Source organism: Equus quagga, chromosome 4 (genome assembly GCF_021613505.1).
Source record: "Equus quagga isolate Etosha38 chromosome 4, UCLA_HA_Equagga_1.0, whole genome shotgun sequence".
NCBI lineage: Eukaryota > Metazoa > Chordata > Mammalia > Perissodactyla > Equidae > Equus > Equus quagga.
Window position 1 is genome coordinate 18,212,037 of NC_060270.1, and position 72,089 is coordinate 18,284,125.

The 72,089-nt window shown below is 37.1% G+C and overlaps 1 pseudogene; it reads left to right on the top strand.

Annotated features, from left to right (window-relative positions):
* Positions 1-6,462: 6,462 nt before the first annotated feature.
* Positions 6,463-55,559, top strand: LOC124238164 (alpha-1,3-mannosyl-glycoprotein 4-beta-N-acetylglucosaminyltransferase B-like; annotated as a pseudogene).
* The last annotated feature ends 16,530 nt before the right edge of the window (positions 55,560-72,089 follow it).

Genomic DNA, 72,089 nt, shown 5'->3' on the forward strand with positions numbered 1-72,089 from the left:
GAAGCTGAGACACAAATAGAAGGAAATCTTAGCCATCCAGTGGCAACTGGCTTGGACTGGGAGGATAGCAATAGAAATGGAGGGAAGATTGAGTTAACTAGACTTGCTCATTTGCGGGACACCCTTCCCCAATAGGCCACATTCTCTCACAAGTGAGTAATGTTTCCCACATACCAGCATTCTCCCTTACTGTACTAGTGCACTACTGGTGTTCCCTTGCAGCAAGCCACCACTCATCAAACGAGAACTGACAGAATGCCAAGTACACTGTCATTTATACCAGCTGGGAAAAAACCAAAACAAAACTATATCCCAGTTGGTGCTTTTCTTCAGGTACAAACTTTGCTTACCCTTAATATGATTATTACGTGGTAATTAAACGTCAGTATAAGAAAGTGTTTTGTCACAGATTAAGAAGTGCCTAATAAGATGAGCAGAGGCTATTTAATTGCTACACTTTACTAAATATTTTCTTACATATCTATATTTATTTCGCAGGCAATAGCTATCCTGCAAAATCTAAACGGAATGCCTAGTTAAATGTCTTGAGGCTATAAATCATGTAAATAAGACTAATCTGTTTTCTCAAGAGTTTACTGACAATATTGAGCTGCAGGGCAAGTCTAGTGTTTGATCATTATATATTTGAAGGGTCCCAGAAGTTTGCCTGCTTAGAAGTGTCTTCCTTTCCTCTCTGTAAATCACATTCTCAGCCCTCTCTGCTTTTAGTAATGAATGTGGGAGCACTGCCTACATGAGAGGAAGAGGATTTACAAGATGTGTCTCATCAGTCATGTTGCCATGTATAAAACAATTCATTAAAATAATCAATATTTTTGAGACCTACCATATGACAAGAACTGTGCTAAGCTCTGGAGAAGCAATAATGTATAAAATTAACACCCTGCCCTCATGCAATCTAATGAGGGGTATGCCATTCAAAGCCCCTCCTAGAGAAGGACCAAATATTGTCTTTGTACAGTTATAAGGCAGGCCTTTCAAATCTGCTTTCCATTAGGGAGCAAGACGAAAATTAATCAAGATCTATGGCCAATCCTCTCTGGTGATGGGCAGTACTGCACAATAATAAAATTCAGAGTTCTCATCCTCAGGAACCTACGAACTCAAAATCAAGATGGAGAAGTAAGGTGAACACACATGCACCAGTAAGTAATCGAGGACTAAATTATGAGGGAGCAGAATCAAAACACGGTGGTAGTTCAGAAAAGGTAATCAAGAAAAAGGCTTCTTGGAGAAAATATTTTAGGTAACCCGTGAAAGATGTGTAAGAGGAGAATGGAGGAAGGCAACATCTTATGCAAAGGATGGCTGTGAGAATTAGCCTGAAACACAGAATGGTAGAGAAGCCTTACCAGATGAGCAGGGGGGAGGAGAGAGAGAAGGTTGGAGAGGGAATCCTGTGTAGTGAAGAATCCTGAATGCTTGAATGAAGAATCACACTTCAGCTCATCATTTCATATTTAGAAGGCTACTTTAGACTGTGGAGGAGTGAGGCGAGATACTGACATCTTAGGGAGATTATTTTGGCAATGGGAAATTAGAGGTTAGCAGGAAAATGACGCAGAGAAACTAGTTAGAAGACTAATAAAGTTGTTGGTGACAGGATGAGAAAGGGATAAACATTATTCATTATATACCCCATTGCTTTCTAATAACGATGAGGAATGAAGTCCTTACCTCAGAGACTTTACGTTAGTGGGGAAGGTAAGTTGTACGGAAGGATGTGGGGGTAGAGGTGGGAAAACGTTAGAATGGAAAGTGACTGTTTTTTGTAAGTTGGGGTCAGTGAGGGGCTTGACAGGCATGTTAATGAGTTTGGCTTTATTCTGGATGCAAGAGGGAGCCATTAAAAGCTTTGAGTAAGCGAGTGACATAATCATACCTGTGTTTTAAGAAGATAACTAACTGGCAATGGAGTGGAAGACAGATTGGGACAAGTCAGAGTCAGGGAAGACCAGTTAGAAAGTTTCTGAAATAGAACAGGCAAGAGATGATAAAAGCAGGCCACAGGGCAATGACGGTGGAAAGAGAAAAGAAGCAAAGACTTTTAGAGGAATTTCACAGAGCAACTGATGGGACTTGCCAACTAATTGGATGGGGAAGTTGAGGAAACAGGAAGGGCAAAAGATTTCTTCATTTTTTTTTTCTTGAAGTCCAGGCTGATAAAATGGGAAAGTTGAGTTGAGAAGCTAGTTTCAGAGAAAATTTGGAAATTCTACTTTTAGAATTCTGGATTGGTTCCTAAATTGGTACTCAAATAGCCTGTACCTCCAGATGGACATGCTCACGAAGTTGTCACAGGAATATGACATTCTTCACAGGAGGGCTGTCTCTGAGTTCTGTAATAAGCTAAGCCCAGAAATGAAGAGTTTCCCCCCATATTATTCCTTGTATTTTCTCTTTCTTTCTCTCATTTGTTTTTGTAACTTCAATATGTAAATATAGCACTGAGCAAGTGACATACCTGCCAATAGTATGAATCTCACCTTCATTTTTAAAAACACAAGTGCACATAGTAATTAATTGATTCTATGTTTCAAGAAGAAATGTAGTCTGAACTTGTCTCCCTCTGCTGGCTGCACATTGAGGTACCATGGGTCTTTTTAAACCAGAGTAATTGTAGAAATAGAAATACCCAATTGTAATTTGTTATGCACAAGTATGGGACTTTCCAGTTCACAATGTATAGTGACACACATAATATTATATTTTGTCTTCACTGCAACCCTGTGAGATAAACAGTGAAAGTATTATTACCCCACTTGTCAGAAAAAGACTTTGAGACTCTGAGCCATTAAGGTCTCATGAAATTAGAGGAATTAGGGGGAAATCAGAAACCATATGCAACTGGAAGAATTGCATAATGTTAAAGCTGGAAAAGAGCCAGAAGATCTTCTTGCTCAATCTCCTCATTTTGCAGCTGAAACATGGAAACTTAGAGTTTACACAGTTATTTAGGATCACTGAGATTAGTATTCAGAGAGCACAACTCCCAAAACAGTGCTCTTTCTATTGTACCATGCTGCATGCTTAATAACGTCAGGATGTTAATCCTTTACACCATAGCTGAAACATTTACACAAGTAGGCTGAGTTGCATCAGAACAACCCATAAATATGCTAAACTTAAAAGCAAGTAAACTTATAAGTAAATAAAGTTAGAAGTAAGTAAGAACCAAAAATAAAAGGAAGGCATGTCAATTGGATAAATAGATAATAAGGCAAAGACAAATCCACAATTACCTGTTTGAATGGACCTTTTGGTCTGTCCTACCTGGGATTCTAGAACCAGAGGCAAGACTTGAGCTGATTTTCAAGGATGCCAGAGTTTTGTAGATTGCATCAGCAGAAGAACTAGAGGAAAATTCCTCACCCTCTAACTCCAGGGACACTCTTCCTCTTCCCTACATGTCTCCATAGACAGTCTACTACTGTTCTCTGGCTATTCATCCAACACCCTACTCTCCAAAGTTATCTCCATTCTTAATAGATATTCTCATTCTCTCTTGGCAAGAAAAAGAAAAAAAAAGCTGATTAAAATAATTTACACTTGTATGTGAGTGACTGATATATTCCAATCTCTGAAGGGATATGAATATTATACAAGGGAATTTCCTAAACCCAGTAAATCTGTAATAGGTAAAATATGCAGAGAAGACATTTTTGAATGGGAGAGTCTTTTAGTCTTTTACTGGCAAGAGATAGAGACCTTTGGGTCGATGACTGTGAAAATAGCTTAAGAGATCTGAAATTAAGGTAAAAAAAAAGAATCTACATGATCTTAACCCATTAAATCATAATATCACCTCACAGAGAAGAAAACTTAGCTTAGAGCATCAACTCAACACATTGTGCCTATAAAAAACTTTTTATACAGGTAATAGATATTGGTTGAGAATAGAGAAAAAATAATGTAGTGAAATTTTATATAACACATATACATATATAAACAAACATAGACAACACAGCACATTTCCAATAAACTTCGTAAATATTCCCAAAACCCATGTCCAACAATAATTTATCAGTTAAAATTCTCATACAGCTTTTTTTTTCAGTAGCAAAATCACAGTTAGAGACTTTTTTCTCCAATGGTGTTCTCCTTTTCTGTTTCAAGAAAGCATGACAGAGTATTGATCTTAGGACAGAATCAGGTTGGTAAATGGCTTTAGAAGCCTTTTATGATGTTTGGAAGCAATGAGAATGAGCTGATACGAGGACTATTCACTGTTTCGGGAAAAATAGGTTATAGGCAGAGCTTAGATCTAGGAAATATCTAGCTTGGATACAAGGACTAGACAGTTTTGGGAGGTAGGAGGGTAGAGAAAATGATAAGCAGGTACAAAGATTTGGATCGAGACAATACTAAGTGAACAAGAGGGAGTGTGAGCCAACATAGGCTATGAGAGAGGAAGATATAACAAAGTAAAGAGAACTTGCAAAGTGATAAATTATGTCTTAAAATAGAGCATTTTACTCATCAGCTGATGTGAGACAGTCTAACACTGGTACCTGTTTTAATGCATATAGCAACTGAGTAAATTTCTCTTGGGACAAAAATGACTACCTTGCTATTATGGAACAATACTAAGTGATGATTCGCAACTTCTTTCCACTCTAACCAATTTGGCTTACATTATTTTTGGTTTGTGATGTTATTAGCAATAATTTTTGGTTATTTAAGTAAATAACAAGAACTTACTGATCACCTGCTGTGTAACTGGGCATTCTGAAAGATCTGTGGGAACCATTCGTTATGGTCGCCATAGTAAGGTCCCTCTGTAATAAGAAATTTTCTACCTTGTTAAGAAAAGATAATCAACAGATGGATTGGTGAATGATTCAAAAATAGTATAAATTAAGTCTGAAATTTTGAGAAAAGTGCTCTAAATACACAGAAATTCAAACACATGGAGATCACTTCAACCTTCTATGTGTCAGTCAGGATACTAGGCACTGAGGTCACAAAAAACCACAAGGAAAGATCCTTGTTCTCAAAGAGTGAACAGCCAGGAGAGAGATGCAATTATTTGGGCAATGACAATGAATATCACCTGTGCAAGTGCCCACATGGTACTGTGTCCGAATAACGGAGGCCACAGAATCCAGACTGGAGGGAAGGTTTTCTGAAAGACATGGTAACTGAGCTGTGTACTAAAAGAGAATTCATCTGAGACTGTCAGACATGGGGGTGGGGTCCTTAAGGATGTTTAATATGTTAACAGTTGGAAAGAGTATGGGGTAAAGTTCAAGAGGGCCAACGAGAGGGATTAATGTCAAGAGTTAGGAGCCAACATCAGAGAACAAGCAGTGGAGCAGGGAAGAAAGTATCCTGACCAAAGGAGAGGATCTGTGCTGGGAGCAGTAGGAAGCTCCCTTAAATAAGGGGGTGGAGATGGATTGTTAAAGTTCTTAAGAGATAGGAACTGGCAAATCTAAACTTAATGCTTTAGTAAACAAGAAGTGTTTTATTTTCTTGGGCAGGTTCTCGAAAGTGGTATTTAGTGTAGCAGTTGTATAAAAGAGAGAGCCCGGCTGGGACACTGTCTCAGGAACTCAGGCTTGAAAGGTAATGACCTTTTACCGTGAAGGGGAGAAAAGGGTAAATATAAGAAATATAATTGTGTCAAAATGAATAGTTGACTAACTGGATGTATGAAATATATAAAAGGAAGGTATCCAAGATGAGTTCCATGAACCACCCCCCCTGAGTTTCTGGAGAATGGGATCATCACTGATAGACATCAGGGAGTTGAGAAAGCAGAGTGGAGTATATTGAGGAGTGGGGAGGTGAGAATTCCTCCTGAGCATCAGGCCATTTGGTTAGCTACTGCTACAAAAGGGAGGGAGGAAGTATGTGTGCTCATGAATGGGTTTGGCCGCATGAGCTCAATCGGTATGAATTTCCCAGATGTGCATAATTAAGAAAGGAAAAACTCCAAAAAGAAACCATATGATCCTTTCAGTTTTGATGCTTATATTTATAATTACTCACAAACAAAATAGCATTAATTATTCTGTAATGTCCACTCTCTAAAAATATGATACACACTTTGGATGGAACATACCTAAAATATACCTAACACCTAGGCTGCGGGGACCTTACTCACTAAAGTTTGATTGTCCTCAATTTCTGTTTAATGTAACTCTAGATTTTTTTCCTAGATCTCATCCTCAAATTCTTAGGGAGTCCAAATATTCAAGGCTATGCTCACTGAATTTGATTGCTCATCATAATCCTCTGCCCTTGAGCTTCTTATATCTTTCTTTATTCTAATCTATTTCTGACTGGGCCCAGGCCATTTAAAAAAAAATCTGTACATTTAAAAATGCATTTTGAATATCAAAGTTATAAAATAGTTTTTCTAATGATAAATAAATAATGAGCTTTATGTTGGGAATGTTAGATTTGTTTAAATATTAAAGAAGAAATTTACACAAGATGGTTATAAATATGGAGCTGGGCCTTAAAAAAGGATCCAGTAGTGAAATACAGATTGAGGAGTCATCAGGACAAAGGTGAGAGTTGAAATGCAGGAGTGTGTGCATGTACGCGTGCGCATGCGTGTGTGTGTTTGAGAGATTGAGAGAAGAAAAAGAAGAGCCGAGTCTAAGGACTGCACCTTGGGTAGCATTTGCCGTGTTGGAGCAAGAAAACAAGAAAGCAAGGAAACTTGCTCCTGGAAAGCTGCACGTCCAGAGTGAATCTCCGTTCATCTGCAGAGCACAAAGTGCTTTCACATTCATTTGTCTTTACTTGACACCACATTGCTCTCCAGAGAGCTCTTGGGAAGAAAGATATTATAAATGTCAGGTATTAAGATAATAAACATAAAAACAATAATAGATACTCAAGACCTTTAAATAGAAGGAGAGTGCTGCCAATATTCATCACTAAGTGGTCTGGATCAATATCAAAGGATAATGAGAACTCAAGGAGGGAAAGCTTGGGACATCCGTATGTACGCAATGAGGTCACAAACATCCTGAGGGAAAGGGGTGGTCTCCTCTCCAAATGCACCCTCTGTCTTATCCAAGGTTCCATTAGGCCTGCCATTAATTCAACAGACAATTAGAGAGATTCATCAAAAGATGAATAGAGAGATGATTGCTACATGTATAATGGCGCTTGCACGTCGCCAAGAGAAATTCTAACAACACAGACCCTAACTTCATCATTAGCAGATGATGGACCTTTATGAAGGGAATGGTTTAAATACATGTTTGATGTTTTTTCTAGTAAACAACTGAAATGGAATCTATTCCCTAAAATGCCATTTTACAAGAGTTACTCCAATTTGCAAATGCAATTTGAGATTCTGACGTTATCCAAGCCCTCTACAAATGAAAACAATTACCTTTGGTAACCAGCACTAAAGTATCAATTTTCCTAAGAAACATTTTAAATCCAATTTGAAAAGATGTGGAACATTACACAACCTACACACATAGAGACTCATGTGCAAAAATATGCCCTCCACAAATATACCAAAAATTGGACAGTTGGTGACTTATTAACTAGTTACTTATTTGTCCAGTAACTCATTACAAATTCATCTGAAACCCAACTATGTAATTGGCAGAGTTTAAATTTCAGGTTTGCTTCTTAGTTATGCTCATGTTGCTTCCAGATGGGGCAAATGAGTTACCAGAGAACTGAAGATTAAAACCTTGAGCTCCAAGTTTTGGAGAGATGTTTGCAGAAGGAAGGGTAATGTGTCTGCTGTTATCTTTGGTATTATATGTAGTTTCTGAGCTCAAGTCTTCATATTTGACAAATGCAAATCCTACAGATATTCTGATATGAGAAGATTTGGTACATCCTCACTGTATTTCCAGCCATTCAATTCTCACTGTCACCTGGAACTTGGGGCTCTGTACAGCACTGATTCTTTATCATCTCCACTTGCCTAGGCAGAACCAGATAGAGTGTTATAATGCACTATATGTCAATGTCCTGGCTCTTAGCAGTGCCTTTTCTTATCTGAAATTTAGGGAAAAGAGTCCTTAATTTTTAAAGACAAATGTTAAATTTATGTCCTAAGATTTCTGTGTTACCAAATAGCAAAGAAATCTTGAGAAAAGAAATATTTAATTTTCAATTATTTTTCCTATTGATGAGAGTATAAAATGTTTTCCCTTGTATGAAATAAAAAGTAGGATAGTTTAGATCATTTCTCATAAACTATTCTCACATCTCCTAAATCTAGTTTCAGATCAAATAGGTTGAACTATATCTCCCTTTTTTTTTCATTGAATGGGGCCCTAGCCATGGTAGAATCTAATCCTTTCATTTTACAACTGGAATAACTGAGATCCAGAGACTTTAAAGGTCCTGCTCAAGGTCACACAGTAGATCCTAGCAGAGCCAGGATGAGAAAGCATTTCTTCTTAATATCAGTTCAGAACTCTGATTGAAATACGCTGACAGCCAGGCAAAGAGGAATATAAATGAGTGTGTGCACAAGTGTGTATGTGTTTGTGTGTGTGTGTGTGTGTCCCTTTGCTTAGTCTCTTTCTTTGGGTAGAATATCCCTACCCTCTTCCCCCACTCCCTGGCTCCAACTTATCTTTATGAAGCAGATTTTACTCCTTAATCAAGACCCAGTTCAAACACCATCTCTTCCTGCCTTCCTGCTTTGTCTCAGGCAGTTCCCATTGCTTTATCCTCCTGGAAAGCACTTGAGTCATTTGGGTAGCGCAATTGTTAAATACATCAGAGTTCTTTGCAAATACTTCTGTCTACTTCACCGGAGAAGATTATGAACTATTATCACCACATCATGCCCTCCTTAAGGATAGGACGCAGAGCCAATTTGTCTTTGAATGCACCGTGCCTAGTGCAGTGCTTGATGGTGGTGAGTGCTCCATAGGGGTTTGTGGAAATGGCTCCATCTCATTTAGACGAATTGAGCAGAAACCTTACCCTTCAGAGTAATTACTCTAACCAAGAACTATACGTCTATTGCAGGCATCATATTGCACTTCATTTAATTCCTCTGGAGTGTTTAGAAAGTATAAGGACTTAACTTTAATAAGTACTTTGTAGGATGTTGGGGGTGGGCCAGGTATTGTTTTTCAGAAGTAACACTGGCCTATGCCCACAAATTTGATAACCTAGATGAAATGGACCATGTCCTTGAAAGACAAATAACACTGGCCCCTACGTTTCCCATTAAGTCTTATGCTAAAGAAACAGTAACTGTAACTTCTCATGACCTGTTGAAACCTGCTGCTACCTCCCTGGGTGAAGATGATATTTCTCATCCATTTACAGCTATTTTGTTAAAGTCATCAGAGACAACTTGAAATTTCAGGCCTCATCTTAAGTGGATCATGCTTCAGTTAATGATCTTTTCACTAGCCTGAAGGATTGCTATTGAGGAATATCGGAACTATCACATCTATTCCTATAAGACTAAGAATAGATTATTTAGAAAAGTTTACAATTTCAGACTGTGTGAATGAGACCTTTGAGGACAAGACAAGGAAGAGCCAGCCGTCTAGTTTAGCTGTATCTCCAATGACAGACTGTGGAAGATCATTTAGCCTAAGCCATGTGCAGACCTCCCCAGGCTGAAATATGACAGATCTTGATCAGTGGGAATTTAGGGGCATCACTAACAGTGTTTGCTCTCTTTAGCATGTAGTGTCTCTTTCTTTGCCTTCTGTCTCTGTTTTCACTTTTTCTCCCACTTTCCCTACACCTTTGATTGATATTAAGCTTAGTTCCTATTCCTAAAACTTCCCTTCTTTCCACACCTTTATCTTCTTTTAGGACTATCTCATTTTTTGCCTTTAACCTCATCCTTTACCCCAGGTCCCACACTGGGCCATAAAAGGGAGTTGCAAGTTTAAAAATTATCTGATATGTATACTAAATGCATTTTCTGTGGGTTTTTTTTGTTGTTGTTCTTAATTTCCCATTTAGTTTTCGGTGACCAAGCACTCTTAATTAGAAGTGTTTGAAGATGAAAACAGTAAACTAACCCTAAATATTTACTTTTGACAAAAGGAACAAAAAGGGAGCCAGATACTATGCTAAGTGCTGGGGAAAAAAAATTGAAAAAGACAAAGTCCTTGTCCTCAAAATCATCATACTGTAGTGACACACACAAAAATTGCCTTTTGCTTATGTGTGACCTTAGATTGAATTTCAGATTTTTGTTCTGTAAGTCATTGGCTCCCAGAAATTCAAGGATTTTCACTCTACATTTTAATATACTAAGTGAGACAAAGAATGGAATATTAAATAGGAATACTAAATTGGGAACATAAGGTGATCCTTCTAGAGTTTTATTAAAATTGGCATAGACTTTGAAGACTTGAGACTTTAGTGAAAAGGAGGAGATTTGGAGAGGTTCTAAAGCAGAGCCCCCAAAATGATTAAAGCAGTTAGAAAAATTAGCAGATGCCTATCAGTTTGGAGCCAAGCAGATACTGTAGCTGGATCAAATTAGAATCTGCCCAAAGGCCTTAGAAAAATAGTTCTGTAAGTTAAAGTTTTAAACTATGCATGTCACCACAACTTAATTTTCTTGACACTGCCTTAGTCAGCCCCAGGCAACTCCGGCGTCTTCCAGGCCTCTTCTAGAAGTTCAGGCTGCCTCAGTCCTAATACCATCTCAGCAGAGGAAGGATGTGATCATTGGTCTTCACTGCCATTCCTTCACCCTCTAGACTCAGTGACACAGCCGCAAGTTCTGGCCTCTCATAAGGTCCTCTCCCCTCCCTGCTTTGTCCTCCCAGCAGTATCCTTGACAGCCAGTCAATCATAAAATTCAGCATATCAGGGGCAGAACTCAAATAATTAGCAAGTACTAGATGCTCTGAGCCTTCTGTAAGACTGAGATTCCCAACAATATTGTGTGTGTATGTATATATATATATACTATTATATATAGTCTATACAGTAATATACTAATATTACTATAATATTTTATATGTATGTTCGTGTGTATATGTATATAAAACTTCTAGGTGCCAAATACTTTGTCATATGCTGGAGATACAAGGAGCGATTACATATACTCCTACTCTCATTGTTTCATAGGACAGGAAACATCATCTAAGCTAACACATTAGCACGCTAGAAATTTAGGTGCTGGGATAGACATTTGCAAGAGGAATAGTAAAGGCACAAAGGTGGGACTGATTAAGTGTTCTCAAGATTTCTTAACAGGGCAAATAATTTCAAGAAGAGCATTATGGTTCAAGGGATGATAGAGCTAAATATTTTTAAAAATTGAGGAGAGAAAGGAGAGGGAAGAAAGTCAGACATTGTTCTCCTCAACTGGCACTGCAAGCTGTTAAGTATGTCTAGAAGGTGGGTGTTAGTAGGAGATCTTGAGAGATACACAGGAGCCACATCACAAAGAGCTTACCCTGACCCTCAGGAGCAAACAGGAACTGAGTGATGATGTTAGGCGACAACCTATACGATCATATGGCCATACTTCCTCTACAGCTACACACAGACTTGTACACACTCTACACCTCATTTTCTGTCTAGAGTAGTGAGGTAGACTATCACTGTCCAAATTAAATACTCATTTTAGGGTCTGGCCCCATTCAGGCCATAAGCAGGACTTAAAATAGTGAAAAATATAATTTAAATGCCTCTTTCTATTTTCTGCCCAAACCTCTAAGCCTAGTACCTATTCTTTTCCTCTTCTGCACCTCTTCATACTACACACATGCACACACACGCACGCACATGCATACACACAGGGAGATTTAGTAAAGTCAAAGAGAGATCAAAAAAAGGGAGAACAGAAAAAAATGGGAAGAGACTAGAAAGGAGGTCTTCCACCACTTAGACAAGAAGGAGCTGAGAAATGTTAGAATGCCATTTCCTCTTAGTCATCATTTGCCCCTTCAGATACTAGCCATGAAATAAGCTGACTTTCCAAGATCATCAAGCATACCAAGTGAGATTTTAGCCAAATGTCTGACTTATAATCCTCAATGAGAGCATCTGATCTGGAAACCAACAAAAGTTGGTGTTATAGAAACGTGAAATATTTATACTAATAGACTTTTAAAATTCAGAATATTTAAAATTTCTTTCAAGATAAAAAAATTGTTTTAATATCAAGTTTCATGGCTTTTGCATCAACAATATACAGAGTTGTCAGAAGACTATCGTACAAATGTGTTTTCCCACCCAAAGCTGCATTTCTCCATTTTCTCTATCAACTCTGTAGCCCATCTGGCAGTGCACGTACAGACCACTGGGAGAATTCAAACTTGTAAATTGAAATTTCAGGCTTAAAAAAAAGATAGAAATGTTCAGGATTTCCCAAAAGCTTTAAAACTCCAAACAATAGCAATTCTATTCTGAAATGCCGGAAAAAGTTGTGTGAACTTTTTTATAAAAGCACTGTTGATTAGTATTTGGCAAAAATCTTTGGTAGAGAATGATGGCTTCATTGGAAAGGCAGGCAGCTCTTTCTCTACCTACCCGACAAACCCTCCTTTACTTTTGTTGCAAAAGATTGAATGAACCTGGTCAGAAGTCTGTCCAGATGCCTCTTGTTAGGAGCGGGCCACTGCAATCAATATTTCCCTATAGAAACCTCACTGCATTATTGGGCAAAGGGGAAATGAAGGGAACAAAGTAGCCTGAGGGAACAAGAACTGGCTGAGATTATATCCCTGAGAAGCTTTTGCTGGGATGTGTTGGGGCCTTTCCCCACTCTGGGTTGCAAACTTGATCAGACCGCACTGGATGTCAGTGAACATGGAAAATTCAGCCTTCTGATCCAAGTTATTTTTATGGCTTCTCTTCCTGCTCAACTCATATAACTGTTTCTTAGAATAATATTGATTTGGGGGACATTACTTCCCAATGAACTCATCTTTCTTTTATGGTGAATATTGTTTCTAGATGCTTTCAAATCAGTCAGTCAACAATAAGCTTAGTCAACAATCAGCTACCTTTTTCATCTGAGTCAATCGTTAACATTCATTTTAATTCCCTTTTCAAGGAAATTCAAACTTCTCTAGGAGTGTTTGAATCTCAAAAGCAAGAACGATACTGTAAGCAAGACCATCAGATACCATCCAGTTTTCTGGCTTCCAAACTATGATCCTCCAAATTCTTGGATTTTTCCACCAAGGCCACAGTGCAGAGTGGGAGCAAAGTGAATGCCAAGAAAGCTTTCACCAAATGAAACATGACTTTAAGGTGCTTTTGTACACTGAGGTTTCATTTTCAATTTCATTTAATAAAGTATCTTTTTGTTAGTGGATGGGAAATTCCAGTCTGAGAGAGATTAAGTAACTTGTTTCAGATCACTCAGCTAGTGACAGAGCCAGGATTAGAACCAGGTCCCCAGAGTCTTTCTAAATATCTTTTCTGCCACTCTACATGCAACTCTTCCAATCCCTCTTTCCATCCTGTTGGCATGTACTTATTCTCTTTTAAAAATTTTCCCAGCCTCCTGTCTTCTTTCAACACTTTTTGGTGGCGTCTGGAGCAGTCATTTTTAGTTTCTCTAGCTATTTTATTCAATAGCCTTTTCTCATCAATTCTGAGAGCATTAGCCCACTGCCAAAAGACAAGAGGGGTCATTATTATCATTGGTAGTATTTTCATCTTCCACAATGATGGTATTTTATTTAGAGACATTCAGCTTTCGTAAATTTACACATTAATTGTACTGGTATTAACTCATCCATCCTTACAAAGTAAATAGAGAGAGGTACAAAATTAAGATTCAGAAATGAGAAATGACTTGTCCAATGGTTCACAGCTGTTTAGAAGCAAAAGCAGGGCTGGAGTCCTATTTCCCAGCCTCCACTCTTTCTAGTTGACCAGTCCAAATGAAGAGAAGGATTGGAGAGGTGGGGGTGTGTTAAATTCCCACCTGCATGGGAAATTAGTCTGCTTTCCCTTGACATTTCAAATGACTTGGTTCCTTATTAAATCAGTCATGCATACACTTACAAATTACTCCTTCACCTTGCCAACCTCACCACCAACCTGCTGAAGCAAGACTGAAGGGCCATAAGTTCCTGCATAAACTTTTCTCCACAATCCACATGGTTGGTTGCCCTTCCATCTAGGCATTCTTTGTAGCCTTTAAATTTTGACAATGTTTTAAACACAATTGATACTCATATGACCTCTCATCAGTCCTATATGTTCTCTTCCACTGGATTTTTATTCAAATAATTATCCTACTCATGCCGGACTCTTTCATTTTGGAGACAACCCTCTGTAATACACTACTCAAGACCTTGACCTTATCTTTGCCTCTTTGTGCAGACTCTGACTCCCTATCTGAATAGTCACACCAGAAAGCATAGGATATTGGAAGAAGGAGGGGTAGGAGCCAGGCATGAAGTACATACTCTCCACAGAAAGTAACAATGGCAGGAGAAGACATAATCCTTAGCGCTGGCACATGCATAACTCCAGGGTAACATGTGCCTACATCCAATTAGACATGTAAAAGATACATATATATATATATATATATATATATATATGCAGCCTATGAACCCCTACCTCCTCCATAATATAAGGGATGCAGAGACCAGAAAACAGTCCAAGGTGGAGGGAGCAATATATCCCTGCCACTGACATAATTGTCCTCAAGATTAAAAGATTTGCAAAGAACTGCATCCATTTCTTTGATCCTCCAGCTGAGGGGAGGTACATAAATGGTTGTGATACTAATAAATCCTGATCTAAAGCTCATGCTCTTTGCCTTTCAGTAAGCATTTGGGAAGTTAAAGGTATCAATTTGAACACTAGCTGAAGGCTAAGGAACTTCTTTGTGGTATCAGCAATTCAATTTTCTATTGAAAACTAGTATCCTTTAGAAGTCATGGTAAAAGCCATTTCTGGGTCAGTCATGGTAAAGCGATTACAATCACATTTCTCTATTGCTTGATTGGGTCAATGTTCACTAACGCCCTGTAACCATCACCTTCTTTGAGCTGTCATCTCATACCTGACGCCACTCATGGTGAGCTTCCCTAGTTTGGAAAACCAGTTGAAGGCAGAAGGTGGTTTTCTTTCTCCACTATAAAAAAGAGTTTTGGGTCACAGGTGGCTGCCTTCTCACTGTGCTTTTAAAAGAAGAGAGAAAATGCCTTCAGTTTGCTAGGAGCAAAAATATATTCTTTTTCATCTGAAACCATTCCTTGCATCTCACTAAATATTACTGAGCATCCCACAAGTAGCTTATCATCTTATCTATTTGCAACAGCAAACTAAATGTATTAGGAAACCTCTTCAGACTCGTGGAGCCTAGCAGCCCAGGAAGCTTTGGGACTGAAATATCTGACAGCAGGTGGCCTGGGTAGACCAGCTGTGTGCCTGTACACAGGAACCGCCACTTAACAAGTTAGAGAAGCTTGTTCCCGTAGCTCATGGGGAGTTGGACACAATTCTATTCCCTCTGGGCTGCAGCGGGAAAAGCAGGCAGTTCATCATGTCCTATGCCTCCTTTTTCACGTGATTTTAAGTTGTATTTGGACAGAACAGCTTCATGTGCAGGAGTGAAAATGTCAGTCCCAGGAGATACTGGACCATTGACCCAGAGTCCATATGTCGGTAGTCTCCTTCCCCTCTGGGACACCATCAGTTACCATGGTAACTGGCAGCCAAGGCTTATTAGTGCTTGTTAGTGTTTAAAGGTGATTTATAAGCATATAAATAATTGGCAGCTCATTAACAGGTGGGGCTCCTGAACTCAGCTGCCTTTGGTAATTATCTACAGGATTCAAGTGTTGTGCTCCTGTCCTCTGCAGCTGCCTTCCTGTCTGGCTCAGAGAGTATCAACCTTGAAAACAAGACAAAGAGGAAACAATTCATCAGTGGGGTGGGTGGAGAAGACCGGTGACCAATGGTGGTCGCTCGCACAGGGTAGAGTGCACAGGGACAGATGGGAGGGAGTACAGGTGCCTGTTCTCAATTTTTCCTTCAGAAAATTCACGTACTGTATCCTGAAAACCCTTGTTTTTTGGCAAATTCATTAGCAGTGGAGCCAAACTTACATATAAGCTGTTGTTTATACTGGAATAGCCCCTGTCTAAAAATACCTCCCTGAGCCAGCAGTCACAGCACCTGAAAGTGCGTCAGACTAGATGTATTGCATTATTTTCAGCTGTGTGTGCAAGTGTGCATGAGAGAGAGAAAGAGAAAGAAAGAGAGCGAGAGCGAGAGAGCTGTGTGTTGTTTGGGGATGTTAGAGGAAGCTGAGAGAGAAATGGAGTGGTTCAATACCCCAGTAGTAGTAAACACACTAACCTTGCTGTTGATCGTACTCTTAGTAACTGGAGAGACTCAGGACAGCCTGACAAGACCTAAGAAAACAGAGCTGTGAATGTCAGGGACTGCAAGAGTTTGTGGATCAGAGCCACCGTTTTTCCAGATGGTAATTTTGACAGGCTAGACCTCACTTAGACAATTCCGGGATTTGTTTTTTTTTTTTTTTTAATTTTTAAAGACTTTTTTCAATATCTAATATTTTTCTATGGTTTTGGAGTTCTGACTAATTATTACTAAGAAAATATATTCATTGAAGAATATCATGATCATGCATTCATTTCTCTAATCTATAAGAAATATTAGAATGATGATGATTATTAGTGTAATTTGTTTTTATTATTTTGGCTTGAGAGGAGGGGAACAGTGAAATAGGAAGATAATTGGGAGATATCACAATGGTAATAAGATGTAAGAAGAGAGTAGCAGTCTGGCCTCGTGGCATAGCAGTTGAGTTCACAAGTTCCACTTTGGGCCTGGGGTTCATTGGTTTGGATCCCAGGCGTGGACCTATGCAACATTTATCAAGCCATGCTGTGCCAGGCATCCCACATATAAAGTAGAAGAAGATGGGCACAGATGTTAGCTCAGGGCCAGTCTTCCTCAAAAAAAAAAATGGTGGGGGGTAGAGATAACAAAAGAAACAAAAGAGACTTTGGACAGAGAGAGATAAGAAGACAGAAAAACTGAAAGTTAAAAAGACATTCTACTGGTCTCTGCAGCGTCTTTCTTTCGTTTCCAGAGAATTGCAGGAGCCTAGTCCCAGGCACAGTCAGCAAGTGCTGCTTGAGGGATGGCATAAAGAAAGGTAAGAGCGTCAGCTGTGCGTTTCCCTGTAGGGTATTTCATCAACTTCAGGAGGCATACAGATCAGCAATGATGGTGTGTATCTGAAGCCAGAGGGGCTGATTACCCTTCAATTATTTTAATTTATGTAACAGCATATTTTCTCCTCCACTCAACTAAGTACCTAATTCCTTCTGATGAAGCTCCTAACTCACCAGCAACTTAGAAGTGTTATTCAGGTTTATTAAACACTATTCTATTTACGGAAATACCTTTTGTTTTAGTAATTGGCAGTGGTTTTTAAGTCTACCCTCTATAAAGTGGAGGGTAATTATCTTGATCCTTTCTTTATCTTGCTGAGATTTTTTTAACACATTCTATGCTTTCTGAAGGAAAACTTTGTTTCAAATGAAAAATACTAACAAGCACTTGTATAATTTTTACTATGTTCAGGCAGCGTTCTAAGTGCTCTACATCTAATAATTCATCTAATCCTCCCTCAAATTTTATAAGTTAGGCCTTATTATTCTCTTCTCTTTACACGTGAGGAAATATAGATGTTAAAAAACTTGCACAAGAATATAGCAAAGAGCAAATTAGGAACAGACCCGGAATTTGAAAACTTAACACAGGAAAGACCGTCCTCCTGCTTCCCTCCATTCCATCAACAAACATATCAAGAGATGGTTTCACCTCTAAATATGAAGTAGGCAGTTATAATAGAGTATAACTCTCACCATAACAAGCAAAACAAATCAAGTGAGGTACAAAATCAGTTTTCTGAACCCCTCAGAAAAGTGACATTGAAAGAATCTTTAAATCAACTCAACTCCAGTGATGAACACTTCATAGGAAAGATGACATACAAAGCTGCTCTCTTCCCTGGCTGACTAGCAGGAAAAGAAAAATTTCCCCATAGACAGTCGCGGATAAGGAGATATCAGCAAAATCCTTAACAAAATTTTAAAGCCTCTGTGTGGGCTGCCAAGAAAGACTTGAATTCTGGCCCTCAGCTGCAGAATAAGTCTGCATTCACTCACCAACTCTATTGCCTGGATCTTTGCTGGGTGTTTAGGGAAGTTTTCTAAGGGCTTGAAGGCCAGAGGGGAGAGCTGAGAGGGATAAATTTCACCTCAGGATTTCAGGTTCTATGGGTTGGGGGCAGAGAGTTCTGAGAGAGATTGCTCTGAGGCATCCTGGGAGAGATCTTCCTAGGCATAGAAAGCCCAGAAGAACTGGAGGAGAGCAAAGAAAAATCCCCAGAAACACCAAGGCTGGAAGTCAGGCTATAAAAGCAGAGATCTTCATGTTTTAAAAAGCTAGCACTTGAGTAGAGAAATCTAGAGATCTATGGATCTCATTCTTACTCAGACCCCAAGCATACAGGAGGTAAATTCTAATTCCACTTTCAAAACATGTAAAGTTTATGGTCCAACTAAAGTTGCAACAAAGCCCAAACATATCTCAACTAGAGATCAGATTTATTTAGCTCTCCACTCTAGATCTAAAAATAAATACTATTTATATCCCTTTCTACTGTTTTCTTATACAATACATCTTCAGTGCCATTAAATTTACATGATACACAAAGAAGCAAAAAAATGTAAACCATGGTGAAGCTAGAAGTATGAAGAGACGCAGACCCAGAGATGGGCCAGATGCTGGAATTGTCTGTGAAAGTCTTTAAATAAAATACATATAATGAAAAGTCTAAAGAATCAAACAGAAAAAGTATGCAACATGAGTGAAGAGATGGGGAATTTTAACAGATACATGAACACTATATTAAACAAAAACTATTGAAAATTCCAGAAAAAATTCAATATCATAAGTGAAGACTTCATTAGATCAATTTAACAGAAGATTGGAATCATAAAAGGAAAGAATAAGCATCCTTGAAGACAGGTCAATAGGAGACATCCAAACTGAAGCAAAAAATAGTGGAAAAAATAGAGAAGTGTTTGAGATCTGTGGGACAATATCAAACCCACCAAGAGTACAGAAAGAGAAGATAAAGAGTAGAGTTGAAAAAATATTTAAAGAAATACAGTAGAGAATGATTAAAAATGATTAAAAGACATTAACACACATATCCAAAATACTAATTGGATCCTAAGCGGAGTATTACAAAGCAAAATACACTTATACTCTTCATAGTCAAATTTCTGAAAATCAAATTTAAAGAAAATAATTTAAAAGCTGTCAGTAAAAATAGCCACATTATCTGCAATGGAACATGTATGATGGTTGATTCCCACTAAAAATAATTGGACAATACATTAACGGAAAAAAACAATAATAAAAAATGCTAAGAAAAAGTCAACCTAACAGTGTAATATATAGATCTATAAATATCTATCTAGTTATCTATGTCTCCTTTAAAGAGGAAGGCAAATAAGGTCATTTCAGAGAACAAAAACTTAGGGTATTTGTCTCCAGCAGCCCTAACTACAAGATATACTAAAAGAAGTTCTTCAGGCTGAAGAGAAATGATATCAAATAGAACCACAGATCTGGAGGAACGAATGAAAGCCATGAAAAAGAGCAAATACTGGGAAAATACAAAAGACCTTTCAATCTATATCTATATCTGTCTATATCTTTAAAAGACTACAGAGCACTTAAAGGAAAAAATAATGATATAGCAAATGTTTTCATTGAGGGTGTTTTAGCATATGTAGGACAAAAATACAAGAAATAAAATACATAAAGGGCAGGAAGAAGGCAAAAAAAAAAAAAAACCCTACACTGTTTGTGAAGTAGCATAATATTACTTGAAAATAGTCTGTATGAATCTAAGATTCATATTGTAATCTCTAAATCTATACTGTCCAATAGGATAGTTAGTAGCTACGTGTTGGCATTAGGTAGAAACTGACCAAAATTCAATAAAATTAAAAATTCAATTCCTCAATTGCACTAACTGCATTTCAAGTGCTACACACTACATATGTCTAGTGGCTACCATATTGGATTGAATAGATATAGAATATTTCGATCATTAAGGAAAGTTATTTTAGACAGTTCTACTGTAGATAAACCACTAAAATACAACATAAAAGCATATATCTAAATATTAACAATAAGAGAAAAATGGAGTGCAAAAAATACATGATTTATCTCAAAGAAGGCAAGAAACAAAAATAGAGAAATAAGTAACTGAGATAAATAAAAGCCAAATATGAAGAAAAGAGATTGAAACAGAACTATATCAATAATTACATTAAATGTTAACAAACTACACATTCCCTGTAAAAGTCAGAGACATTAAGATCATATAAAAAGAGAAATAATTCTAGAAATTTTGTGTAAAGACAGAGAAGTTGAACGTAAATTTGTAAAAAATATGCCACTTAAACACTAAGATTAAGACTCTTAATTTTAAGATTAAAATTTGTTGTGCTAAATATAGCATTTAAACACTAAGATTAGGAAATTGGTGTGGTTATCTTAATATCAGACTAATTTGACTTTAAGGGAAAGAACATTACTAGAGAAATAGAGAAACATTTCATAATTATAAAGGGGCTGATTCATCAGGAAGTCATAACAATTCTACATGTGTATGGCCCCAATAACAGGATTTCAAAATACATGAGGCAAAATTTGACACACTAAATGGAGAAGTGGACAAATCCACATTTCTAGTCAGAGATTTTACGTAACCATCACCCAACAACCATGTGTATATAATTCTACCCCAAACTGTACACAATCTTTGCATGTGCACACAAATCATTCACCAAAATGGACTATATATACGAGGACATAAAAAAGGTTTAAAAATATTAGAGAATTAAAAAATATGAAGTATATTCTCTGGACACAATGGTATCAAATTAGAAATTAGTTTTTAAAAAGCTATATAGAAAATTGTAAAATATTTGGGATTTAACAACAAATTTCTAAATAACCCATGGGTAAAAGAAGAAATCACAAGGGAAATTAGAAAATATTACAAAATGAATTATAATAAAAATACAGCATATCAAAATCTGTGTGATTCAGCTAAAGCTGCACTAGAGGGACAATTATAGTTTAAATGCTTATATTAGAAAACAGGAATGATTTAAAATAAATGATCAAAACTTTTACTATAGAAGCTAGACAAAACAGAGCAATTAAGCCCAAAGCAAATAGAAGAAAAGAAATAATGAAGACAAGCAGAAATAAATGACATATAAAACAGATAATCAAAATGTCAAATGTGGAATCATCAAAGAGATTAATAAAGTTAACATGGGGCCGGCCCAGTGGCCGAGTGATTAAGTTTGTGCACTCTGCTTCGGCGGCCCAGGGTTTCACCAGTTCAGATCCTGGATGCGAACATGGCACCACTCATTAGGCCGTGCTGAGGCGGCGTCCCACATGCCACAAACAGAAGGACCCACAACTAAAATATACAACTATGTGCTGGGGGGATTTGGGGAGAAAAAGCAAGAAAAAAAAAGAAGATTGGCAATAGTTGGTTAGCTCAGGTGCCAATCTTTAAAAAAAAGTTAACAAATTTATAGCAAGATTTATCAGGAAAAAAGAAAAAAATGCAAATTACCAATGTCAGGAACCAAAAGAGGATACCACTAGAGATTCTACAGATAATAAAAGGATAAATGTGCCACTTTTTGCAAATATATCCTACAAGTTGGATGAAATGAACAAATTCCTTGAACAATACAATTATTTAAACAAACATAATCAGAAACAGTCAATTTAACTAGTCCTATGACTACAAAATAAATTGAGTTCGAAATAAAAAATTTTCCTACAAAGGTACGCCTGGCTCAGATAGCTTGACTAAAATTTTACCAAGTGTTTAAGTGAAGAATAATGCCAATTTTACTTAAATTCTTTCAAAAAGTGAAGGAGGAAGAGATACTATTCAGCCAATATAATTTGATACCAAAAGTTGGCAAAGATCATATAAGAAAAAAATTGTAGATCAATATCTATTATGTTCACAGAATGCAAAATTCTTAAAAACATAGAAACACAATGAATACACACACACACACAAAGTGATGCACCATGAACAGATGGATTTTATCTCAGGTATGCAAATGTGGCTCAACATTTAAAAAAGATCAATTAATGTAATTCACTATACCAACAGAATAAAGCAGTAAAACCATATAATCATCTAAACAGATGTAGAAAACTATATTTGACAAACTGTATACACATTCTGAATAAAAACTGAGCAAATTCAGAATAGAAGAAAACTGCCTTGACCTGGTAAAAGATATCTACAAAAATCCTACAGCTAATATCATCCTTAATTGTGAAATTTTGTATGCTTTCCTCTTACTCTCCCAAAGGTAAGATGGCCCTCTCTCATCATTTCTATTTAATATTTTCCTGTAGTTCCCCTACTGTGCGATAAGGCAGGAAAAATAAATAAGAACTTAAAAATCTGAAAGAATGAATTAAAACTGTGTTATTTGCAGGCAAAATGATAGTATTTGTAGAAAACCTCATGGAATCTACAAAGAAAGACTAGAACTACAAGTAAATGTCGTGCGACTGCAGGATTCAAAGTTAATTCACAAAAATCAGTAGTGTTTCTATAAACAAGCAATGAAAAGTTAGTAAATAAAATAAAAATAAATGTTACATCATCAAAATATATTAAATATATAGGGGGAAAATCTATTGAAAAATATGCCCAATCTCCACAATGAAACTATGAATCATTGTTGAGAAACTTAGATTCACATAAATGGAGAGCTATACCTATATTCACTGAGAGAATTTAATATTTTAAAGGTTTTTTCACCCCAAATTGATCTATAGATTTAATACAATATCTTTCAAATTTCCAATGGGTCATTTTGAAGACAATGGCAAGCTAATTCTAAAATTTGGCGAGAAATAGGAAAAACCTAGAATAGCCAAAACAATCTGTTAAAGAACGTTAGAAGACAACACAAGCTACTTCAAGATTTACTATAAAGCTACAATAAGCAACACAGGGCAATAACTGACTTAAAGATATAATATACAGATCAAGGGAAAAGAAGAGTCCAGAAACAGACCCACACATATAAAGTCAATTAATCTTTAAGATAAGGCACCTAGTTCATTCAATGGAGGAAAGGAAAGCTTTTGTAACAAATGGTGCTGAAACAACTCAACCATTATACCCTACAAACAAAATATTTGAGATGAATCTTAGACTCAAATTCATAAATCACAAAAGAAAAATCAGAATACTATCTCTGTAATCTTGGGAGTAGGCATAGATGTTTTCAACAGAGCACAAAATCAGTAACTCTAAAAGAAAAATGTGATAAATTGAACTTCATCAAAATTAGAATTTACATCTCATTAAAAGAAACGTCATTAAGAAAATTAATAGGCAAAAAACAGATTGAAGAAAAGTTTTCATAATACATATATATGACAAAGAACTCATATAGAGTACTCCTGTAAAGCAATAACAAGGCAAACAACCCAATTACAAAATGGGTAATGACTTGAAGAGATACTTCACAAAGAAATATAAATGGCCAATAAGTGCATGAAGATGTGTAAAAAATGTCTAAAAAAGATTGTAAAAGAATGTTCATAGCAACTTTCATATTCATAATCAGATCAATATCCCTCAACAGGAGAATGAATAAACAAAATATGTTATAGTCATGCAATAAAATGCTACTACGTGATATAAAAGGGGAAACTAGTGATAGAGGCAACCACATGAATGCATTTCAAAAACATTATGAGGAGTAAAAGAAATGAGCCACTAAAATAGACTGACTCAAGTATTTTAGTTATATAACTTCCAAGAACAGACAAAACTAATCTATGGTGACAGAAATCAGATAGTGATCACCTCTTTGGGTGGGCAAAATGAAGGGGAGACTGACCATAAAGTGGCATGAGAGAATTTTCTGGGGTAGTGTAAATGATATCATGAAGAAAAAGGATAGGTAAGCCTAAGACAGAAAAAGTTTTCAAAATACATTGATCTAACAAAGGACTCATATACAGAATATCCGTATTCTGTACATGGTTATACATGTATATAAAATCTCTAAAATTCATCAAACTGAGGGCTTAAGATTTGTGCATTAACATTATATGTAAATCATACCTCAATATATATATATATATTGACCACCTACAAAGTGTCAGATTCTGTGTAACTCACTGGAGATATAATGATGAAGAAGAATCTGCTCTCATAAAATTAGAATATCCAATAAATGGCTTTTTTTAGGCCATTCAAGGACTTAGACCTCAACTACATCCTTCCCTTTATAGTCAACATAATCAACCATTCTTCTTCTCAGTACATAATATAGTGAAAATGTGCTACACAAAGAATCAGGAAATCTGAGTTTTATTCACATTTTTGTCCTTGACTACCTTTGTGTCCTTGAGTAACAAGTTTAATCTTAATATCCTTATCTGCAAAACAAAGATATCAGTCCAATATCCTTCTAAGCCCTAGATCTTTATTGGTTTTTATCCTTATTACATATACTAACAATGATATCATCTATTTACTATGAAGCTGTAAACTTAGGGAGGAAACTATTCATCATGGAAGGAGACAACCCCGAGTCCTTGGCTATAACATGATAACTGCCATCTCTTGCCATTCTGTGGTACTCCCACTGAGCCATGTCTTGTGAGCTAAGCCAAGAATTTGACAGAGATATTGGAGAAACTGAGATGTGACTAGTCTTGCTTTTATTTGAACTCTAATGGCCTTTTTTATGGCTTTTTCAATTATGTTAATTTTGAAAAGAGTGACCAACCCAGGACACAAATCTTCAAATCAAAAGATCCCAGTACTAAACAGACCTTTTAGTTTGCCAGCTGTAGAAAGTTGTTCAGTTTTCTTTTGTTTTTTAAGTGAATGAGTTAATACTCAGAGATGAGAAGGAATCTAAAATCTGTATACCCATAAAACATTCTCTCTTGTAAACATTTAGAGAACATGCAAGAGTAAATTGCTCTTTTATGAGGTCTGCAGAGAAACATAATACATAACTTGCTTTTGTTGTGATTTTTGAATTTTGCCTTTCTCCTAAATTGTTTAAACACTTCTTGGTTAGAGAAAATAAACACAAGCTCAGTATCACCAAACCTTTACATAAAGGCCCCATTCCACACCCCATGCTGCTCACTTGTAATCTCTTCTTTTCACTCTTCCTTCGTAGCTACCCAATGTCTTTCCTTTCTCTCTGTGCACAGTCTTCAACCTACTTCAACCCTTTTCTCTATCAACCTACACCCAAAACTCCTTAAACTTTTGCATCATTCTTAACACCTCTTTCCAATAGCATTAATTTATTCACTGACTCATTCAACTAAAACTTATTGAAGCAGAAATAATATATGGACGATGTTGTCTAGGTGCCAGGGATACATGGGTGAAGAACGTCCCTGCCATCCTGGAGTTTATAGTCGAAGAAACATTAAAAAAAAACGTATTACAAGCGTGGTTGTTCCTCTTTATTAAGTCCTTTTGCACCCTTTTAATTTGGTTTGTGGGTGTGTGCTTAGATTGGTTGTCCAGTGGCCTTTGGATTCAAGGTATCAAACTTCACCAAGCTTCTCTCTAAGCTGTCAACTACCGCTACAGTCTTCTGATTGATGTGTTTCTTGCTTAAGAAATAGTTTTCAGCATTCTAAAAATGTATCTCCCCAGGATCTCCCTGTCTAAGTAACAAACAACAACAACAACAACAAAAACCACAACTGATATGCAAAGGACAGGTGTGGTTACTATTCAGTTACTTTTGTGGTCCTCTGCTTCCAACCTTTTGCCTTTCATTTTCCCATTCAGGTATTCACTTATTGATTGAGCAATTCATTTATTTATAAATATGTATGTAGTGCTTACTATTAGCCAGGGAGTATGCTGGATGAATAACACCAAATCCCTGTCTTGGAGAGCTCAGAATCAAAAATATTATCGCAAAACTGTTTTGGCACAACAAACAAAACTACCTTTGCCAATCAGTGGGTTTTTCTCACTCTGTGTAAATAGGTGTTTTTAAAATAGATTTTAAAAGGTAAAAAAAGACTTCTAGTGGTGAAGTATTCTACTAGATAGTACTTGGTGTATGTGTGTGTATATTTACCTTACGTTCTCTTAGTATCATATTCCTACAGAGATCTTTTCCAACTACCTTTGACATAAACTGAATTCTAAAACAGCCTTTAAAATTCACAAAAGATGATAGTTAGAAAAACATTTTTAGACAAGATATTTCACGAGATTTTTAAAGCACAGATTTAAAATGTCATCATTGCATCATCCAAAACAACAAATACAAATGATGCCAACACACACACACACACACACAATCACTCAATTTAAAGAAGGTGGCAATATCTTTGGTTTATTTAATTCATATAAGAAATTATGATTTTATTGTTACCAATCATAAAAGGTATTCCTATTCCTCAATGAGTATTTATTATGTTTGAAGCTCCTTTAAGCTAACAATTTATTTGATCAAAGCTAATTACCGGTGTTATCTACACTTTACAGATGAGAAATCTAAGGAAAACATAGGTTAAAGAACATGATTTTTCAAATACTGACTACAAAATATACACAAGGTAAAAAAAATTGATAGAAAAGACACAAAACTTGCCCAAAAGAACCTTTAATAACTGACAGTTTTTTTTAAATAATAAATTATAGTAAAAAATTAGGGAAAGCTGTTTAAAGGACATGACATTTTTTCCTGACAAATATGCCTTTGAGAAGTTTTTATCTCCTTGTGTTCATCTTCCTTTTGGCATTTTACCAATTTTGAATTTCTCCTTGTTTTCTTCCTTCTCTTCTGCAATTGAAAAGTTTTAAATGAGCGCTGAAGAGCCCATGTGTATTCTATAAGAAGGGTTCAAATACAGCCTTTTAAACTTGAAAGTGCCCCCTTGCCTGCTGGGAGAAATACTGCATGCTGCACTCATTGGAAACAAAAAAAGGACCATTTATTTACTTTTCTGTAATTATAAACGGTCTTCCAATCTTTTTATTAAATGACTATATTAAAAGTTTTAAATTTATAACAATCTCAGCTGTTTTTCCATAAAGCTCCACACTATCTCATTTTGTATTCCTCTGAGAATTCTGTCCTGTGTCACCCTGGGAAGATTCCTTCTTCTCTTTGTCATTTTTCCATAGCATCCTTATCTACTTGTGCTATGTGCTCCTTTCTCTTAATCCTTTTCTTATATCGGTTATTTTTCAATATTATTAGCCTGGTTTCTTTTGACACAAAAGCTTAAAAGCTACTGCCTATTTCTGTCTATGTTGCCAACTTTTCATGTCCCTGTCATAGTGACACCTTAAATCCCTGACAGCAAATGTCAAAATCTCCCCAACTGCACTGTAGACCAACTTCACCTAAATTTATTAAAGTATTGGCAATTTTGATTAAAACAATTGGGACTCGATAAATGGTATTGATGGAGTGTAAATCCAAGATACTGGCTATCTCAAAACATAGGCTTGACTTTGCACATCATGTTTAAAATAAGTTACTTATTACTTCTTAGTGTTTTGACCAACAATTTTAGTGATTGTCTACCGGTGAATGGGGGTAAGAGCCTTGAGACAGTTCTCCCCAAAGTTTAAGCATTTTCCATAGTTCAACAGCAAATAATAGAGCTGGGATGTAAAATAGAAAAGGTTAGAATTTAAAAAGTAGTTAAAAGGCTACTTAGTCCTCATTCTCTACCAATTACCTACCAACTTGACTTTTACTTTCTAATCTTGATATACTTACCTTGGAGACAAAGCTCTTATTCTCTCCTCTATTTTTTATTCCTTTGGCATTTTAAAATAGTCTGTCTCTTTTTAATTACTAGTAAATATTGAATGAATTTCCTTTTGGAATAGGGATCACAACAGATTTGTACAACTTAGCTATAAAATCTCAATCTTTTAAAATGTTTTCTGAATCTTGGTTCAAAAGTTGGTTTTTCTCTCTTATCCTTTAAAAATGGCTGGAAATAAAAAAGGACAAAACAATTCTTAAACATGGTCACAGTGACATCTGCCAAAAGCTAAAAATATCTCATTGGTTTAACAGGCCAAATCTGTAGCCACTATGAAGTCCTAATGTTATTGTGAAAGCCCTATGATGGGTTACATGGGTAAAATAATGTGTTTGTAGAATTACATGGTAACTCAGAGAGACACTGATAAGCTATACTTTGCACTTTTGTTCCAGATGCAGGAAGGAAACATTTAATCCATCTGATTTGATCCAAAAAACTGTCTCAATGACATTTGGAAGGACTTAATGACATTTTCCTTGGTTCCAGCTCTACTATTCAGCCATATTTCATCCTATATGATTAGGCTGTGCCTTTGCAGACGTAGTCATAGTGCCCAGTGTATCAAGTTCATGATTAAAATGCAAAAAAAAAAAAAAAAAGAGAGAGAGAGAGAGAATTTTGTAAAGTACCCCTTTCCAAATAATTGTATTTAGAAATTCTCTCTCTGCTCCCTGCTGGGCCCTGATCTGTGAAGCAGTTGCTTGGATGGGAGCTATAAGACTTGACTCACTCCAGGATCTGTTCTAACTGCTTTCATCTCCCAAATTCCTACCGTGATTCAGAAGTTACCAGATGTTGCATAAAGTAGCAAAGGTATAAGAATATAGGACTTAATGGTTGCATTTCGAAGTAAATCAGAGGGGGCCACACATAGAGAACTGGGTAAATAATGGGGCAGTATCATGGATGGAAATATGTCCCACAAAATTCCTATGTTGAAGTCCTAACCCCTAGGACCTCAGACGTGACCTTATTTATGAATAGAGTCATTCTAGATGTAATTAGTTAAGATATATTCATTAGGGTGGAGCCCTAATCCAATGACAGGTGTCCTTATAAAAACGGGGAATTTAGAACAGACAGGCACACAGGGAGAACGCCATGTGAAGATGAAGGCAGAGATCAGAGTGATGCTTCTACAAGGCAAGGAATGCCAAAGATTTCCAGCGAACCACCAGAAGATAGGGGAGAGGTATGGAACAGATTCTGCCTCACAGCCCTAAAAGGAACCTACTCTGCTGACACCTTGATCTCAGACTCTCCTAAACTGTAAGACAATATATTTGCGTTTTTTAAGCCACTCAGTTTGTGGTAATTTGTTATAGCAGCCTTAGCAAACTAACACAGGCAGCCAACTCAGGAAGATGGCTTGTACACAACTGGTGCAGTACAGGTGTCAGAGGAGAAGGGCAGCACAGAATCAAAGCCAAAGAGCCGGTGCCATGGCAGAGACCCAGACATGCTGACTGACCCTTCTTCCCTGTGGCAGAAGGGAAGACTAGATCCCACTGACCCAGAAATCAAGGTGTTCACAAGGTAGCAGGAAAGTCTCCGGCACTGGGAAGTTTAAGTTTCATGGAGAATTAGCAAGAGAAGAAAACAAAAGCAGCTGGTTCCTGTGAGAAGACAGAGGCCAATGTGGCAGCAAAGCAGGGCGCCAACTCCAGGGTCTTGAACCCATCACTGAGATTTATCATGCAGGTGGTGGGGACTACCAGGGAAAGTCAGTAAGGAGGCAAGTACTGATCAAAGTATTTAAGTGTTAAGTAAAAACTTAAGTATTTAAGAAGATGTCTCTGGCAAATGTGTGCAAAACACAGAAAAGACCGAAGAGATTAGATGCAGCTGTGCAACCTTGAGCTCATTACTTAACTCCAGCTTCCTCATCTGCAGAATGGAACCAAGCATATAATCCTCCCATTAGATTTTTGTAGGACTTAAATGAGATAATCCATGCACCGTGCCTGTTATAGTAAGCCCTCGGATGAATGTCAGAAGCTGAGTCAGATGTGCACATCACATAACTCATGTATTCCTTCCAATTAAATGTGGACATTAACATTTCTCCATGTCCCTTCCTGACTGTCAGCTCCTTGAAAGCAGTATCATTAACTCAGCCTTGATTTTATCCCAGGCAACACTTACCCACTTATTATGTACAAGGAAGAAACAGGCATCCGAGGCCTGGGTGAACTATAAATGACACAGAAGAGAGGTGCTTGCTGACTTCCCTTTGCCATTCTCCAGCCCCAACCTCTGTCATCCTCTCAACCTAAATCTGAGCTCCAGGCTGAATCCATCACAAGAGAGTCAAAACATGCTTATAAATTTGGACCTGATTTGCTCTAATGAGGTCCTGCTTTTCCTCAATTTCTAGGGAACATAAAGGACTGAATGACATGATTCAGAGGGCAGATAACGCCTCTTTAATATCTCTTCATACGCTGACCTATTTCGGCACTGCACTTCTTAGGGATGAGAAGCTATGCAAAATCTAGAAGAAAAATACCTGAGAGGCTGCCTCCTCCTGGGAATGGTTCAGCTTTTCAAGATTCTAGGTCACCCCTCTCCCTGATATTTGGAGCTCATTCCCACTGGGTGAGCAATCTGTTCACACAGTTTTTTTTTTTAAACAATTATTATTTATCCACAGTCTAATAGAAACCACACTTAAAAATAAAGCCTCATATGGAGTTTTTCTTTTTAAATTTCATCAAGTGAAAGAGTAAGTACATTAATTTAAGGTAATTTGATTAATTTTGAGTTAAACAATTGAGCCACCTCCTGAGAAAGGAATCGTTTAAAAACAACTGTTCACAAATGGCCAAATAGAGAAACAGAATGTTGTTGATGACAGTCGTTAGGGATGGGTAAGCTTGTTTAGGAACTGAGAGGTGTCCTGTGGTGACAGGGAGACTGACCAGGAAGCATTCTTGGCCCCTGGTGGCCTGGCAGCTTCCTGTTACAAAGACTGTTCCTCCTTGAAATAACTGGATTGGGACTTCATCACGAACTGCCTTCAAGTGTCAGAGAACCTCTTCTTAGTAAGCGTATCAGGAAACAGATCCAGGAAAATACAAACTGAGACTCATTAGGATCAGATGCACATTCCTTCTGCAGAGATGACAGAGAATGTGTCTTGATGTGAGACCAGTGATCAACCATAGGAATGGTTTCCGGAGACAAGAAACTTCTTCCCTAAATTCATTTGTCTTGCGGGCATTTCAAGTCATAATCCCAAGCAAGTCTTTATGGCTCTCAATCTTGCCACACTTTTGCAGCAAATGTATGAGTTTTCTAGAATGAGGGTCTATGTTCTCCAGGTGGTTGCTTCAATGAAAACCATGATTCAGGAGATGTGTGCGCAATTTTAAAAGTGTGGAAGAATGAAGCAGCTTCAAAATATGGCTTCAAGACTACCCAGAGAGTCCCCGGCCTCTGCTTAGTTTTCTTTTCCAATTTCTTTCTAATTGGAGTATATGGGCGTTTGGTGTAGCTTTGCCCGCAGGTGTCTTTGTATCCAGGTGTGTATGTGTTGGGTTTGTATAAATGGTGTGTATGTGTGTGTTGCACCTGTGTTTATGAATAGTATCATTGGTTCTTTCCACACAGAATTTCTTATGATGGTACTGCTTTTTTCTAAACTGTGATGTGACAAGAGACCATTCCTGATAGCTGCCTGCATCTGCCATTTAAAAAAATTTTAATAACTACCCTCACCCTCTGTTACCCCATCACAGAGGCATGTCAAATGAGATTAATTTAGAAACTGATATTAGTTATGACTCCACTTACCGCACTTTAAAAACACTTCAAACTGTTACCATTCTGGCCATTTTAAAGGACCCAGAGTTCTTCTAAAACGAAGGAGAATTGATTTCAGCACAGTTCACAAAACCTGTATCAATCCCACATGCAAACGCACACAAATGTGAAAGCTGGTCTCCAACTCGACAGGATGCTGTGATCATCCCAGTATCCCCACTGCTGTACAGAGCGTTGCCCAAATAATCCGGGTCCCATGGCTGTTCACCTGAACACAAAGCTTTACTGATAAGCTTGGCAGAATTTTCCATCAGAATAGAAAGGCTAACTTCCTAAAAGATCAAATGGTTCAGGGAAGATGGGAAATGGCAGCTAGATCAAACTGGAAAACTTGTTGCTTCACAAGATCCTATGTTTCTTATATCTACAAAGAGATCTGAAAGAAACTGCCTCAGGTGGATGAACGCTGGAGCACACCCCCTGCGGTAGGGTTGTCAAGAGGTGAAAGGCGACGAGTAGAGCACATTTATATATAAGTGATATCAAGGGGCCTTAAATATGAAATATCCTGCAGAAAAGAGTGGAGAAGAAAATTTTAAAGGAGAAAATAGCAAGAGCACCTTAATTCCTGCTTCCTCAGGATGTGTGTGCAGTCCGAAGTCATCTACTCCTGTGGCTGGAGGACGACCCTGTAGCCTTGGCCAACTACCCAAGCACCGTGAAGAACTTTGCTCTCCAACAAGCCTCAGAGGACAGTGAGCCTGGAGTTCTCTCAGCTGGGCTTCATTAGGAAGATGTTCAAGTCGCTGGACCTGAGCCTGATTGTGGAGTCCCTCCTCCTGTTCTACCGTGACAAGTCCCTCGACTAGCTCCTGGACCATATTCTGTAGGTGAAGGTGTGCAATCCCAAGAAGGATGTGAAGCACTGGGACCAGCAGACGGCCAACCTGCCCAGCTGCTTCATGCTGACCCTCTTCCAGCACGTGGGTGCTCCTCGCTCGCTGGTGGGCAAGATCCAGAAACTGAAGAACAGGAACTCTGAGAAGCAGGTGCTGCAGAAGGAGCACGTAAACCCGCCTGCAAGGTGAGCACGAGCACTTGGCCCTGGAGAAGGCCTACCTGCGTGAGGATTCCTTCTGGGCCTTCACGCACCCTGCTGGGGACCTCATGGGCTTCCGCTTCTTCCAGGAGCTGTGTCTCGAGCGGTTTTTCTTCCGCAGCAGGAACACTGAGCACCCAGACACTACGCTCTTTAACACATCTATGGAGGTGCTACCCCTTGATAACCCCCAGTCGGAAGAGGAGGCCCTCCAGAGCGGCCGCTCAGCCACTGTCCGGTACCCTGGGAGCCAGCACGTTGGCTCCTTCTCCAGGGTGTGGCAGGGGGAGGTTGCCCCTGCCTTCAGCCCCCTGGAAACTCCGCACCTCTCCATCCAGACAGACTCGCCAGGGTGGGTACTTATCCATATCTTCCTAAAGTGGCTGACTAAGAGGCGGGCTTCTGAGGATGCACGAAGCCTGGGATGTTTTTCTTCTTGGATACATGTGACTTTGTTTCAGGTAAGTCTACACATGCTTCCATAAGAACGTGACTTGTAATAAAGGGTTAATGGAGAAAAATACTGTTTCATAGTGGTAAAACTAAGTATGGAAGATTTACCTAGCGCATCTAGGGTCTTTCTTAAGTCACTGGGTCCCAGGATGATGCCTTTGGTGGTCTATGGCCTACTTGAAGGAGAACAAAAGCTGAATTTAAAATCAGAGGCCACATCTTGTTAAATCTAAGATTTTCTCAATTCAGGATAAAAATCGTCATCCTGACTTTTTCCGCATTTCTTCATCTATTCCTGGTGACTTCTCAAATCATTTTAAGAAGATAAGGAGAGGAAGAGAAGGAAGTTAAGGTTAAATATAATTTTTAAAGAAGTTTGAAGTTGGAGAAGGTAGAAGCTGTGTTTGTTTTAATACAATATTTGCATTTTAAAATTTTATTTGCCGTATTATACATGTCTCAAATGTCATAGGTAATTGTAAGATTACAGTAGTTCAGGGACAAAGTTTATCTTTAGCTACAATTTATTTAGTCAGAAAGTTGTGTGTGTGTGTTTGTGTGTATGTCTCTTCTCTTGCCCAAGGAGATTGGAGAGGGAGTTGGGAAGATAAGAAAACTTTTAATTGGTGCACTCAACCAAGCAGTTCAGCAACAGAACATTAATTTTTATTTTAATAATATGATTTTAATTGAATACTTTGCTAGCGCTGCACTAAATTGGGTCTGTTATTTAAAATTACAATAAGAAAGATCACACCCCCCCTTCTACAACTGATGCCACCCACACTCCCAAATAACATGTTATTCATTTGGGAACAGGCAGAATTTTAATTACTATTCCTGAGGGATTCTTCAGCAAAAGGGGATAAGTATCAGTAGACTACCAAGTTGTTGTGTTAGAGTAAACAAAAATACAATTGAAATACAGCTTCTCCTTCATACACTGTGGCAGTGATCTCTCAGCGTCCATTGAATTCTATGATGTTTTCTCCTCCAGTAATAGCATTGTGGCTAGGCACCTCCCTTCAGAAATACATGTATCTATATGACTAGACCTTGCTAATAGATATGAGCAAGTGTCATATGGATCACTCTCAGACGAAGCCTATTATAAAATGTGGGGTGTCTCCTCCATGATTGCTTTTTGTTACTCTCTGACTGGATCTTTATGATTGCATGGCTCTATGGGATGGTGGAATAACAAGATGGAAGGAACCTGGTTCCTTAATGACCACTTGGAGTAGACTTTTTCTGCTCACCTGAATTCCTATCCAGGCATGTGTATTGTGTTAAACTATTGAAATTTAGGTGTATTCTTCAGTCAAACATGCCCTGCCTATTACACATCCCCGTTTAGATGGGTTACATTTCTTAATAAGTGTAGAAAGCAGAAATATCCATTGGTATGTTGTCTGTTTCTTCTGACATTTTCAAGAAGGATCAGCTTTGTACAGGGAGTACATAGTAGCAGCCAAACATTCTGGTAATGATTGGAAGCCCAAGACTTTGAAAATATGAATCTTTTCATGCTCATAACCACTTTTTAAAAACGTTAAGTGACTTGACTGAAAAAATAAGTTAAAGAAAGAAGAATGTAATGTAGTTTGGTAAATAGCAAATTAATCAATGAATGAATGAATAAATGAAGGTGTAAGTAGGATGGATAGATGGATGGACAGAGGAAAGGAGACAGGGAATCCAGGATCTGGGTGAGGGGTGTAAGAGGCCCAGCTCTTTTCTCAACTTAGAGTATAAATGATGCAATAATGGTGGTGCATCTTCCTTTGGGACAGCAAGAAAAGTATGGAATTTAGCATCAGACAGATGGAAAGTGGCATTTGTTGAACAAGCACAATATGTCATGCACTGTGCTACATATTTCCATACACAATCTTGTACTTCCTTATGTATGATTTCATAAAAACCCTGCAAGGGAAAAGCTATGCTATCAATTTTTTGCAGTGAGAGACTACTGAGGCCCAGTTTCACCGTCCCTGGATTATATTGCAGGTGTGTGACTGAGCCAGAATTAGAGTCAAGTATTTCTAATTTTAGGGCCTTTGTTGTCCAAAGTTTACTACTTATGGGAACTTGGCAGGTAATTCTCTGACCTTTATTTATCTATAAAATGAAAATAATATCTATTAATGTTAATGTACTGTATACATATTTACAGGTATTGTTAAAATTCAAAGTAATTATTGTTGTCAATACATTGAATAAACTTTACTGTAATTTAGAAACATCAGGTCTCCTCTTTTCAAATGAGAGTATTTTGGATTAGGCAGAACTACAGACCTGTGCTGCATAATGATGTTTCGGTTAACAACAGACCACGTATATAATGGTGATCCCATAAGATTAGTATCATACAGCCTACGTGTGTAGTAGGCTATACCATCTAGATTTCTGTAAGTACTGTAGGGGAAGAAGAAATTTTCCTCTACCCTCCTAGGTTCTCCTAGCTGAGATAGATTAACAGGAGAAAAACAAACAAAAGTTTAATATGTATACATGACAGAAATCTAGGAAAACCAAAAAACTCAGCAAAATGGCCAAAGTCCTTGCCTTAAAAACCATTCTCAGCTAAAGACAAAAGAAGATGTTGGGGGTAGGGAGAGTCAGGGACTTCAAAGGGAAGGAAGGCAATTCACAGGTAGGTGAAAAGGAGCAAATGTTTGGAAAACAAGTGTTTGGGCATACAGAAACAGAAGAACACAGAGGGGAGCTCAACAAACAGGCTTTTCTAGGTTCCTCCCTGTTTACTACCTAGTTCATGTGATAGCTTGCTTCCTGAGACAAATTTCTAATCTGAATTCTTTCAAGCAGTTAAGGGGGAGGCAACAAGGAAAACTTTGAGTCTTTTGTTTCTTAAAAATAATCAATCTAAAATAATCTTTATGTTAAAGACACAGATTTTAGGGTGACAAATTTTGTTCCCCTTCAGTAAACTCTACGATGTTCATAGAATGACAAAAATCACATAGTGACACATTTCTCAGAATATATCCCTGTTGTTATGGAAAGCATGACTGTGCATGTATGGATTTCCAGAGAAATAGGGGGAGTAGAAAACAGGAAGGAAAGTAAGTCTGTATTCCAGGCACCCTGGCCTTGCTGAGTGTCCAGGACTCAGTTGCTATACTTCCTCCAAATCCTGTTCTCTTATAGAGAGAACTCTGTGTTCTAGACTCTCTATATCCTTCAACATCATCTCTTTATCAAAATGGTTCTCTGCTTTTTGTGGCCATGTTCAAAAGTGAGGTAAAATCAGCTAGTGTAACAAATTACACCACATTCTTGGGTGATGTTGTATTACTATTCAATGCCTTTCTAGAGGAAGTGTCTTAAGCCTAAGAGTTATTATAAAGGAGATATTTCAGATAGTAAGGAGGGCCATGGGGAGCGTGTTTTTGCACTATGATGCTGGCTGTGATTAATAATAAGTATTTCCGTTAGTGCTGTTGAGTTGATTCAGATTCCTAGCGATCCTGTGTACAGCAGAGAGGAGCCCTGCCTGGTCTCTTTGTGCCAGCCTCTCACCTCCCGGTATATATATATATATATATATATATATAAGACAATGCTCCACAGCTGTACATGGGGTTTTCATGACCAGGTTCTTTGAAAGTGGGTTGCCAGGTCCTTATTCCTAGTCTCTCTTAGTCTGGAAGCTCTGCTGAAACCTGTCCACCATGGGTGACCTTGCTGGCATTTGAAATACCAGTGGCATAGCTTTCAACATCATAGCAACACAACAACACATAGCACCACAGTATAACAACCAATGGTTGGGTGGTGTGGTTCCCTGACCAGGAAATGAACTAGGGTCATGGTGGTAACAGCACCGAATCTTAACCACTTGACCACCAGGACAGCTAATAATAAGTATAGTTATTCTGTATTAAACATCTAACATGTACCAGGCCCTGTACTGAGAGTTTTGAAAGCATTATCTCATTTAACATAAATAATAAATGTGTGAGGTGGTGCTATTGAGGAAGGAACTGGAGAGGTTGAATAGCTTTCCCAAGGTCACAGTGAGTTTCCAGCTCCACCTCTTTTACTCCCCAAACTGTGCTCTTACCACCATACTTTATTGTATATCCTGTGAGTTAACTATCTGAGAGTTCTCTTCTAGAGTAGGGATTAAAAATAGGCATTTCCAATACTTTGAGCACAGAGAAACATTAGCTATGTGTAGCAAAGAGGGTGGGAGAGTTGGCTACAGAATCTTAAATCAATGAATGAACCATAAATAGTAATAAATGTGGGTGTTAAAGTATCTGCGTACTAATAACGTCCATGAAATTCAGTAAGTGTCCAAAGGAACTACAATAAAAAACGTTTGTGTTGATTCTTTAATGTAACTAGGCAAACGAAGTCTTCAAAATGCAGGTGCCAAAATGTAGGAGCAATACTGTGTCCTGAAAGAACGCCTCCTTGTGGTTACTTACTGTTAAACGAAAAGAGAGACACGTGGCCCTGCCTTCAAAGGAACATATGCCCGCTGGAGCTAGGACACCGAGGTCAAAGAACTGCATTTTCAAGCATCTGTACATGCAGACTATTTGCGGCAGGGAGCACATGAGTCAACTTTTGAAAATAAAAACAAACCAAACACCCTGTATATTTTTATTTGATTTGCATAAAAGGTGCTGTGGCTTATGGCCTCTCAGAATATGTATGGAATGGAAATACAATATTTAGAATAAAATAGAAAATAAAAGCAGTCCTCAAAAGGATAGGTCAAAGGACTATCAACCTCTGGGTTAGAAATGACAAATCAAAAATAAAACTTAGCATATTTTTCAGGCTGCTTTAGTAGGCAATAAGTGAAGGTTTTGACTGTAGTAGAAAGGGAACAATATTTAAAAACTAGTAGGAATAACATTTCCTTTTTATTGTTGGTTCAATTTCATATTGTGACATTTTTCTCTCTCTCTGCAAAAGTGCCTAATATTTACTTTAATATATAGGCATATTAAAGTTTGGTCAGTAATTCCATGACTCTCCATTTTATGACCTTTGTCTTCTTTCCATGGAAAATTTTGATTCTCCTTATTTCCTCTGAGACCCAGAGTCTAAGCGTAAAATAATTTTGATACTGTACATATATGGTTATGGGATGCTGGACAGTCACACCACTAGCGATAACTAAGGGCAGATTCAGCAAAGACAACTGGAGAAGTATTAAGAGCTGGTAACCTGAGCCAAGAAAGACCTAATGATTAGTTGGACAAAGAATGTCAATTGTTTCTTTGCAAATGAACAAGGACATAGAGGCTATTCAGAGAAGACACTAAAATGGCATGATCAGAAAGATAATAAACCAATAATTGTAAATATGCAGTGATTCCTTCCATTAGATTATAAGCACTCTGAGGGTAGGAACCACATATTGGTTAGTTATGGCTACCCCATAGAGTCCCACCAGCGCCACCATCAGGTTAGATAAATCAAATGGGAAAAAGAGCAATGAGTCAGGGTTTCCAAGTATAGAGAAAAATAGGAGAGCAGATAGTTTGGTGTTAAGGAAGTAAAGATCAATAAAGTCAAGACCAGGCAAAGAACATGAACTTCCGCCGAATCTGGAGTGAAAGAGATAATGCTGGAATCTCTGCCCATAGATAAAAATGTACTATAGGTTCCGAGAGAGCCTGAAGATCAAAATCCTTGTTGTTAAACCAAATGAACCTTGGGTAGCTGTTTGAGTGTCTCAGTCAACTGTGTATTCCTCCACAGTAAATTCTCTTATATGTGAGATGAGGGAAATCAACAACTTCCTAAGCCAAGCCAAGCTAAGTCTATTTTTAGCTAATCATTCAGATTTGAAAACTTTGTTCTTTAAATCCACTCATTGCCCTTATATTTTGATTTTGTTTTTGTTTAAATTTATCTTTCTAGTCAAGTAAAGCCTAATCATATTTTAGTTAAATGCTAGGAAAACTATTTTTCCACACCCTGTTTAGGATATGCAGGGGCATCAATGGGCCCCTGACAGTCAGCTATGGTAGTATCTGTGGGAAGGAAGGGACCTTTAATCCAGGCAGAAGAATCAACGAAGAGCGCTGTCTGCACATTACTAAAACTTTCTGAAGACAGCTAAAAGTCACCCAAAAGAGGGGTGAATAGCTAATGAGATAGAGAGTGCCAAGGCAGAAGGAAGACGTTGCTGAGAGCAAGGCCCCAGGACAAAGAAGCAGTCTTCATTTTTCTCCAATTAAAACCTGGGCACAATAGAGTCACACTTTCTCTTTACATTATGTGTTAAAATGTGATTCAGGGTCCAGTCCGGTGGCACAGCGGTTAAGTTTGCACGTTCTGCTTTGGTGGCCCAGGGTTCGCTGGTTTGGATCCTGGGTGCTGACATGGCACTGCTTGCAAGCCATGCTGTGGCAGGCATCCCACATATAAAGTAGAGGAAGATGGGCACAGATGTTAGCTCAGGGCCAGTCTTCCTCAGCAAAAAGGGGAGGTTTCGCAGCAGATGTTAGTTCAGGGCTAATCTTCCTCCAAAAAAAAAAAATGTGATGTAAGTGAACTGATTGTGTTTAAGAAGATGAGGCAAAGAGGGATAAGGTACCAAGGAGGAGAGATTCATTGGGACTGTAAAGTTGGTGTTTAGTAGAGGAACTTCAGCTTGAACTGTGCCGTTTTTATTAGAACTAATGTATGGCAAACTTTCAAGGCTGACTCAGAAGGTACTTCATCAAATCTAACACTTCTTTGACAAACACAGATCTATACACTTTCAATCATCACTTATTTAGGTTGATAGTCAAACCACCACCATCATAATGTGCAATAGATAATAAATATTAACTAAACACAGTTGGTTACAGAAAACGAATACTTTATTTTCCTCAACACTGAAATGGACTACATGTTTATGTTGTTCCCAAGTTCATGTGCTAAAATCTTAACCCCCAATGTGATGTTGTGGGAAGTGGGGCCTTTGGAAGTTAATTAGATCGTAAGGGTGGCGCCCGCATGAATGGGATTAGTGCCCTTGTAAAAGGGGGCCCAGAAAGCTCTTTCACCCTCTTTCCACAATGTTGGGATACTAGAAGTTGGCAAACTCAGAAGAGGGTTCTCACCAGAACCCAGCCATGCTGGCACCCTGATCGAGGGCTTCCAGCCTCCGGAACGGTGAGAAATAAATTTCTGTTGTTTATAAGCTACTCAGTCTGTAGTACTTTGTTATAGCAACCTAAGCTAACACACTAACTTAGTAAAAAAAATGTGGTAGTAAGCAAATTCATTAGAGACCAAAATTATATGTGTGTGTGTGTGTATATACATATGCATGTATATATTACATGTATATAATATGCGTATATATGGTGATATTAAATTCAACAAACATTATATCAAAAAGCATTTTAAAAATTAGAAAAATGAATATTTCATTGTGGCAAAACATTTTTTAACCAAGTAAAAAATTTCCTACCATCCTCAGATAAATTCTTTCTTATCTCATGGACTCTCTTGCCACATGTTCTCTACCTCTCCTCACACTTGCCAGCACATTTAAATGAATAGCAAATGGATTAAATGAGGATTCTTAGAGTCACTTACTTGAACTAACTCTTTATTCGAGTGTCTTTCTCTTCTCTTACAGTCTCTCCACGGTGCTGGCCTCATCTTATTAGCTCTGTATTTCACTAGTCTGTTAACATACCAGCCAGTCCTGTGAATGGCATCTCTTTCCCCTTTACTCTCCTAAAAAGTGCTGCCAAATTAATTTATGAAATTAAATCTCTCGCTTAAAAATCTTCCATTGGCTTTCATTGCCTCTGGAAGACCAAACACCTAAGTCTGCCATTCAAAGTGCTCCCTGATCTGGCCCTACCTTACATTTTCCTCAGTTTTATTTCTTCCCTCACCTGTACAGTTTCCCAACATGCAAACTGACTCATGAATACACTTTCACCTTTGCCACTTTTCCTGAATAAACTTGGTTCCATTAACACACGTTCAGGTTCATGTCCTTGCTGATGCCATCGCCTTTGCCTGGAATGCCAGTTTCTATTCCCCACATCTATATCTGTTCAATTTGCACACTTTCTTTAAAACACAGTTTAAGCGCCATCTCCTTCAGGACTGCTAGAGGTGATTTCTTTCTTTCAGGTTTTTTGACATTTATCAGTTATGATATTTGAATAATGTTTATCACATGTTGTCTTGTACTACAATTCTTGGTGCATTTGTTTTATTTCTTCAACTTGGTTAACATGCTACTTGAGAATAGGGACTTTCATTTCTCTTATTTGACCCTGGTAAATTACATATGAGAGATACTTAATAGATATTTCTTGAATGAACGAATGGATCTTTGTAATCTGCAGTTGTGCCTAAGGCATGGTGTCTGGCACCTGGTAGTTATTACTAATTTAATTGAAAGTTGGAAGTAAATTGAGTAGGAGACTCCGGAAAACGAAAATGTGTTCATTCCTCTATCGCAAGGGTCAGAACTACTATGGGAGCAGATGCTGTAAAATGAATGTTTCCATGGGGTGACTGAAACTCTTGTGTACAAACATACCACCTATTTCTCTTGTTGCTCTAGTGGCCTAACTTTGGATGTCCATGAAATGTACACTATATGACTCACGTGCCAGTGCAATGAAATATGTTAGACTGGTGGCCACATGGAACTTTCTACTCTTTAGTAGATGTTTACTATGATTTCAAATATATTTCATATTCTCATCTTCTACATTATATTTTTCTTGCTCCATAATTGATTTTACCTAAAATGGTATGCACTTTTATAAGAAGGTGAATTTAAGATCGCTCAATTTCTCTAAGTTTATATTGTTAAAGATTAGAAAAATCAATGATCATTTACTTTCCCTTACTTACAATTCAACAGGCAAGGTGATCACAGTGGTGGGAAAGGGAATGAGTGAGTGTCCAACAATACTTACCGAAGACTTGAATAACTTTTAATTTCTGTTGTTCAGCTACTGAGAAAGCCTTAAGGTCCTACAAGATTTCCATCCGTCAACTCAGCATTTATTGCATTCTTACTAAGGGAACTTAGTTCACTACTAAGAGAATCAGAAGGAATTGATATATTAGCTTCATGCCCTCAAGAAGCTGATAATCCTCTATTTGGGACATTTGTAAGTGTGTTTCCCTGATTACCGCTATAGATTTTGCCACTTCATTTACCATATGTCAGATTCAGCACAACTTCTCTAATGTAGATGATTGTTTCCTGTTTGCCTACATCATTCCTTAGCTTATCACTAGTGTCTGATTATCCTGTAACAGGTCCAGGTGGCACTGGCTTGATATTAACAATGATTAATATTATTGAAGTGGCCAATATTGCACTTAGTTCTAGATTTCTTTCCAATAGAAAAAGTTTGTTTACAATAGGTTAATAAAAGTCAATGCTCCAGAGACAAATTAAGAGAAAAATTTTTCTGAAGTCCAAGAAAACTGCAGTGCAGTTTGCTCACAGACCTGGATTATTATGTGTTCTCTTTTCTACTCAAGTGGAATTAAGTATGAAAAGGATAAACATCACTGTAAGGGGAAGACCAAGTGTGACTTGGAAAAAGCAAGTGGCTGTGAATTGAAGAGAAGAGTAAAATAGAAGATGATAGCACATAGTAATAACAGTGAAATCTTGAATGATGTCTTATTAAAATGTCCCGCCAAGGATTAAAAATAAGGATAGTGTTCAGGGTAAAGTGAAGAGAGCAATGCATTCAAAATTAAGAAAAAATGTTTTTCACCTTATGGGCAGTTTCACACACACACACACACCCCACAAATAACTTGTTCAAATGCTATGGCAGGAATAGAAAAGGTGATGGAAAAACAGCTGCAGGTAAATAACACACCCTCATGGAAATAAAGATAAAAGTCACATTATAAAATCCTTCTTTTTTTTAAGATGTGCAAGCTGACTCTGCATAACAATGCTGGATTCAAGAGAAAATGCTTCTTTACATATATGAGGGCCTTTGAAAGTCTTAAGATTCCTCTGCTTATGAAATATCAAGAATAACTTCTTTTTTTAAAGATTGGCACCTGAGCTAACATCTGTTGTCAATTTTCTTTTTTTTCTTCTTCTTCTCCCCAAAGCCCCCCCACCACATAGTTGTATATTCTAGTTGTGAGTACCTCTGGTTTTGCTATGTGGGACACCACCTCAGCATGGCTTGATGAGCAGTGCCATGTCCATGCCCAGAATCTGGACCCACGAAACTCCTGGCCACTGAAGCAGAGGGCATGAACTTAACCACTTGGCCAAGGGGCCAGCCCCAAGAATAACACTTTTTGAACAGGATTTTTGACCAGAAAGTACTGGGGGGGTTTCTAGAAACTGTCTTCCCATTGAATCACAGCTCAGGGCTGTGATGGAGAAATTTTTTTGGTAAAAGTTCAGAAAGTAAATATTTTTGACTTTGCAGGCCATAAGGTCTCTGTCCCAACTACTCAGTTCTGCTGTGGGAGCACAGAACTAGCCATGGATAATATATAAATGAATCAATAAAGCTGTATGCCAATAATACTTTATGAGCAAAACAAGCAGTGGGTCAGATTTGGTCCATGGGCTATAGCTTGCCTTTCTCTGTCTAAAGCAAATAATAGTGGATGAAATTTTAATACAATATCACACATTATTAATTTTTTTCATAAAAAAGGAACCAAGAAAATGAATCCCTTACTTTTTAGCACAATGAATAAATAATTAATTTAGTTCAGACACATTTATTTTACATAAAGAAATATGATATAGTAGTTGGTTTTACACTCTTCTGAAAGAAAGCACTTTAAATGACCCAGAGTCATGAAATAGCTGGCTAACTTTGAAAAAACCTAGCAAGGGAAACAGTCATGAACACTATTTCCTAAAGATATTTGAACTTTTTGCTGAGTTTCTTAACTCTTCAGGAATTAATGGTAAAATTAATTTACCATAAATTAATTTAAATATTCAACAAAATTATAAACTAAAATGTATGCATTTCTGACATAATTGGCTTTCCAATCCATCCACTATGGTACAGGGCCAAAGATTCTCAGATTCCAAATAATGGCAGATTGTTTTCTTAACTAGTTTGTGAAAAATAAATCAGGAAAATTTTAAGTTTAAAATTTCAAAATTAGTGGCCGGAAAGGCTCTTATCTTCAGTGGATTTACAGAATGGACACTCATAGAACTCCAGAGTTGAAGTAAAGAAAAAAAAGGCATCTTGTCAAGAGGTCTCTTTCTACAAGTAGCTTCATCAAAATTTGTTTCTTTTATGTAGAGTGGGGATGAGCCCACTTGTACCCCAAGTACCTCTTGATGAGCTGAGGGCATTGAGGCAGTATGCCTGCTTGATGCTATAGGAAAGAACTTGCTGCACTGGCCCATAGGAGGCATGGGCAAGCTTGGGCATGGCCCCCTGGAGATAGCCAAGCTAACACAGTTTGGGAGCTAGGGAGGAAGCTTCTTATTATTTTACACAAACAGTCATTCTACAGTCCATGATCCTAAGACGGGCTAAATGTTAGGTATGCCACCCGGCACTTCAGAAGGCATTTCAACCTTAGCTACAAAGTAACATAAGTGGATGAAAAAGTGGTGACAATTGTTTCTTTATCAGAAATGTTCTGTTTGGTACAAGCTAGTGTGAACACCATTTACTCAATAGTAAGGAAAAAAGCAAAAATCATCATGTCCCCTTGTGGTTATTCTATGGCCTCACACACTGATGGTAGTCATGAAATTATAGATATTCCTGCATTAATCTTAGCTTATCAAGTGACTTTCTCATCTATTTTTCAAAGGACTTTCCACTTGTTTTCAAAATATTCTACTGTGGTAAGCAATATATCCTAAAACCACTGATAAATAAGTTCAACTTATTAATTATACTCAGCTTTCTTTTTTCATTTTGTTTTTCTTCATAAAAAGAGTTAAAAATATTAAATATGGAAAAAATAAGCAGAACTTGATAACTTTTAAATTGTACTTGTACTTGCCCTTCATTTTTCCTCCCTTTTAATATTTCTGCACTTTATAGTCGTTTATATTTGATTTATGTTTCCCTTAATAGAGGAAGAACCTTTAGATTTGAGCTGGGGTGGAGGGAAGGACTGAGATTGATTGAAGATCGGGGAGGGTGAGTGTAAGATGCGAGCTCTGCTGTTAATGGGTAGTGTCACCCAAAATGTCCAGGCCCTGGATTCTTTATCTGTAAAATGAAGCCTCTTGATGACTTCTAGGGAGGCTTGCACCTCAGAGTTATGTGAAATACTTTTGATATTGGAATCCTGCAGCTGCACATGAAGTAACAGTATTGAAGACAAGCTCAAGTAACCTCTCTCTTTATTCTAGTCTCCCTCTCTCTCTCTCTCTCTCTCACAGAAAAGTGAATGAAAACTAAAATTTGAGGTACAGCAAACACAGTAAATATTTGTTATTAATTCTTTGTAAGTTTTTAGGGGAACATAGATGCAGTAAGTAATGGGGCAGAAAAAAACCTTCTTAGAGACTCTGGCAAAAACAATCTTCTTTAAAAGAGAAGGAGAAAACCACAGGGTTAGAATAGCTCTTATTTTTAACTAATAAAACCATATATAACGAGAGCAAGCAACAATGGGAATCTGCCTTAAGGAATGTTTCTTTTGCAAGTAAATTTCACAAATTTGAGGTGGATTAAAGTGTCTGAAATCCTGGAAGGCAATCCTTTTAGCCATTTCCATTTGTCTCAAGTAATGGAATCTTTTCTCCATAATATATATCTGTCTTTGACGAGCTGTGGTTCATAATCAGATAGAACAGCACCATTATCTCATCCATGATGCACTGTGAGATATCCTACTACATTCTGAGAATACTTCCAAACTGCCCATGGTAACATTTGCATATTTTGGTCCCTAAGTACTTTAGCAATTGTAACTTTATTTTCCTTTATACTGTAACAAACTCCCTGCCCCCCAGGAAAAAAAGTGACTCTGGATAATTGTGTCTGGATTTAAGAGATCAGAGGACAGGTAATTTTCTACAGAGACCCCTATCCTCCCCACCTACTGTAATAAAGAGATAGCTGTTTGATTTTCATAACATGAAACAAAACCTATTTGTTTAACTTGGTTATTCTCTTGTGTACTTTCTTTGCTGTGTTTTTTTCCCTCCTTATTCTTATTCTTTATACCGTGCATCTCTCTAATGGTTGCACAGTCATCTGGAAAATACGATGAAAGGGGGAAAAGCTTCTGCCACATCAAAAGTAAATGAGGTTAAACTACCCAAGGAAACAAAATAATAAAATCATGCACTGGATGAGACCTTGGAAGATATTAATTTAGAATGGCCACTGCCCTTCAAACCAAATTACACCTAAAACACTTCTAGACTAGAAATACTTGTGATTTAGAAAGACACGTAGAAAAAAATAGAGCCCTACAACCTCTTCAAGTGTTTAACATTTTTAGAAAATGATAATGTATTTCAGTATGGTAACAACCCTTGTTGTCAAGACAGTCTTCCTTATGTTCAACTAGATTCTGACAGCTTGTTTTCTCATGTTCTTTCTTAATAAAGCTAGGGTATAGTTAGAATTAATACTTTGGGCTATATGTGATTTTCACAGTGCCTCCTATCCTGTAGGAGCAGAGGAGAGAAGTCAGAGAAGACTTGTTTCGCCCTATCGAATATACAAAGGAAGGCATTCAGTGCCTTATGAGGAAGATGTGATGGAGCCTGGGGTTTCTTCACTCTACCAGCAGCCAAGACTCTTACCTCCTCAAGAGGAAGCTGAACAATCAGGGGCCAAGTTCCTCAAACTTAATCATGATTGATAGGCTGCCTTAAGGGCTACCTCACGTCTGATTTTGGATCCAGTGTTTTCCATAGCTTCAATATCTCCAGAAAAGCTAATATTTTACTTCTTGAAAATTCTTGGGACTCAAATGCAGGGAAAAAGTTAAGAAAGACCCTGTATAGGTAGAACTTCCAAGGAAATAGAGTTATAGACCAATTGGCTTGGTCAGACCTTGAAAGGTGATCCCAATGCCTTCCTTTGGGAAAAAAATTATGTCATTAGCTTGATCATGTCTTGGTTCTCAAAAAGCAAAAATTATATTTTGTTTCTCTAGTGTTACCTGCTTTTGCTGTAGTCCTCATTGTTTCATGTTAATTAAATTTCATCATTCTCAGTGTGCTAATTACCCGTGACTTAGGACCTGGTGCTACGCTACTCCTCTTTTCTCTCTATTCTTAATCCACAGGTAATCTCATCCAGTCTTTTGGCTTTAAATGCTACCTAATAATGGGGCTGGCCCCGTGGACGAGTGGTTAAGTTCGCGCGCTCCGCTGCAGGCGGCCCAGTGTTTCGTTAGTTCGAATCCTGGGCGCGGACATGGCACTGCTCATCAGACCACGCTGAGGCAGCATCCCACATGCCACAACTAGAAGAACCCACAACGAAGAATACACAACTATGTACCGGGGGGCTTTGGGGAGAAAAAGGAAAAAATAAAAAATCTTAAATGCTACCTAATGGATCCCAGATGTATATGTGCACACAACACTTCTTCCTTCATCCAGAATCTTACAGCTGCCTAACTGACATCTCTACATGGTTGTCTAACAGGGAATTCAAAAGTAACATGCTCCAAACACAACTCTTCATTTCGACCCCTGCCACCACTCAACCTGATCCTTCCCTAGTTTTTTCCATCTCCCTAGATAATATTTCCATTATTCTAATAGCTCATGTGAAAAACCATGGCGTGATTCTTGAGTTGTACCTTTCTTTTACACCTGCATTCAACCCATGCAAAGATCATGTTGTCTTTTCTCTCAAAATACATCCCCAAACCCACTACTTCTTACAACCACCATACCTACAGACCTGATCCCAGACATTATCTTATTTGTCTGGATTATTGCAATAACCCCAGCTGGCATCTCCTTCCACACCGGATTCCCTAGCCCAGAGTCTCTTCTCCATTCAGCAACCAGAGTAATCCTTTAAAAGTATGTCAGGTCTTGTCCCTCTATTTAAAAGTACCCATTGGTTTCCCATTTCAGACGAAGTCCCACATTGTCCACCTCTTGCTACCTCTCTCTGATGCTATCTCCTATTAATTTTCTTTCACTTACTCTCTTCCAGACACACTGGCCTCTTTGCTAGTCTTTGCCTTCTGCTTCAAGGCAATTTTACCCACTATTTTCTCTCCCTGGAAAGCTCTGCCCAGGTATCTTGAATGGCTTGCTTCTTTACTTTCTTCAGATCTCAATTCATATAATTTATCAAAAAATCCTTCTCTAAGTATCTTATTTTAGATATGCTGCCCCTTCACTGTCTCCCTTAGTTCACTTTATTTTTGTTCATAACACTTTTTACAACATGATATTTTATTTAAACTCCATAAACTCTTCGAGGCAGGGATTTGTTTGTTTACTACTGTATCCACAGCACCTAGAACAACTCTTGAATGAATGAAATGGTACTTCTGAGATCTTCTCAGGCATTGCCTCTGGAACAGAAACAGCTATTTTCTGTAGTTATGACAAAGTGTTCCTCAACATCATTAGCTACTTTTCTCTGAACCAGGTAATTCAAGTAACAAATGAATCTCATATCCTAAACTTGTAATTCTGAACTTTGTATACTTGTAATTCTGCAAATTTGGAGAAGGGCTATTAAAGGCGGACAGTATTCTCTATTGCGTTTATTGGCTAAATAATTCATTTATTCATTCATTCGGCAAATATTTATTAAATCTCTTCATACAAAATGCCCAGCTCTGGAAGAATGTAAAGTTGATTCAGAATTTGTCCTCAGAGAGCTTATTCATCTAATGCAAAGCCTGTGATGTCCAATAATCTGGCTTCATTTCACAATGGCTATTCATTTTCTAGATATTTCTAACACAAATTAGTGCTCTAGAAATAATGAAAACTCAGCATATTTCATTACAAAATAACAATAAAATTCTCAAATGGATTGGAATTCAAAAGTGCCTCAGAACCCAAACCTTAATATGCTCTTTACTTAGACTCCTAGAATGATGACAGTCCTTGAAATGTAGTATTTTCATCTACCATTTACTAATTAAAACCTGGGAATTGTGTCAAAAATGTAATAGAAAGTATTATTGTTGATTACATTTTTTCTAAATGATCACATTATATAATTTTTTAAAATTGGGAGATATAACTACCACAAAATCATTTCACCTTTAAGAATTTCCAAAGTCAGCAATAATGAATGCCTTGTCTTCCTACAGGACATCAATACCAAAGTTATTTTGTTTAGTAATGATTTAATTGTGAAAATGGAGGAATTTGTATTTCAAAATCAGAGATCAAAACATAATCTTTATTAAATCTTGCAGAAGTAGGCAAACTAAATTTGAATTATAAAAGTAAAACAAAGATGTATAGATTACTTTAGAAATGGAAATCTTATCTAATAAATATTGAAGTGAACCATTTAGAGAGATGAGACCACTGAGACACACTATATGGCGATTAAAACAAGATAAATATTTATCAAATGTAACTGTGATTTATTAGGCTGTGTTGGACTAAACAAATGTAATTTTATATCTGAGTCATATCTCATTCTGATACAACCTTCATTAACTGAAGTCTCTGATTTGAAAGGATATCTTATGTTCTCTTCAGTTTTTAATCTCTTTGAAATATTAGTTTGATTCTTGGGAAGACTCTGAAAGTCACAGACCGAAGTCTGCTGGTTATCAATGAGGTGGTTCTGTTCTGCCAATACTGGCTAGAGAAGACAACCTATCATGAGGAACACCAATCTCTATAAGGGCGGTCATCTTTGTCATTAACAAGGGCATAGAATGCTGCCTAGCAGATGGTGAGGACTCAATAAATATTCATATTTATATCTCTATTTATATTTATATCTATATATATGAATTACCTCTTAATTTCTTTATCTCTAAAATGAAGTGATTTAACCATAGAAATCTTTCCCAAAATGGGATCTAAGTTTCACTAGTTGGATATTAAAAGGCCCTTTCTGAAAAAATAGATTCCTCAGGTCAAATATGTTTGGGAAATAGAGGGTTAAACAAAATTTGTAGTATTTCTTTACTGAAGGATTTTTCAGGACTTTTATATATAAATATGCATTGCAAGTATCTAAGAGAAGAAAAGTACATGTAGCATTTCTCAAACCTTTCTTTTTTTTCCTTTAAAGCATCTGTAAAAATTACAAGACATAAATTAACCTATTTACCCCCATCCATGGACTTACAAAAATGGTCTCTGCTCATTGTTCAATAGTGCTCCATTCAGAAATACTAATCAATCAGTTCTTCTTCATCTCCTGTACAGCTACCCGGATTATGCAACAAAAAACACTTGTTGTTCTGTTCTTACCAACATGGACAAATTAAAGTTGAGATTTGAGACAACCTTTGAAGTAAATTTAACGCGAAACATCATGAAAAGCAACAAGCTTACTGCCTTGTGTTCAGTAAGCACAGTCAAGGTGCCTAGCCCTGCTTCTTATTTTCATACCCTCCTAGAAGTGAGTCTGCAACTCAGAAACAAACCAGCGTTAAGGAAGATACCAGACCTGGTCTCTTAAACTATTTTTAAGTTGCTAACAACATCTAGGAAATCCATTCATAAGACACTAAACAAGTACGTACAATATTTTTTTTTACATAGTTGATATATAATGTTTTCTTGAATATCAGACTTCAATGCCTAGACCCAAGCCAATCCTGATCCAATATTCATCATCTTTGTGTTCCTGGGAAATCTCTTCTTCAGTAATGTTGGATATTCTGAAAGTGTTGGAACACAAGATCTTTCTTTCCTCAGACACAGCTACTGAAGATTTCTAGATTCCTCTCGCTCTTCTCTCATTTTGTAATGAGCACATTCACGTGGCTCCCTGAGTTTTAGGGCTCCTTTGAGACTGTTGGTTCTGGAATCAGTTTATCTGTGTAAAAATTCCAAGTCTATCATTTATTCTCTGACAACTAATCTCTCTGCCTCCATTCCCTCATTTGTAAAGGAGGGACGACTGTAGTTCTTACCTCAAAATTATTGGAGGATTAAACAAGGAATAGCATAAAGGGGGCTTAGTAGTGAGTTTAGGACTAAATGAGTTTTCGGTGAATGTTTATTATTAATAAAATCCTCTATAATAGTCCTCCTGCTCTCCAACTCTGTGATGACCTCCACCCCCGGGGACCTATATTCTTTTAATCTACTCTTTTCTAAGATCCAGAATGATACTGCCTTACCTAAATTAGATAGAGGCAACTGTTGTTTCTCCATTAACATTTAGCTATAGTGTTCACCATATATAAACAAACTGACAGCTTTGGTACCTACCAAAGATAGCACGTATTCAGACGTGTGAAAAGGAGGATTGCTGGGGAAGGGAGAGGAGAGAGGGTGGTAGGTTCTGAGAAATGCTGAATTTTCCACACTGGTGGTTTGCACTGATTACTCACCACTTAATTATTCCGCAATATATTTCATTTTCAGTCTATAGACCCAAGTTTTGCTACGTCTATATGAAATGCCTAATCTGCAGCAGCACAGTGGATTCCCTCCCCCCTTTTTTTTACCCTGCCATATTAGCAAGTGATAGCCAAACAATTAATCACAGCTAGACTACGGTGCTCTGAACAAGCTGTCAAAGAAGCTAAAATAACTAGACCAACTATGACACAATCTGCTTATTTTCAGTTGTCTAAGCTTGGCCTGAATCTCTCACTTCATTCTGTTAACTATTTCTTCCCTGGAATTTTGTTTCCCTGTTTTTATTGAATATTTAGGGGATGGGAAAAGAAACAGGGGTATAGAAAAGGTTAAGCACAGTTACTTGCCAGGATTGTATGGCAGATGCTTAGGAGACATGACAACTAGTAGTGTCCAAGAGCAGAAAGTACACAATGGCCTAGCACTGTCCATCAGACTCCTGATTAAAACTTCTAGGTACATTATTGAAGTGTCTGGCTTAAGTATTCAATGGGTCAGCATATCATCCTTTCCTTTTTTATTTATTTTCTTCCCCCAGGAGAAAACAAAAGAAAGGCTGCTCATCTCCAAAAGGATCACGCATGACAACTTTTATTCTAAAAGGTAAATTTACAAGGAAAATGTGTGACACGAAATGTGTGGAGAGACTTGGAAAGTGAGCAGCGTGTCAGCCAAAGCTGTAACAAAATAGCTAATGAACAGCAGCCTTCTAATGAGTAAAACCAAAGTGACGAAAGTAGATGAGGACTGGGCTAGAAATGGAGTGGTAGTCCAGTGACTAAAGATAGAATATTCCTAATCTTAATTTAAAGAAAATCTGGAAGAAAGAGGAGGGAGATTTGCTTTCAGCTTATGCAACTGGACTAAATAATGTTCTTATTCCTTCCTCAGCTTCTTTTCAGACTGAAAAGTCATCATGATTATGGAGAGACATTGACTGATCAATATCATCAAAGATGTTTTATACATCTCCCACTGCCCACTTTAGGAGTACCCATGAAGAAGCTTCTTTTCAGAAAAGTGTTCTTCCTGACAATATGGCTTATTTTATCCTTGTCCTATTTGTCATTCTGATTTATATGTCTATAGTATTTTGTCTTTTCCAAGCAACACATTCTGAGACAAGGATTAGAGGAAAAGCAGGTTATTTGGGAAGGGCAGGGAACACTGGAAAAGAAGCGATGAGGTAATACAGAGAATGGAAGGAAATGAAAAGGCTACCCAAGTGGGCTACTGAAGCTTAATCCCACAGAGAGATTCTGGGAAATGATCAAAAACACGTCTAAGAATGGTCACGTCCAAGAGGCGGGAGAGTAGGGATATTTGTACATCATCTATTGTGAGTCTTTGGTTGAGGCTGCTCTGGGGTGTTAACTTCTCAGCACTTCCATCTGCTTTCTGCAGTTTTGTGGGAAAGAGCCCTCAACACAGATACAGGTATGGTCTGCTGAATGCCAGCTGGGACATACTGAAAGGTTTAGGCAGTATGGGCAGAGCTTCTGTAAGTTAAAAGCATCTGCAAGAGTGTTACTGGTTTGGGTTTTTGTTTTGGCTTGGTCTTTTCACATCTATAAAGTGCAGACTAAGAAAGAAGCCCATGTCTAACAACTATACAAGACCATATTTCGTGTATTTTTGTATACTTGTCTTATCCCTTGTTCCAACTTATTCTTTGTACATTTTCCCCTTATCCCATTTTTAAATACATTTATTTCTATTTGTATCCATTTATGTAAGGTTCCCCATTACATTTTGAGAAAGAGATGGGGTGTAAACCAACAAACAGGCTCAGTGAATAATTCAACAATAATATATTAAATACCTACTAGGCATCAGGCATCACTGTTGGCACTGCAGATAAAATAGTTAGCAAAATACGTATGTTATTTACCTCTACTGAAGTTACAGTCTATTTGGAGTTTCCCAAAAGAGATCACAGGAGGTGACATAATTCAATTAAATAACATCTATAAAAGATCTGTGTAATCTTCTCAATACCTTCCAAGAAAGAGAATACTAAAAGTTTTATTTCCTCCTTGATAGTTCTGACCAGTTAGCATATAAAATTATCTAGAGATTTAAACGTGAAGAATAAAGCTGATATCCACAGTCTATCCAGACTCATTCTAGGAAGTGCTGGCTGATTGTGTCTTTAGCTGTAGCCTTTTAATTTTTTTTTCAAGATTGGCACCTGAGCTAACACCTATTGCCAATCTCCTTTTTCTTTCTTTCTTTCATTCTTTTTTTTTTTTTTTTTTGCTTCTTCTTCTCCCCATAGCTGTATATTCTAGTTGTAGGTCCTTCTGGTTGTGCTATATGGGATGCTGCCTCAGCATGGCCTGATGAGTGTTTCCATGTCTGCATTCAGGATCTGAACCAGTAAAACCCTGGGCCGCCAAAGCAGAGCATGTGAACTTAACCACTCGGCCACAGGGCTGGCCTCTAATTTTTTTTTAATTCAATCAAAAAATATGAGAACCTACTTTTTTCAGGCATTAAGTTACCCTCTGGGGATACCAAGATGAACAATGCATGATTTCTACCCTCAAGGAGCTTACAGACTATCTGGGAGAATGACAAGCAAAGAGACAAGAATAACAAGAGTAGTGCTAGAGCTGGGATGTGTAGTAAAATGGTACATGACTGACATTGTTATTTTTGCAGCATCAGATGTTATTTTTGTCAGCTCAAATTTTGGGGAGGCAATATTTTAAAAGCAGAAACATTTACTACTTGTGGTTGAACTGGGCTAGCTGTGACTATGTTCAAAATGATATGGTCCAGTCAGAATAGTAACTAATAACCTCCTTTCAACATCTATCTGGCTGGTAGAGATATAACAGCTTGTCTTCACACTGTTTGCACAAAAATGAATTCAAAACTACCATGAACCCTGCAGCCTTACCACAAATCATTATCCCTAACAAGGCTCTGACATGGCACTTAGATGTAGAAAGATTGGGTAAAGCTCTTTGTTATACATTCAGCCAAAACTACATTATAATCTTCATTTAGCAAGTCTTAGCTGGGGTCCAAGACTGAAGATGTCAAAAATTTAGCACAGCATTTTAATTAGAAGAAGCTCTTCTCTACCAGTGTTAACTTCTGGGTATCTAGAAAAGGACCATACTCCTCCCACAAAAATAGGATTTTTGTGTCTTGAGAAGTTAAATACAAATTATGAAACCTATATCAAAGTAGATATAGGATGCAGTTTTTAGGCCTGCTTTCAGGAATTATTTGGCTATTTATTGGATATACACATTGGACAGCACACTTACCCTGAGTTTACCACATTTGCTTAACTTCTGGAGTCTGTGGATAAAATTTAAGAAAGAGCGCTTAACATTTTTTATAGACCTGAAGAGGAAATGGTTGCCTCCCTTCAAGATCCCAAAATGAGTATATGATACTAGTTTTCAAAACAGACAAAATAATTATAGTAGTAAGGAAAAACTAAGCCCAGAGTGACGTCAGCATCTTGGTGGCAAGAGTTCCCTTTTTCTCTCTCTTTTGACTTACAACTAATTGCACATCCATAACCAAAAAAAAAAAAAAAGCACTTCCGTATACGGTACCAAGACACTTGAGAGATCCATACATCTGTGCACCTGAAAGGGGGTGGATTGGACCATGGAGGAGGCGGTGGAACAAAAGAAGTGGTGGTGGATCTGGCAGGTTTCTGGTTTTCTGCAATGATGGCAGGAAGGCAGCAGCCAGTCCACAGCAAGCAGCATGTCCTTTCCGACAGAGGAGGTGGAGAGTGAAGGTGTGAATGGGGATCCACCTGGCCATGCCTCCTGCAGCTGGAGGCACCAGTTGCTCTCTGAAGAGAAACTGCAGTAACTGGGGGGATGCAAAGGAAAGGGAAGTAGGCAGACAAAGAGAACTGAAGGAAAGCAACTCTTGCTGCCTGCACTGGAAGGCAAGAGGACCCACTCCTGGAGCTCTGGGACCCTCCACTTAAGTGCCCCCTACCAAGCCATGGGCACATCCAAAGCCCCAAGTGCTAAGTACACACCTATCCCCCTGTCCTTAACCCCTCACCCTTTGCTTTTTTTTAATGCACACACTCACAACCTTAGCAGTGGTGAGTCAGCTTGGGTAAGAGAAACCAAAAACTTGTGCCATACCACCACCTTCTGGAAAGCTAAAGGAAGGCTCCTAACTACCAACCTATTGAACTGTTAGAATCAAAGAAAACAAAACCTTGCCTAAATAGGAAAGGTGTTCACTACTTCAAATGTGGCAGCAGAGCACTTCTGACCAAACACCATGAAAAATCATGGAAATACAGTATCACAAAAAGAAAACAAAATTTTCCAGAAACCAAATATATGGAATATTGTGATCTAACTGATAAAGAATTTAAAATAGCTGTTATGAAGAAATTCAGTGAGCAATAAGAAAACTCAGAAAGTCAATAAAATGATCTCAGGAATAAAATTAGCAATCAGAAATTCTAAAAAAGAGTTTGAAATTCCAAAAAAAGAACCAAACAGAAATTCTGCAGCAGAAGAACTCAATAAATGGGAGGAAGAATGCATTAGAATGCATTGGAAATAGAGCAGATCATATGGAAGAGAGAATTAGCAAGTTCAAGGATAGAAATATAGAAATGATTCAGGTGGAAGAGAAGAGAGAACTAAGATTTTTAAAAATGAAGGAACCCTATGAAAACTATCCCACACTATTAAAAAAGCCAAAATAAGAATAATGAGCATCCCAGAAGGAGAAGAGAGGGAAAAGAAAGCGTATTTAAAGAAGTAACAGCTGATAGGACCAGCCCTCTGGTATAGTGGTTAAGTTTGGTGTGCTCCACTTCAACAGCTCAGGTTTGCAGCTTCGCATCCTGGACACAGATCTACATTATGCATCAGCCATGCTGTGGTGGTAACCTACATAAAGGGGAGGAAAATTGGCACAGATGTTAGCTCAGGGCTAATCTTCTTCAGCAAAAAAAAAAAAAAAAAAAAGAAAAGAAAAAGAAAAAGAAGAAGAAGAAATAACAGCTGAGAATTTCCCAGACCTGGCGAAGAACCTGGATATACAAGTTCATGAAGCTAACAAAACACCTTATTTTGTCAATGCAAAAAAACCTTCTCCAAGACACATTATAGTAAAACCGTCAAAAGTCAACAATGAAGAAAGAATTTTAAAGGCAGCTAGGGAAAAATAGACAATAACCTACAAAGGTACCCCCATTAGGCTACCAGCAGGTTTCTCAGCAGAAACTCTACAGGCCAGGAGAGAGTAGAATGACATATTCAAAATACAGAAAGACAAAAACTGCCAGCCAAGAATACTCTATCCAGCAAAGTCATCCTTCAGATATGAAGGAAGAGTAAAGACTTTCCCAGGGAAATGAGCTGAGGGAGTTCACGACCACTAGACCTACTTTACAAAAAATGTTGAAAGGAGCTCTTCAAATTGAGATGAAAAGACAAAAGTTCACAAAACTCTGATTAAGGTGATAAATAGTCAGAATCAGAATATTGTAACTCTTTTCCTTAGAGTAATATATTAAACTCAACTATAGCATAAAAGTTAAGGGAAAAGAGCATTAAAATAACTATAACTACTACAACTTGGTAACAAAATCACTGCATAAGAAGACATAATTTGTGACGTTAAAAATATAAAAGAGTAAAAGGATGGAACCTTTATAGGTGAATGAAGATACATTCCTATCAGCAGAAAAAAGACTATTTTATATGAGATGTTTGGTGTAAACCTTATGGTAACTACACAGCAAAATCTAGAGCAGAGGCTTTTTACATAGAAAAAGGGGAGACTAAGCAAATCACTATGGAAAATCACCAACTTACAAAGATAGTCAGAAACAGAAGGAAAAAGAAACAATGGAGAGCCAAAATAACCAGAAGGCAAAAGATAAAATGGCAGTAGTAAATCATTACATATCAATAATCACCCTAAATGTAAATGGATTGAACTCACCAACCAAAAAGCACAGAGTGGCTGGATGGATTAAAAAACAAGATCCAGGTGCCAGCCCTGTGGTGCAGCGGTTAAGTTTGCACTCTCTGCTTTGGCAGCCTGGGGTTTGCCAGTTTGGATCCCAGGCACAAACCTATGCACCACTTATCGAGCTGTACTGTAGGAGGTGTCACACAAATAAAATAGAGGAAGATGGGCACGGATGTGAGCTCAGGGCCAATCTTCCTCAGGAAAAAGAGGAGGATTGGTGGCAGATGTTAGTTAATAGATTCTGGCTAATCTTCCTCAAAAACAAAACAAAACCCAAAAAACCCAAGATTCAATTATATGCTTCTTATCGGAGACTCATTTCAGCTCTAAAGACACACACAGGTTCAAAGTGAGAGGATGGAAGATGATATTCCAAGCAAATGAAATGAACTGAAGGCAAGTATAGTCATACTTAGACAAAATAGACTTCAAGCCAAAAAAGGTAACAAGGGACAAAGAAGGTCATTATATAATGATAAAGGGGTCAATACATCAAGAAGGCATAACGGTTGTAAATATATATGCTCCCAACACCCAAGCATCAAAATATATTAAGCAATTAATAGTAAATCTCAAGGGAGAAATAGACAACAGTACAATAATTGTAGAGGACTTCAATTCCCCACTATCAGCAATGGGTAGATCATCCAGACAGAAAATCAACAAGGAAACATTGGAATTGAACCCCACTTTAAAACAACCAGATTTAATAGACATAGATAGAGCTTTTACCTGGCAGCTGCAGAATACACATTCTTCTCAAGTGCACATGAAACATTCTCCAGGATAGATCATATGATAGGCCACAAAACAAATCTTAGCAAATTTAAGAAGATTGAAATCATACCAACTATCTTCTCTGATCACAATGGAATTAAACTAAAAATCAACAATAAGAGGAAAATATGTGAAAACTAAACAATAGTTCTAAACAACTACTGGGTCAAAGAAGAAATCAAAATGGAAATGAAAAATTATCTCAAAACAAATGAAAATAGAAACATATCAAATACTGGATGCAGCAAATGCAGTTATAATGTAGCAATAAATGTATATATTAAGAAATCAGAAAGATCTCAAACAATCTAACTTACACTTCCATGAACTAGAAGAAGAACAAATTAATCCCAAAATTAGCAGAAGCAAGGAACTAATAAGGATCAGAGCAGAAAGAAATGAAATAGAGACCAGGAAAACAACAGAGAGGATCATAAAACTAAGGGCTGGTTCTTTGAAAATATAAATGAACTTGACAAAGCTTTAGCAAGACTAGCTAGGAAAAGAGAGAGGACTCAAATAAAATGAGAAACAAAAGAAGAGACATTACAACTAATACTACAGAAATACTTAGAATCATAAGAGACTACTATGAAAAATTATATGCCGACACATTACATAACCCAGAAGAAATAGACACACTTCTAGAAACACACAACCTACCAAAACTGAATCAGGAAGAATGAAAATCTGAACAAACCACTAATGAGTAAAGAGATTGAAACAGTAATTTAAAAACTCCCAAAACAGAAAACTCCAGGACCAGATGCCTTCACTGGAGAATTCAACCAAACATTTAAAGAAGAATTAACACCAATCCTCAAACTCTTCCAAAATATCAAGGAGGAGGGACCACGTCCAAACTCTTCTATGAGGCCAGCATTACTTTGATACCAAAGCCAGGTAAGGATACCACAAGAAGAGAAAACTATAGACCAACATCCTTGATGAATATACACGTAAAAATTCTTAAAATATTAGCAAACTGAATTCAAGAACACATTAAAAGGAATCTATGTCATGACCAAGTGGAATTTATCCATGGGATGCAAAGATGGTTCAACACACACGAATCAATAAATGTAATACATCACATCAATAAAATGAATGATAAAAATCACATGATCATCTCAATAGATGCAGAAAGAGCATTTGACAAAATACAACATCCTTTCATGCTAAAAACCCTCAACAGACTGGGTATAGAAGGAACATACCTTCAACATAATAAAGGTCATGTACAACAAACTCACAGCTAAGATTATACTCAATAGAGATAAATGGAAAATGTTTCTCCTAAGATCAGGAACAAGGCACGGATGCCCACTCTCACCACTCTTATTCACTATAGTACTGGAAGTTCTAGCTAAAGCAACTAGGCAAGACAAAGAAATAAAATTCATCCAAAGCAGACAGGAAGAAGTAAAATTGTTGTTATTTACTGATGATATGATTCTATATAGAGAAAATCCCAAAGAATCAGTCAAAAAGCTTTTGCAATTAATCAATGATTTCAGTAAAATTATAGGATACAAAATTAACATGCAGAAATGAATTGCATTTCTTCACACTAATGATGAAGCATCTGAAAAAGAAATAAAACCATTCCATTCACAATAGCATCAAAAGTATAAAATACTAAGGAATAAATTTAACCAAGGAAGTGAAAAATCTGTATAATGAAAACTACAAAGACATCAAAATGGCCAAGAGACGCATGAAAAGATGTTCAACATCACTAACCATCAGGGAAATGCAAATCAAAACTACAAGGAAATATCACCTCATACCTGTTATAATGGTCAAGATGACAAGAGACAATAGGTGCCGGGAAGGAGGTGGTGAAAAGCGAACCCTTATACATTGTTGGTGAGAATGTAAATTGGTCCAACCACTACGGAAAATAATATAGAGGTTTCTCAAAGAATTAAAAATACATCTACCATATGATCCAGCAATTCCACTTCTGGGTATATACTCAAAGGAAATAAAAACAGGATTTCAATGAGATATATGCACTCCTATGTTTATTGCAGCATTATTCACATTAGCCAAGATACCTATCAATAGATGAAAGGATAAATGGAATATTATTCAGCCATGAGAAAGGAAGATATCCTCTCATTTGCAACATCATGGATGGATCTTGAGTATATTATGCTAAGCGAGGTAAGTCAGACAAAGAAAGATAAGTACTCTATGACATCGCTTATGTGTGGAATATAAAAAAGTTAAGCCTGTAAAACACAGAGAGTAAAATAGTGTTTCCCAGGAGATGGGGGATGAGAGTGACAGTGCTTAACTTGTAATGAGTAGTAATTAAGCTGTAGAGATCTAAGGAACAATATAATGAATACAGACAATAATATTGTACTATAATTATGTAATGTGATAAATATCACCATCTTGGCATTCAGATTGCAATATAGAAATGTAACAAAGTAACATGCTGTACACCTTAAACTTGCACATTGTCACACATCAAATTTATTCAAAATAAAATAAAGGAGAGACTAAGGTTTAGATCTACCTATCAATGTGTGAATTTGGCCGAGTCAAAAAGCCCCTCTGTGAGGACTGGGCTAAATGGTTCCTAAGAACTGTTCCAACTCTAATATTTTATTTCTTGCTGATTTTCAATGCAAAGATGTGAAAATCAAGATTAAGTATGTTTAAATAGAAGAGAGCAGTTTTCCTCAAGTATAGTAGAGAGTCCATACCAGACCTGACTTAGAAAAGGAGAAGGCTGATTGGGAAAGGATCTAAGCCGTGTGGTTCTCTGAGGGATCCAATTAAGAATCTCAGTTTAACTCCAGGAAACAGCCTTTCATAGGCCCAATAATTAAGGGAAGACTAAGAAAATGATGTGCCAAACTCTGTAAGGTACTTCTATATAGTATCTCATTTAATCCTCACAATGGTGAATTTATCATCTCCATTTTACAAGTGATAAGATCAAGGCTCAAAAAGGTTTGGTAATTTACCCAATATCACAAACTAATGAACTGTAAAACTGAGATTTAACAATGGTATTCATGATCCCACTCAGTACAACTAGAAACTTTTGGCAAAACAAAATGAACTCCCCACCCAACCAGCTGACGAGTTGAAAACTAGACAAAAGCAGGCAGAATGTGAAGGGGAAGCAAAGTTTGGAGAGACATCTGCATGGGGATGAGTTTCCTGTCCTTTTGCTTTTCCACATTGCTCTGCCTCAAGAAGAGGCCTCATTCGGAGAGCGGCACAGGCAGCTAATACTTTGATGAAGAACCTGCCATCCTTCCAGCCAGAGAAACCATAGAATGGAACCTGAGCATCTGGAGAGTAAGGAGGAAATCCTGGAAGGATTAGAACAGCAAAAGGGGACCCTCAAATTCTGTACAGGAGCCCATACAAATCTTAGCCTAAACCATGAACTTCACAGGTGTGGATGAACGTGAAGCAGCAGAACAAAGCCTGAGAGAACTAAACTGAGACATGAACACCATCCTGCTGAAAAGGAAACCAAATGCATATTCTTAATCTAACCAGATAGATGCAAACACAAAACTTCAATAGTCTCCACAGGATTCCACCAAGACTCAGAGCTGACACAACACCACATTCAAAATTACCCAACACATAAATAACCAGACGAATATGACTCATTCTCAAAATGACAGTCAAAAGAGGTAAAAGTCAGTGAACCTGAAGATAGAGCAATAGAAATTATCTAACGTGAAGAACAGAAAGAAAAATAATTTGAAAAAATGAAGGGAGATTTAAGAATTGGTGAGACACTATTAAATGTCAAAAGTATCATATATATTTATGTACAGAGTCAAAACCAGTAATTACATAGAAGTAAGTGCATAAAAGATGAGCAAATGCATGAAAGATCTGAAAAGTACTAATCAACCATCTTTATCCAAGTGATATTTATAGAACAGTGCATGCAAGAACTTCAGAATACATATATTTTTCAAGTTTCCTTGGTATATTCACTAAGATAGGCCATGTGCTGGACCATAAAACAAATCTCAATATATTTAAAAGGATAAAACACATACCAAGAATACTCTCTGACTACACTTGGAATTAAATTAGAAATCAATATCAAGATATCTTGGAAATGCCTACTACCTGCAAATTAGTAATACCGAGGGTTAAAGAAGAAATCAGGAGAGCAATCGGAAGTATTTTGAACTGAATGGTACTGAAAATACAACATATGACAATTTGTGAAAGGCAGTTAAGCAGTAATTAGAGGGACATTTACAACCTTAAATACCTATCTTAGGGAAAAAAGTAAGCTAAAGTAAACGACCTATGTATCCACATAAAGAAGTCAGAAAAGAAGAGTAAATTAGCCCAAGGTAAGTAAAAGTAATAAATTAAATAATAAAAAAAAATAGCAGAAATTAGTGAAAGAAAATGGATAATACAGAAGGTTATAAAAGCCAAAATTTGATTCTTTGGAAAGATTACCAAAATCAACACATCCCTAGTTGGAATAAAAAAGTAAAAAGAGAGAGAACACAAATCATCAACATTAACGTGAAAAAAGATATTAACACCAAAACTCCTATACACAAAAATGATAGTAAATACATAGTAATAACTATGAACAACAAATTCAATAACTTAGTTGAAATGGACAAAGGTATTAAAAAATACAATTTATCCAAATTAATACAAGAAGAAATAGAAAATGTGACTAGCCCTACAGCTATTAAAGAAATTTACTGTTTTATCAAAAACCTTTCCTAAAAGAAAATTCCAGACCCCACTAGTTTCATTAGTGAGTTCTATCAAACAGTCAAGGAAGAAAAATAGAGATGGAATAAAGACTGCCAACTTGTTTTATGAGACCAGTATAAACCTCATACAAAAACCTAACAAAGACATAATGAACAAAAAAACTTACAGGCCAATATCACTTGTAAATATAGATATAAAAATTCTTAATAGAATGTTAGAAAATTAAATCAAACTATATATATATGTATGTATATATATGATAACATATTATGAACAAATGAGGATTATTCTAGAAATATGAAGTTGTGGAAACATTTGAAAAAAATCAATTAAAGCAACCCACCATATTAATATTATGAAGCAGAAAGATTGGAAATAGGAAAGTAACACTATCCCTATTTGCAGTTGATATGATTGTTTTCACAGAAAACCCAAAGCAAACTACAAAATAATTTCTAGAACAAGTAAATTTAGCAGTATCAAAGGGTTCAAAGTTAATATAAAAAATAACTGTATTCTTATAATTAGGGACACACAATGGAAAAATAATTTGCTTTCTAAACCCCACTTACAATTCCACCAAAAAATTATCATACTTAGGTGTTCAACCTTTCTCTACACAGAAAACTACAAAACGTTTGTTGGAGAAATTAAAGATTCAAATAATAGAGAGATGCACTGTTTATTGATTGAAAGACAATGATTTTAAGATGGCAGTTTTCTCCAAATTTACCTTTAGAGTTAACAAAATCTCAATCAAAATTCCTGTAGATATTTTTTGGCAGAAATTGATAATTGTAAAATTTATGTGGAAAAGCAATAGACCTAGAAAAGCCAGAATAATTTTTAAAAAAGAAGAACTATATTGAATAACTTACTCTACCTGATTTCAAAATTAATTTAAGGTTAATGGTGATTAACATAAATCATCACCAAAAATCAACATATTTGTGAAAAGATATATAGACATATTTATTAATGGAATAGAACAGAGAGTCCTGAAATGAACCCACACACATATGATAAAATGATTTTCCACAAAGATGCCAAAACAATTCGGTAGGGAAAGAAATGTCTTTTCAACAAATGATGATGGAATAACTGGATCTCTATATGGGAAAAAAACATTAGCTATTACTTTACACCATCTACAAAAATTAACTTGAAAGGGGTCACAATCCTGGTGTAAAACCTAAAACCATAAAACTTTTACATGAAACAAAAGCGATAAGCTTTGTGACCTTGGAGTAGTTAAAACTATCTTACATAGAACACAAAAAACATAACACATATGACTTGTTACACTGGACTTCACTGAAATTAGAAACTTTAATTCTTCAAAAAATTCCATTAAGAGTTCGAGAATACAATCCCATTTACAATCACAACAAAAAGAATAAAATATCTGGGAACAAATTTAACCAAAGAAGTGAAAGACCTGTACAAGGAAAACTGTAATACATTACTGAAAGAAATTAATAATGACATAAAGAAATGGAAAGATATTCCATGAACGTGGATTGGAAGAACAAACATAGTTAAAACGTCCATACTACGTAAAGCAATCTACAGATTCAATGCAATCCAATGAGAATCCCAATGACATTCTTCACAGAAATAGAGCAAAGAATCTTAAAATTCATATGGGGCAACAAAAGACCCCGAATAGCCAAAGCAATCCTGAGAAACAAGAACAAAGCTGGTGGCATTGCAATCTCTGACTTCAAAATAGATTACAAAGCTATAGTAATCAAAACAGCATAGTGCTGGCACAAAAACAGGCACACAGATCAATGGAACAGAATTGAAAGCCCAGAAATAAAACCACAGACCTGCGGACAGCTAATCTTCGACAAGGGAGCCAAGAACATACAAGGGAGAATCAAAAGCCTCTTCAATAAATAGTGCTGGGAAAACTGGACGGCCACATGCAAAAGAATGAAAGTAGACCATTATCCTTCTCCACACACAAAAACAGACTCAAAATGGACCAAAGACTTGAATGTAAGACCTGAAACCATAAAACTTCTGGAAGAAAGTATAGGCAGTACACCCTTTGCCATCAGACTTAAAAGGATCTTTTTGAATACCATGTCTACTCATACAAGGGAAACAAAAGAAAAAATAAACAAGCGGGACTTCATCAGACTAAAGAGCTACTGGAAGGCAAAAGAAGATCAAGACGAAACAACAACCCACCAACTAGGAGAAAATATTTGCAAATTATGTATCTGGTAAGAAGTTAATCTCCATAATATATAAAGAACTCAGGAGCTGGCCCCATGGCCTGGTGGTTGGGTTTGCGTGCTCTGCTTTGGTGGCCTGGGGTTTCTCTGTTTTGGATCCTGGGTGCAGACATGTCGCTGCTCTTTGGGCCATTCTGAGGCGGCATCCCACATAGCACAGCTAGCGGCACTCACAGCTGGATTCTATGACTATGTACTGGGGGGCTTTGGGGAGAAGAAAATAAAAAGAACTCACACAAATGAACTACAAAAAACAAACAACCCAATCAAAAAGTGGGCAGAGGATGTGAGCTGACATTTTTCCAAAGAAGATACACATATGGCCAGTAAACACATGAAAAGATGCTCAACAACACTAATCATCAGGGAGACGCAAATCAAAACTACACTTAGATATCATTTTACACCCATTAGAATGGCTATAATTACCAAGACAAAAAATAACAAATGTTGTAGAGGTTGTGGAGAAAATGGAACCCTCATCCACTGCTGGGAATGTGAACTAGTGAAGCCACTTTGGAAAACAGTATGGAGATTTCTCAAAAAATTAAAAATAGAAACCATATGTCCCAGCTATCCCACTATTGGTATTTATCCACAGAACTTGAAATCAACAATACAAAGAGACTTATGCATCCCCATGTTCATTGCAGCATTACTCACAACAGCCAAGATGTGGAAGCAACCCAAGTGCCCATTGACTGATGATTGGATAAAGATGTGGCATATATATATACAATGGAATACTACTCAGCCATAAAAAAGGACAAAATTGTCCTATTCACAGCCACATGGATGGAACTTGAGGGCATTATGTTAAGGGAAATAAGCCAGACAGAGAAAGACAAACACCATATGATTTCACTCATATGTGGAATATAAACAAACTCATGGACAAAGAGAAAAATTTAGGGATTACCAGGGGGAAAGGGGATGGAGGGTGGGCATAAGGGGTGAAGGGGCACATTTATATGGTCTCTGACAAATGTTAACATACAACTGAAATTTCACCATGTTATCAACTATTTTGACCACAACAACAACAACAACAACAACAACAATTCCATTAAGAGAAAGAAAATACAAGCCCCAGACTGGGAGAAAAGATTTGCAACACATATCAGGCAAAGAACTTGTAGGTCGAATATATAAAGAAATCTTACAACTCAATAAGATGGACACACTAAAAAATAGACAAAAGATTTGAACATAGCCATTAAGCATGTAAAAATTTGCTCAGCATCATTAGTAATCAGAGAAATACAAATTAAATCCACATGAGGTAACACTGCTCACCTATTGGATTGGCCAGGATGTGCAGCAACCGGAATTTTCACATGTTGTGGATGGTAATGTAAAACACTAAAACCGTTTTGAAAAATGCTTTGGTAGTTTCTTTAAAAAGTTAAACATATACTTCCCATATGATCCTCCCATTCTACACATAGGTATCTAACACAAGAGAAGTGAAAAGATATGTCCAAATAAAGCCTTGTACATGAATGTTTATAGCAGCCATATTTGCAAAATATAGCTTAAAACTGGAAACAACCCAAATTTCCATCAATAGGCGACCAAATAAACAGAATAGTATTTCTATACAGGTAATCGGTGGTCTAGTGATTAAAGATTTGGTGCTCTCACTGTGGCCCAGATTCGTTTCCTGGTCATGGAACCACATTACACACATCTGTGTGTGGTCATATTGCCATGGCTGTGTGTTGCTGTGATGCTGAAAGCTACACCACCAGTGTTTCAAACACCAGCACGGTCACCTATGGTGGACAGGTTTCAATGGAGCTTCCAGACTAAGACAGACTAGGAAGAAGGAACTTGGCCACCCACTTCCCCCAAAATTGGCCGTGAACACCCTATGAATAGCAGCAAAGCGTCATCTGATATAGCACCAGAAGGTGAGAGGATGGTCCAAAAATACTGGGCAGGGTTCCGCTCTTGCTGTGCAGAGGGTCACTCAGAGTCAGAAGTGACTCAACAGCATTAACAGCAGAAGACATGTAACACTACTCAGCAATAAAAATGAAGAAGTTACTTATATACACAAAAGCACGGATAAGTCTCAGAATCAGTATGTCCAGTAGAAAAAGCCAGACAAAAAGGAATACATGCTGGATGGGTCCATTCAGACAAAATTTCAAAAAATAGAAATTACTCTGTAGTGACAGAAGGCAGGTCAGTGGTTCCCTAAGGATGAAGAGAGGAAAGCATTACAAAGGGGCCAGAGGAAACTTTAGAGGGTGATGGAAATGTTAGTTATCTTGATTGTAGAGATGGTTTTTGTGGGTGTATACATATGTCAAACCCAACAAATTGTACACTTTACATATGTACAATTTATTAAAAATCTATTATACCTCAATAAGGTCCATATGAATTCCAAATCAATATTGTCTTTCTATATCTAATAATTTTTTGCCGAAATTAAAATATACTGTTACTATTTTCTGAATAAGTTTCATGCTCTCAGGAGATAATTTCTGCAGAAGCTCACCCAAATGTTCTGGCATTATTTCCATTTTTAGAAATCAAATGTATATTTTATAAAAAGAAAAGAAATGCAAGCCAAATAATTCCTTATAGCCAGCCTCTTACAAAGAATAATAATACAAATCTGTATTTCTTCTTACTAATTTTTAAAAATTTATTTTAACAACCTTGGCCATCCATCAGCTCATAAATAGGCATTGCTAAGAATACGATACTTCATAATTTATTTAGAAACATGAAGTGACATCACTCTCTCCCTCTCTCAACTTCTGGGCTACAGACAACAAAATCTCAAGTGGCTTCTCTGCTAATTGTTGAGTTTTGCTTTCTTCTTATAGGGATTTTTCTGCTTATCTTCTCATCCTTAAGAGCCAGGTAAGAATACCAGTGAGCAAGAAACATAGATAGAGGAGAGACATATGAAGACACTCAGAAAATTATTTAGGGAGAACTGGGAAGTGTCAAAAAACTCTAAATCCCAGGTATTTTTGACCTGTGCTTTTGAGGTTTTATGTTGTTTTCTTTAGTACACACTGGAGACCCTAAAGAGTATTGGCCATGTACTCCTGCCGCGACAAGTAGCTCTAACAGGCTTCCCCAGGCCCAGGTTTCTGCTCTTTTTTCTTTGTTTACTCTGTCGTTTTCCACAAATACACATCTATTTTTCTGATTATAAAGGTTATATATATATAGTTTATATGAATGTGTTATATGTATATATACATGTAGTTATTTATTATGAAAATAAGATGATACAGAAATGTATAATGGGGAAAATTTAAACTCTGTATAATTTCACTAGCAATTGTTTGGTATATACCTCTTCATTTCTTAACGCAATTTTCTGGTTTTGTAAAACAATATATATACACACATGCATACACCCTTTATCATTTTTAATTTTACAGGACGAGATAAGACTATATCTCCTGTTTTTAGTTTCTTTCTTTTCATTGAACAACCTGTTTTGGGGATTTCTCTGTAGCTAGACATAGATCTGTCTTATGCTTCATATCAACTATTTGGTAGTCTATTGTATGCATCCTCCAAGATTTATCTAATTCATCCCTTATTAATTGAGGTTGTTTAGAATTTTTTGCCGTTGTGATAAATGCTGGAATGAAGATGTGTATGTATGTATGTGTGTGTCTTTGCATACTTGAATGACTATTTCTGTGTGATTACTATATAATAGGAATTGCTGCATCAAAGAAAACACATTTAAATTTTAATAAATATATTTAGCTTGCTTTCAAAAATGACTGTACCAATTTACATTTCCAGTCATACTAAAAGAAAATGCCCATTTCTCCACAACACTGTCTAATTGTTTAGGTGTACAATGGACAATTGAGTAAAGGTAAGTCATTGTCTTCCTTTGTGCCTTTTACACAAAGTTTAAAGTAAATAAAACTCTGTAGATAAAATGCCCACTGCATTGCATACTTGAACTCTACAGAATCCATAGGTGATTATGCTAATGTCCAAAGGATACCACACATGCCCTGAGATGTAAGTGGATCTCCCCTGTACAATCAATTCTAGAGCACTAAATGATCTCTATCTTCTTGCTTCTTTCTTTTCCTTAAAGTGTACTTCACGTACCAATATATAGAAGAACCACCAAATTCCATATTCACATAACAGTACATGAGACTATTAAATTTTGCTTTAACCTTTCATCCTTCTAACTTTTGACAAACACAAAAGAAAGGATTCAAGTAGTGTTATTTCATCAGCTTCTCTGCTGGACAACGATGTCTTTGCTGATGGAGTGGAAACACTTTACCAGCCCATATTCCATTGTCTTCCAGAAGCTATTCTGAATGGGAGCCACTGCCATTATGTGAATAAGTCATGCATGATCCCTGGGTATATTATCAGCGCCTTGTGGAACATTTTTACCAATGATGAAATGTTATTGTTGTCAGTGTCAGACATTCAGTCTTTATCAGTCTCCTTCATGACAGCCCTCGTTATTCAGGCGGACTTGGGACAACTTCAAGGTGAGAACTTTCAATACAAGGTCAAGTGGACCAAATTTCTTTCCTATCCACTGCTCAACCATTTCCTTTCCCTTTCATCATGACTCACTAGATCAACTCATCTTTCTTGAGGATTGCAGTGGGAGGAGTGCAATAGTAAATTCATTCTGCTGGGATCCTAGAACCATTTACAAAATAGAAATTTACAACTTTTCACTATGTCTTCCCTGGAGACTTTAATTATGTCCTTAAATGTCGACACACATCCTCATCCACAAAATTCCTGTGGAAGCTGTGCTATGCATTAAAAACACTTGTGGGCTTTAGAACCAGAAATAATCTTTCAGATTTCAACAATACGAATTTTGGCCAGCTACTTAACATCTCTGGGCCAGAATTCTCATCTCCAAAATGCATCAAATGCTACCTGCCTTGAAGAACTACTGTGAGATTTAAATGTGATAATGTATATGCAAATACCTTGCTCATTATCTGGATTGTTACAAGAGTCCAACAAATGTTCACTTCTTGCTTTCACTCTGTTCTTACAATGCTTTGTGTCACATACTTGCCTCAACATCTTTCTGATTACTTTGACCCCAAAATTAGTGATACCTTTGGGAATGGAAAAAGCATAATCTCTACCCAGGCATTTCTTGTAGCTTCCTGAAACCTGAAGCCTAAATGTCAGAGCTAAGACCCCAGTGTAGTTGCTCCTTTGTCTCATACCCCTTCTTCCTTCACCCACCTAATTCTGACTCACAGCTCTCTTTCTAGATTACTCAACAGCTGTGCTGAGAGGTGCCCACACGGTTTGGAGGACTGGCTAGAATACACGCATGAACAATGCCAGAATGTCAGCTCTCCACATTTAGACACACAGACCAGATATGCATTGTGTGTAATTATGTAAGCATTAGAATGATGATGGCAGCCCTTCAGTCTCAGGGGAGCAAGGCAGAATTGGTGGCGCTCACAAAGATAGGGTCTGAATAGGAATAGATCACAAAGATCTGAATGGGAACAGATCTTCCATGGCAACAGATCCTTCATGGGAAAACACAGACGAAGAAAAACATTTATTTTCTCACATAGTGTATGTGTTCTACCATTTTCTACTCTTAATCATCAAAAATAAACACATCATAAACCTAATGGAACTCAGAACTGTATTCTCTGCAAGAAGCTTCTTATCAATGAACTGATGCATGTACTCACCAAAGGGTATATCAGAGAAAATATTTAAGGTTAACACTAGGCAAATTTAGTTAATATAAATATGTTTTAAGAGCATATTGACTATGAGGGAAAAGATTAAGCAACAGTGTCTGAAAGCAGTTATTGTTACTATTTCTCAAGAGTAGTGTATTTAGTATTAATGTCATGCCTGCTATAAGTGGGTAGTGTACTGAGCATGTCACATGGATTATCTCATTGAATTCTCACAGCAACTCTTTGAAGTAGCTACTGTGACTGTTCATGAAGGGAAGATGAGGAAACTGAAGATGAGGAGAATATTACCCAGCTGGCAGCTATGAGCTTTGAATTTACATCTATCTGATTACAAATAATTTTTTTAAATGTTGCTAAGTTAAATGTATACATGTGATAAAATTAATGTTGTAACAACAGTTGTGTTATCTGAAGGGGTAAAGGGGATAGATTTCTAAACTGTGAATTTCCTTGAGAAAAATCCAAGAATTCATCTGTCACTTATGCAATTCATTTATTCCTGAAAATAACCTTAAGTACCTACTGTATACAAAAGACCCTGACAGGCTTCTCTGAATTAGGGACAGAAAAATCCAAGATTAACAATCACAAAGACTCAAGAGAAGGCACAATCAAAATATTCTTCATGTTCAGGTATTTCAGTTTTGGCATGTGTTGTTCATTGAAGAAAACAACCCAAACATCTGTTATGGCAAATGTTATCATAACTATCACATGTTGGTAACCACTTTATAAATAGAGCCCTTGGAAATTTATCACATAGAAACATTTCTCTGGGACTCAGCAATCTAGCAACAAAGTTGGAAATAGAATTAAAGTGACTCAAACAATGAATTCTTCTTATATCATTCAAAGATATCTGTGTAAAGAGGATGCTCTCAACTCCACCATAAGAAAATGAG